Source organism: Babylonia areolata, chromosome 5 (genome assembly GCF_041734735.1).
Source record: "Babylonia areolata isolate BAREFJ2019XMU chromosome 5, ASM4173473v1, whole genome shotgun sequence".
Classification (NCBI taxonomy): domain Eukaryota; kingdom Metazoa; phylum Mollusca; class Gastropoda; order Neogastropoda; family Buccinidae; genus Babylonia; species Babylonia areolata.
In genome coordinates this window covers 29365928-29438016 of record NC_134880.1, presented here as the reverse complement: position 1 = coordinate 29438016, position 72089 = coordinate 29365928, and the positions used below count along the sequence as shown (strand labels likewise).

The 72089-nt window shown below is 42.6% G+C and overlaps 1 long non-coding RNA gene across 1 annotated transcript; it reads left to right on the top strand.

The window, feature by feature from the left end:
• Window positions 1-48200: 48200 nt before the first annotated feature.
• On the top strand, window positions 48201-49563 carry LOC143282445 (uncharacterized). The gene is made up of 2 exons (XR_013055253.1): window positions 48201-48280; window positions 48942-49563. It is a non-coding gene; the product is annotated as an uncharacterized LOC143282445 (long non-coding RNA).
• The last annotated feature ends 22526 nt before the right edge of the window (window positions 49564-72089 follow it).

The window sequence follows — 72089 nt, the reverse complement described above, 5'->3', positions numbered from 1 at the left end:
TCTTTTGATTTTTTTCGTTTCGGTCTTGTTGTTTTGGCGCTGTCTTTCCGACCACATTTATTCTCATACATAATGATATTTGAATACTAGTAACCTAGCATCTCTCAGACGTGTGCCTTCCATCTTACACCTACTTCTTGTCGTTCCTTTGCATCCCAGGCATTGTTCTTTGGAACAGTTTTCCTTTTGCAGTTGCTGCTAATACATTTTTTCTTCTTCATGATTAGGCCTATTTGTTTATTGCTCGGATTTCAATATTGTTTCTGTCTGTCTGTCTCCGTCTCTCTCAGTCTGTCTGCCTCAGTCTCTGTCTCTCTGACTGTGCGCCTGTCTGTCTCAGTATGTGTGTTTCTCTCTGTCTCATTCTCTATCTGTGTGTGTGTGTGTGTGTGTGATAACAGATAAGGTGTGAAGACGCAGGAACGTACCAATGTTCTACTGTCACCCAGAAAGGCAACAGAACTGAACACGACAACAAAACGGTTGCATTAACGGTGAAAGGTATCTGTCGGTGCTCATTGCTATTTCATACATATTTCATTCTTTCTGTCCCTCTCTCTCTCTCTCAGACACACACACACACACACACACACACACACACACACACACATTATACTACACTACACCATACGACACCACACTGCACTATTCTACTCTACACTACGCTTACGAACACGTTATGTGCGTACTCGTGTGCACTGATCTCAAAATGGATGGACAGCTCACTGGCCCGGAAAGTTGAAACCAACTGGACGCCATACTGGCACTCGTATCTAACTGTCAGTCCATTTAGAAGTCGTCTGCTGATTGGTGGTAGCTTCTGAACTGTAACCGTGTATCTTCGATGGAATCGCGTTATGCTTGTCCCATCGATATGCCAAATGTTGTGTCATGATTGATATATGTCAATGGGTTATCTACCATATTTCAGGAAAACAGTGTCGTGACACGTAGCGCAAACTTTTTGTGGAGGCACACACAGGAATGTCTTAACTTTCGCCGCGAGCAAGTAAAAGCTTGCTGTGAAGCATTCATCGTAGCTGAGCGCTCGCCTACATATTATATTAAGCTACCGCTTTGCGCTATACTGAAACGAGTAGCAAAATGGCTGATTTAGCACTTCCGCTGGCTTCAGTTAGCAAAAGGACTCAAAGGAGGCATGCGCTATCCACCCATTTTTATTGCAGTGACTCGTGTGGGGGTGAGGACGAAAGAATGACGGTGTCTTTATATGTTCCAGTAAATCCAGGAATGTTCAGTGTCACACCAATGGTCCCCGTGAACAACATAAAAGTGGGCGACGTGCTGTTGTTGAACTGCTCAGGCAGCGTGGGCACTATCACTCCGGACACACGGGTATGTATGCGTCAGGTCTGCTTTTCCTCAACACTTGCCGCTTTTGTGAGGGCAAGGGTGTGGGGGTTAATAGGATTCGCCATATGCGGATGGATGTATACCCGCACTCTTAACCGACTGATCAGCATGTTGTGTTTATGCAGAGATCAGTCGTCTGCCTTTTTTTTTTTTTTTTTTTTTTTTTTAGAAGATGTGGTGATACTGAGGCTTAACCAACTGAAATCGAAGTTGACGTACGGCCTACACAGAACGTACAAAAAGCTACAAAATTTGTGCTTTTGTCATTTCAAGGATCTGTTACCGAAATTCTTTTCTCACAGGTTGGTCCCATATCCTTAACACAATGGGCTGTAGTTCGTATTCTTCCGAGTTGGACAAATGCATGTGTCCAGTGCTAAATGTGTTACTATCGCTGTGTACATGTACACTGTTTTGATGGATTTTTGTAGTACCTGGTCGCATGATGCAATTCAACATTCATGCCTTTAGTTTCGCCTCACAGTCCAACCATGCCGCCATCTTGCCCTCGTCCCCAAACGGATCGTGCGTTTTTTGGAGAGAGTCGTCAGTGTTCCTCCGTTTCGAGCAAAACGATCACATTGTGCCTTCTTCATTAGTGGCAGTGAACTGAAGAGCACAAATGTTATAGAAGAAAACTGGTCACATGATGTCTGCTGCAGACACACAGTACGATAATACCCACTTCTTGAGACTTGGTTTAATTAAAACGTCTCCCGCTAAGGAAAATGCTATGCTAAAAATCCAGAACAAAGTCTTAGGTTAAACATAGTTATGTGGACAATATTTGTTACCATCTGTGTAGAGACTGGGTTCATCCTTTACAGATATGTATGAAAGTGTGTGTGTGTGTGTGTGTGTGTGTGTGTGTGTGTGTGTGTGTGTGTGTGTTTATGCACCTACGTGTTTTATTCAGATAGAGCAGGTTTGGGAATACAAAAACGAAGACGGCACCTCGTGGATCAGAATAAAAAAACCTGACATCACCAGTACGCTGCTGCCATTGCCCGACAGCTGCAAGCACATGACCACGTGGAGTGTGGCAAAGGTCATTTTGGACAATGAAGACAACAACAGGAGGTACCGCTGCTTTCTGAAGAAGGACGGCTACGACCTTGATGACGATAGCCCTGATGACGACACCTTTTTAGTCACGATAAATTCTCCATTTGATCCAGGTAATTTCCAGTGGAGTATACACAGGGATTATTCGTCTCTCTCTCTCTCTCTCTCTCTCTCTCTCTCTCTCTATATATATATATATATATATATATATATATGTATATATATATATATATATATATATAGAGAGAGAGAGAGAGAGAGAGAGAGAGAGAGAGAGATCCTCGTCTCCTACATTCCTACATTGACTCTGTGAAGAGTCGTTTGGTTGCCGCAAAGAAGAGCTGGTCATTTCCAGGTCCGTCGATTGTCTGTGGGTTTTTTTGGTTTTTGTTGCTGTTGTTTGTTTGTTTGTTTGTTTGTCTTCCTCCCTAATCGATCATTGGATGATTCTTTTAGCAAAGTCCCATGAATTTGGAACGTGGACATACCAACGTAATTTTATTTTCTTGACTGATGTCAGCAGATGCTCATAATTATGGCCCAGCGTGCTGCTTGATGGTTTGGCGCACTTGATTCTTGTTGACATGATGAGTCTATCGGATGGTTAGTATCTGTGATATCTCATTTCCATGGTTTGAATTCTTTCCAATTCCGCCTTCATGGTCCCTGTCTAGTATGCGTAGAGAATGATGGGATATATATATATATATATATATATATATATATGTTACACCCAATCTATCAGATTGGACATTTCATGAAGTGAGCAAATATTGTGCCCATTTCATGAAAGGGGCAATTGAAAATTCAAAACGTTTTATGAATAAAAAAGACATTTTCACTCATAGATACATAGAGCTATAGGATTTGTTAAATCACAACACAAATCATACATGATTGTGTTTTTGAAATGCTTTTATTAAGATTAAAATAGATTATCTTAAAACATTTGTTTCATTTTTGGCTTCTGATTGCCCCAAAATTCTATACCATTCTCAAGGAACAAACCCTGCGTTCTCTCTCTCTCTCTCTCTCTTTCACGGTGTCTTGTCTTCTCTCTCTCTCTGTCTGTATGGTCGACTGTAAATGGCAGGAGTGGAACGACCATGTACAAAATAGTGAAAGATTTTCTTTGTTCATATTGTTTAAAAGGAATCATTTCACGGAACTATATTTAGCAAAGAATATTAACCAAGTCATTAGATGTGCTTTAACAAGGTTTCGTTTTGGTGTATCTGATATCAACGTACACAGTAAAAGATACAAGACCAGTACTGTAAACGATATGGTATGTCCGTTACTAGATCTGCAAAAGAAGATGAGGTCCATTTCGCATTATGTTGTCCTGTATTAGATGACTTGAGACAAAGATATATTCCGTTGAGATACTACAGCAGAACAAGTAATTTTCGGTTAGTATTACTTCTGTCTTCTATAAATGATAACGTTTTTTTCGAATCTTGCCGTATTTATCATTTATTATTTAAGTCATTAAAACGACGGAGTTTCATGATTGGTTAACCAGAACAGAGCTTTGATTGAGCATACATTTTGTAAGATTATATCCGTATGCAAATATATTCTTACAAAATATTTAATCACCCCTTTAAATAGGGCCATGGCCTTATTGAATAAACTTTCCTTTCGTTTCTCTCTCTCTCTCTCTCTTGGTGTTCAACATTGTCACAGGATTTGTGGAGGTGGCAAACACTGTTGCAGCGAATACCAGCTTTCAGACAGGAATAGTGTTTTGAAAAGCAGTTGATCCTGCAATGGCGTCGTTGGTATCCTTGACTGCCACACACTTTGTGCCCCAACAATATCGCGGATGCTGAGCACTTCTGGTGAGATTTTTCTGTGCAAAGTCTTGCATACTGAATGAACTCAAATTGGTTTCTGGCAAATATGCCTTTGATGATGCCGTGTTTTGTGCCAATTGTGTAGCCAGTCTCTTCTGCTTGTAACACAACACCTACTAAATTCGGTGGGTCTGCTTTACTGAGGTCAAATTTAAGTGATATGATGCTGCGTTTGACCTGCTGGTCAAGGCCGTGCCTTGCTTTCTTTGTTGCACATTCAGCTGGATGTAGGATCTCGGGTAAAATATTGTCTGATCCAGGTGTCAGCAGTTGGTCTCCAATGGATGATGGTCTAAGAGTGGGTCATCTGTGGACGAGAACTCCGTGTCATCTACAGCGAATGACTCAATTATCAGTTGTACATTTTCTATGGAGAACGGAGAAAGGTTTTCCATCGAAGGTTTTAACATCATGGAGCTGGTGGTGGGTTATCAGCAGATGTGCGTCCTGGAGGACGTGATGAATCATGCACAGAGGAAAGGCTAGGGTTGCCTGTGCCTTCATCTGGAAGTTTTTTTAAGTTCTTCCTCAATTACGGGCAAGATTCTGCAGAAAAACTCTCTGGTAATTGTGACCATAGGCCACAGCAAGGCATGTTGCGAATAAGTGCTTGATTGGGAGCTATCTGAATTGCTTCATGGTAGCTGCCGTTCATGGTCCACTAAACAAAGCAGGCACCATAACCCAACTGGGCAGAATTGCTATATCGCAGTCTGCAATTGTCGTATAATACATCAGCCTTGAGCAATAGCAATGCGAATGACATTTTGAAACTAATACATGAAATTGCCCATTTCATGAAATGGACACGATATTTGCTCATTTCAAGAAATGGGCAATTTCATAGAATGGGTGTAACGTATACAAAATTGTGTGTGTGTATATATATATATATATATATATATATATATATATATATATATATATATGACACACACACACACATATCTGTGTGTGTGTGTGTGTGTGTGTGTGTGTGTGTGTGTGTGTGTGTGTGTTGGTCTGAAATATGATGTGATGAGCGCAAACACACTGGGTCAACAGGGTAGCATAACATTCACGCAGGGACCTTTGTTTACATTCCTCGATCAGTCTGTCTGTATCTGTGTGCTCCACAGACACGACATTGAAGGCAGACTGCCAGACACACCACAGGAAGACGGGACCAGCACTGAGGAACAGTGGATGGCCTTCACAGATGTTACCCACACTGCTGCCCACGAACATCTTGAGCCAGCAATCCGAAGAAGCCATACTGGTTCGATGAGAATGATGAAGAAGTACAGGCACTGATAACAGAGAAAAATCAACTGTTCTTAGCGCATCAGAACAACCCAATGTCACAAGCCAAGAAAGATGCTTTTGCTAATGCAAGAAGAAAAATGGAGAAGAAACTTCGTGAGATGCAGGACAGCCGGTTCAGCAAGAAGGCGGAAGAAATCCAGGGTACGCAGACAGCCACGACACAAAGCACTTCTACAATGCACTGAAGGCTGTATGCGGACCCCAGTCCTCTTGCTCCTCACCCCTCTTCAATAAAGATGGGACGCAGTTGCTGACAGAGCAGAAGCAGATTCTGGAGCGGTGGGTTGAGCACTTCAGCAGCGTCCTCAACTGTCCTGTCAACATTAACGACGAGGACATTGCTCACCCGCCTCAAGAAGAGATCAACGAGGACCCCGACACCCTCCCCACAAAAGATGAAGTCAAGAAGGCTGTGAAGCAGCTCTCCTGTGGCAAAGTGTCTGGATCCGATGCAATCCCTGCCGAGGTATACAAAGCAGGAGGCCCTGCCGTGATGCAAAATCTGACTGAACTCTTCCGTTCCATGTGGAACAAGTGACAGATCCCGCAACAGATGAAAGATGCCAGCGGAGTCCACATCTACAAAAGGAAAGGCAACCACCAGTCTTGAAACAACCATCAAGGCATCTCCCTCTTGTACATTGCTGGGAATATTCTGGCCCGCTACCTGCACAACCACCTTATCCAACATCTTGAGCAAGGTCTACTCCCAGAAAGCCAGTGTGGCTTCCATGCTGAACGTGGGACTGCGGACATGACTTTTGCTACACATCAGCTCCAGGAAAATTCCAGGAGCAACACAGCAACCTCTTCTTTGACTTTTGCTACACATCAGCTCCAGGAAAATTCCAGGAGCAACACAGCAACCTCTTCTTGACCTTTGTCGATCTGACCAAGGCTTTCAATACAGTCAGTAGAGAAGGCTTTTGGAAGATTATGGAGCAGATTGGCTGCCTCAGCCAGTTGATTATATCCAGCAGTTCCACGACGGCATGATGGTAAATGTTCTAGATAACGGAGACGAGTCAGAGACCTTCTCAGTGACGAACGGCGTCGAACTAGGCTGCGTTATCGCCCCGACTCTGCTCAGTATGATATTCTCTGCCATGCTGACAGATGCCTTCCGTGACTGCAAAGAAGGAATCCACGTCAGGCACAGGACTGACGGCAGATTGTTCAACTTCAGGTGCCTTCAGGCTGTTACAAAAGTTAAGGAGACTGTCATCAAAGATTTCTTGTTTGCTGATTACTGCACACTCAACACCAGCACAGAGCAGAAGATGCAGTCTGAAATGGACTGCTTCTCACAAGCATGTGACAACTTCGGTCTCACCATCAGCACCAAAAAGACTGAAGTTATGTACCAACCTGCCCCAGGAAAGCTATACCAGGAGCTGCACTTCACAGTGAATGGGCAGAATCTCCAGGCAGTCGACAACTTCACCAACCTGTGCAGCACACTTTCACGCTTTGATTATAGACGCTGAGGTCAACAGCAGGATCGCCTAAGCCAGCACCATCTTTGGGAGACTCCATGAGAACGTCTTGGAGCGGAGAAGACTCGGCAAGCTGAAGGTCTTCTGTGCAGTAGTCCTTACCTGAACTGTCTACAGCAGACACGCCAAACAGCTCAGCTGCTTCCACCTGAGCTGTCTCTGCACTCCACATCAGGTGGCAGGACAAAGACTCTGACACGGAAGTCCTGGAACGAGCCGGCCTCTGCAGCGTTTACACCCTCCTGCAGAAAGCCCAAGCCAGGTGGGCTGGACATATAATGGTCAGAATGCCAGACAGTCAACTGCCTAAGCAGCTGCTGTATGCAGAACTGTTTCAGGGCAAGCACTCAATTTGAGGGCAGAAGAAACGCAACAAAGACTGCCTCAAAGCGTCCATCAAAGACCTGGGCGTCCACATCAACACGTGGGAGATGCTTGCTCTGGACCGTACAGCTTGGCACAGCAAGATCACCGCAGGAGCCCATGCAGCTGAAGCCAGGCCCATCACCAAGGTGCAACGAAAGCATGCTGTGTGCAAGGCCCGAGCAGCATCCACTGCAACGACGGCACCCAGTCACTTGTGTCCCACTTGTGGGCAAGCCATCCGGGCCAGGGTTGGCCTCACCAGTCACCTCCGGACCCACAGCCACCGATCTTCCGTCTGATTCCTGAAGCCGTGTTCATCTTCGTATCCGAAGGCCGAACATCTGTGTATTCCCTGCCCTACTCTCTCTCTCTCTCTCTGTTTGCCCCCCTCTCTCTGTCTTCCTTTCTCTTTCTTCTTCTGTCTCTCTGTCTCTCTCTCTGTTGTGCGCGTTTACTTTCGTTTCTAATCACCATTCTTTGTGCTGTTTATTCAGTGGCCCGGGCAGTATTGACCATCAACATCCAAACATTGACACTGGACAGCACCGACAAGAAAACGGCCATGATTGTCTGCAAGGGTCTGCAGAGTCAGAACAAACTGATCAGCCTGGTGCTGGCCTTCAGGGCTACACAGCAGAACGTCACACTCCAGCCTAAAGAACTGGCCGTCACTGACCAGCCTGAGTCAGTGACCAGTAAGGTGGAACCCGAGAAGGCGTCAGTTAGTGGAGGGATTTTTCCGCGGGAAATCAACTATACCCTGCTGGGGGTGGGTTTCTTGCAGTGTAGCAGCCTGATGTTATCGTCCCCTTCCATTTTAAATAGCTTGGTTAAAGCCTTGTGTGGTTATTTGGCTATAATGCAGATGGTAGACACAGACATGACAGACTGCTCAGTCAGGCTGAGAAAATTATGAGCATTGAGCTGCTGACCCTGATGAACTATAGGTTGAAAGGAAAGGTGAACTGAGTCATGGGACATGATTCTCATCCCCTACCTTGTCAGTTTGAACAACTTCCTTTGGCAAAAGACATAGGACTGCCAAGTGCAGAACTTCCAGGAAGCATATTTTTTTCAAAACACACATGTTTGTGAATGAGAATAGTTATATTTTGGCGGAATCGCAATCGGAATCATCACGCTGCAGTGTGCGGGTTTGGTCGATGTGGAATGGTAACCGCACACACAGCTTCCTTTCACACAAAGGAATGTACAACCAATGCAATGAAAAACTTCGAAATAAAACATCTATTATTTATTATGATGAAATGTTTATGAAGGAGGACATGGCATTACAAAACGAGACAACTCTCTTTCATCCACACGCTTGCACATACACACGAAAGTCACTCACAACATTTAGAGTTAGCTATGATGCATGAAGGCAGTGAGCTCTGAATGTCTGTACCTTAACAAAAGAAGATCTCCGTCCTTCTCTGAAGTGTGCAGTATCCAGTGTCGATACTCCGTTATATGAAAAAAAAATCTTGGATAATGACATTGATGATGTTTCCACGAACATAAGGAGCTGTTCGTATGGCACACATCGATGCTGACGAAAAGTTCCACTATACTGGAAACACAACACACAGGAGTCAGATCCTAAGCACAGAACGATCGTGACAATAAATTGTTCATCCAGCTACCTCATTGCTTGACTTCATAAAGTCCAGAACCATGCTGCTCGTCTTGTCTTTCGTTCCTCTAAATTTTTATCAAGTCTCAACTCTCCTTCATGCTTTACACTTGCTCCCAGCACAAGATAGAGTTATTTACAAAGTCGTATCTTTTTGTTTCAAGTCCATTGAGGCTACTGGTCCAAAGTATCTTACTGATCTCATTCATCCTTACATATCCTCACGCCAACTCCGCTCTTCTTCTGACAACCCCACCCTTCCTCCCTCCCCCACCCCACCCCTGTTCGAACCAGAACGTATGGCCAACGCAGTTTTTCATACCAAGCCCCCATTCTTTGGAATCAACTTCCTCAGCCTCTCCGTCACTCATTTTTGCTGCAATCTTTCAGATCCAGTCTGAAGACCCACCTTTTCCCCTCCCAAAATGACTATTAGTGAGTAAGTGAGTTTGAGAGTTTCAGAATTTGCTGGTTATATTTATGATTGTGTGATATGACTTGTGTGCATGCATGCACGTGTTCTTGTGTGTGTTGTGGGTGTGTGGGGAGGATGAATATTTTTTTATGTTTGGTATCTTGTGTTAAATCAAGTTTTTCCTTTTTGATATTTACGTGTGTGTTCTATTTGTAAACGCCTAGGGTGCTATTTTCAAGATTAGGTGTGAATGCTCATAATAGTAATGATAATGATAGTAATAGTAATGAAAATAATCACAACAACAATGCACTAGAGGTGTACAAAATTGCACAATGCCCATTGCGTTACGTGTTTTGTATTAGTTAAATGTTACATTTTCATTGACCTCAATGGTGTTTCATGTCTTTTCGTGTCTTGTCCTACTTCGCCAGAAGCAAAACACTGACAAATGATCACTGTGTGTCATCGTCACAGGTGACGTGTGCCGATGCAGGAACGTACGTCTGCACAGCCGTCACTCAGCTGGCCACTGAAACAAGAACAGACTCTGAGGAAAAAGAGTTTGATGTGAAAAGTGAGAAAGATGTGGGAAGGAGTCCTGTCAATGTGTGTTTGTGTGTGTGCGTGTGTGTGCGCGCGCGTGCGCGTGTGTGTAGGGTTGAGTATGATCTTACTGTATTCTTGGCAATATCTATGGCCAGTGAGAGAGAGAGAGGTATACAAAATACACTTCAGGGTCACATGGTCTTTTACGGCTGTATGGGAAAGTAGGGTAGGTATGGGTACTGCGAACGATTTGTATGCTACCTCACATCAAAGTGTTCTTAACAGTTGCATCTCACAATTCAGCGTCTGCTTCAAATTTTTTCTACTACCACAATGAATATCCATTTCCAATAATCAGTCAAACATCAGCTATTTCTGGCTATTTCCGTGCTCTTTCTTCTCCTCGCGCCCCACTGCCGACCAAGGTTACAATTTGCTCTCAAAATCCTAAAATCAAGGGAAGCAAGAAGTAGAACTTTTGACACAGTTTGTAATAGTTGAATGCGCATTACCGGTGCTGGGAGAATTTAAGAAAGCACATTGGTGACAGATCAGAACATCAGTTTTGACAGGAATCTGTAAAATAGTGTCGTTTGCAGTTAGACCATAGGATATTTTGACGTGAATCTATTAGCGAACGATGCTGCACAGTTACTGAGCACTCTCAAAAGGAGTGTGTTTGTGTCGGGGGTGTGCGTTTAAATGTCTGTGTGCATGTGTGATCAAAACCAACAATACAATAGTCTGGTGGGATGTTCCAATAATATGCCATGTCTTACGAGTTAAAGACCAGCTTCAGTCGGCTGTACCCAGGTAGGCAGCCTGTTGTGTAAATGACCCCGTATTTGTAAAGCGCTTAGAGCTTGGACTCCGACCGAGGATAGGCTTTATTTCAGTATCCATATCAATCGACCAGTTATCTACATGTAACTTCTTCTTCTTCTTTGCGTTCGACAGCTACGCAGTCAGGGTCGAAGTCCGAGGGATGCCACAAACTCGGACGTCCGGTGAAGATCGGCTGCCGTCCCCCAGAGCTTGGTGTTGAGGTCAGCACCCCCAGGCCAGGACTGCTGCCACATCTTCTCATACAGGGGGCAGTCTTGGAGAATATGGGATGGGGTCTGGTCAGCCTGGCCGCAATCACATAGGGATGTGGCTGCCACTCCAATCCTCTTCAGGTGTGCTCCGAGGCCGCAGTGTCTGTGCGAAGGCGGTAGATGGTAGTCTGGTGTCTTCTCTCCAGTGTCCTGATGGGATTTTGGTGTGCCTGGTAGCCTCCGTTCAGGGTGACCCAGCCTCTTCGGAATCTGCTGCGGAGGAGAGTTTTTGCTTCCTCATATGTGGCAGGAATGGTTGGCTGTGTGAGCTGGCTTCCTTCCTTAGCGAGGTGGTCTGCACGCTCGTTGCCTGGGAGGCCTACATGTGCAGGCACCCACTGGAGGGTCGTTGGGGCTGTTTGGGTAAGGATTGTGAGGGAGGCCTTAAGGGACTGGATCAGTGGACCAGGATCAGGGGAGTCAAGGGCCTGAAGTGTGGACATGGAGTCAGTGAAGATGGAGATGCTGCCAAGGGGCTTTCCACAGGAGGAGAGGAATTCTGCTGCTGTTTTGATGGCCAGGACTTCAGCTCTGAAGTTGGAGCAGAGCTTTCCTCCAGGGAGTGCGATGCTGCTGTGCTCTCCATCGGGAAATCTGACGTAGACACCACTGCCTCCGTTGTGTGTGGCTTCCTCCGCTGATCCGTCCGTGTATACATGGGATCAGGAGCTGGCTGGGTAGGACTCCTCTATCATGGCCAGAGTCAGGATCTTGAGAGTAGCTGGTTGCTGGTCTTTGGTGGTGATGCCAGGAACTCTGAGGCTGATGGTGGCCTCTATCTCTTGGTCAAGCCTCCAGTCAGGCAAGGCAAGGTCAGGGCAAGACTCCCCTTTTGCCGCCAGAACATCGCTGTGCTGTGCTCTGAGTGCTTTATACTGGTGATTGAGGCTCTGACGTTTGAGACGGTTCTTAATGGGCTGATCTACATGTAACGAAAGCCATCGTTTGCAATTAGACTTGCCCGTTCGCATTTACCCTCAGGCATCCCTGCTATTTCCAACGTCGATAAAACATTGAAGAGAATGAGCAGACGAACTTTTCTTGGTGCAACCAGTCGGAGAAAGCCTTCAGAAACAAAACTGCGTTTGACTACCGTACGATATTTAACCTTTACAGTGCACACGTTGAGCTGGTAGCTTCGACTGTATCGTTCGCAATTGGGCATACCTACCCTATACCGTGGGGCTTGGTCCACATAGGAACCTTTGTCGTTAGAGGATGCCTACTGTCGTTTGCCACATTGACGCCGATCCAAAGTCAGAATTGTGTCTGAGTAAGAGTGAGCACATTCACGAAGCACTGCACTTCCACAATGTCATGTAATTTTTGTCACAACAAATTTATCTGTATGAAATTCAGGCTGCCCTCGCGACGCCACACTGCAACGCCACCTATATTCTTTCTTTCTTTCTTCTTTTTTTCTATTTTGTTTTGTTGTTGTTGTTGTTGTTTTTGTCTGCAAGTTTATTCATTGTATCGTCAAAGTAGATTTTTCTACACAATTTTGCCAGAGACAACCCTTTTGCTGCGGCGGGTTCTTTTACATGCGCTGTTGCACACGGGACCTCGGTTCATCATAGTCTTATCCGAAAGTCTGCTGAAAAGAGAGAGTAAAAATTCTGATCCATATGAAGGATTCGAGCCCGTGGACATTAGCTTCCGTGTCGGGCGCATCACTTCCACGCCACCACTCCACTTTGGTGTGCTGTAACAATTCAGCACATAATGCAAGAAAAATAACGCCATTCAAACCAAAAGTTGTTGCATTTAATATGTTTCTCATGAACTGGAGAGGGTTTTTCTTGCCAAACGTTACTGGATTCAATCGTGAGTCTAAAAGAGGCACAAGTAGCACGGACGTTAGTTGGAAACACACACACACACACACACACACACACACACACACACACACACACACACACACACACACACGCCCAAGAAAACAAAACAGATATGTTTACTTTTATATTGTTTTCTTTTAAACCATGTGATTTGCATAACTGATCACTTCAAACTGATGTAATCATTCACTTCTTGACAATGATTCAAACATCCTACATCTTTCTCAACACGTCTTGCAATGGACTGCCCATTAACTTGGCTGTGAGCATCGAATTAAGTTCGTGCCCATCGATTATGTTTTTTTCTTATATTTGTTTGTTCAGTAATTCATTTATTCCTTCCTTGCTTCTTTTATTTAACAGTATCTTATTTCCACACGACACCGAAAAGAAAAATTCTGGCGGATGGTGGAGTGCAGTTAATTTGCAGCACGCTCATTCGTTTTGACGATGAAAACCAGGTAAAAACTTCTCCACCTTACCCCTGCTTGATTCCCCAGCTCTCTCCTCCCCCCAGCTCTCTCCTCACTCCTCTCCTCCCCCCTTCCCCCTCTCCTAACCCCCAGCTCTCTCCTCCCCTCTCCTAACCCCCAGCTCTCTCCTCCCCCCTCTCCTAAACCCCAGCTCTCTCCTCCCCTCTCCTAACCCCCAGCTCTCTCCTCCCCCCTCTCCTAACCCCCATCTCTCTCCTCCCCCCCTCCTAACCCCCAGCTCTCTCCTCCCCCCTCTCCTTCCTCCTGACCCCCAGCTCTCTCTTCCCCCCTCCCCCCTCCTAACCCCCAGCTCTCTCCTCCCCACTCTCTCCCCTCCTAACCCCCAGCTCTCTCACCCCCCCTCTCCTTCCTCCTAACCCCCAGCTCTCTCCTCCCCTCTCCCCCTCCTAACCCACAGCTTCCTCCCCCCCTCCCCCCTCTCCTAAACCCCAGCTCTCTCTCCTCCCCCCTCTCCTAACCCCCAGCTCTCTCCTCCACCCCTCACGCCTCTAACCCCCAGCTCTCCCCTCCCCCCTCTCCTAAACCCCAGCTCTCTCTCCTCCCCCCTCTCCTAACCCCCAGCTCTCTCCTCCACCCCTCCCGCCTCTAACCCCCAGCTCTCTCCTCCCCCCTCCCCCCTCTAACCCCAAGCTCTCTCCCCCCCCCCCCATCCTGACCGCCAGCTCTCTCCTCCCCCTCTCCCTTCTAAGCTCTCTCCTCCCCCCTCCCCCCTCTAACCCCAAGCTCTCTCCTCCCCCTCTCCCCTCTAACCCCAAGCTCTCTCCCCACCCCCCTACTGACACCCAGCTCTCTCCTCCATCCCTCCCCCCTCTAACCTCCAGCTCTCTCCTCCCCCTCCCCCCTCTAACCCCAAGCTCTCTCCTCCCCCCTCCCCCCTCTAACCCCCAGCTCTCTCCTCCCCTCCCCCCTCTAACCCCAAGCTCTCTCCTCCCCCTCCCCCCTCTAACCCCCAGCTCTCTCCTCCCCTCCCCCCTCTAACCCCAAGCTCTCTCCTCCCCCCTCTCCCCTCTAACCCCCAGCTCTCTCCTCCCCTCCCCCTCTAACCTCCAGCTCTCTCCTCCCCCTCCCCCCTCTAACCCCAAGCTCTCTCCTCCCCCCTCCCCCCTCTAACCCCCAGCTCTCTCCTCCCCTCCCCCCTCCTAACCCCCAGCTCTCTCTTCCCCCCTCTCCTCCCTCCTAACCCCCAGCTCTCTCTTCCCCCCTCTCCTCTCTCCTAACCCCCAGCTCTCTCTTCTCCCCTCTCCTCCCTCCTAACCCCAGCTCTCTCTTCCCCCCACCCCCCTCCTATCCCCAGCTCTCTCTTCCCCCCACCCCCCTCTAACCCCAAGCTCTCTCCTCCCCCCCTCCTAACCCCCAGCTCTCTCTTCCCCCCTCTCCTCTCTCCTATCCCCCAGCTCTCTCTTCCCCCCTCTCCTCCCTCCTAACCCCCAGCTCTCTCTTCCCCCCTCTCCTCTCTCCTAACCCCCAGCTCTCTTCCCCCCTCTCCTCCCTCCTAACCCCCAGCTCTCTCTTCCCCCCTCTCCTCTCTCCTAACCCCCAGCTCTCTCTTCCCTCCTCTCCTCCCTCCTAACCCCCATCTCTCTCCTCTCCCCCATCTTCTAACCCCCAGCTCTCTCTCCTCCCCCTTCTCCTTATCCCCAGCTCTCTCCTCCACCCCTCCACCCTCTAACCCCCAGCTCTCTCCTCTCCCCCCTCTAACCCCCACCTCTCTCCTCTCCCCCCTCCTAACCCCCAGCTCTCTCCTCCCCCCTCTCCTTATCCCCAGCTCTCTCCTCCACCCCTCCCCCCTCTAACCCCCAGCTCTCTCCTCTCCCCCCTCTAACCCCCACCTCTCTCCTCTCCCCTCTCCTTATCCCCAGCTCTCTCCTCTCCCCCCTCCTAACCCCCAGCTCTCTCGTCCCCCCTCTCCTTATCCACAGCTCTCTCCTCTCCCCCCTCTAACCCCCACCTCTCTCCTCTCCCCCCTCCTAACCCCCAGCTCTCTCCTCCCCCCTCTCCTTATCCCCAGCTCTCTCCTCTCCCCCCTCTAACCCCCACCTCTCTCCTCTCCCCCCTCCTAACCCCCAGCTCTCTCCTTCCCCCTCTCCTTATCCCCAGCTCTCTCCTCCACCCCTCCCCCCTCTAACCCCCAGCTCTCTCCTCTCCCCCCTCTAACCCCCACCTCTCTCCTCTCCCCTCTCCTTATCCCCAGCTCTCTCCTCTCCCCCCCTCCTAACCCCCAGCTCTCTCCTCCCCCCTCTCCTTATCCCCAGCTCTCTCCTCCCCCCCCCCTCCCCCCTCTAACCCCCAGCTATCTCCTCTCCCCCCTCTAACCCCCTCCTCTCTCCTCTCCCCCCTCTAACCCCCACCTCTCTCCTCTCCCCCCTCTAACCCCCACCTCTCTCCTCTCCCCCATCCTAACCCCCAGCTCTCTCCTCCACCCCTCCCCCCTCTAACCCTCAGCTCCCTCCTCTCCCCCCTCTAACCCCCACCTCTCTCCTCTCCCCCATCCTAACCCCCAGCTCTCTCCTCCCCCCTGTCCTAACCCCCAGTTCTCTCCTCCCCCTTTCTACCCCCTCCTAACCCCTAGCTCTCCTCCCCCTCTCTCTCGTAAGTTTAACAACAGCTTCCATACTCTTCCAGTGCTGCACCCACGTTGATCGCGGTTTCAAATTGTAAATGAATTTGTGAACACACTCACATTTCTATAAATATTTCAAGATCTTCGACTTTTATACCAAGCTTTTTTAATGTCACTGATTGCGAAATCAAGCTAGCATGTCGAAGTGAAAGAGTTCGAAATAAACAAATGAAAACCCAATTACCCATCTCGCCTTATACTCGAATGCTGAGACAGTCCTGATTAGCACATTGGTTTATGCGAATGGCAGGCATTTGCGAGAGAGTGACTTTTAATCGCTGCCAGTCTAACTTTTCGTCGATCTACCGGCACTCCGGGGGAAGTTACGCGGATTTTCACATTTACCTTATCAAATGCCACATAAAGTCAGGTCAGAGATTCTCTGCTTCTAGTAGTTATGTAACCCAGTAATACCTGCCGCATATGGGAAGTAAACCAAAGAGAAAAACCATTAAGCATCACGGTAGTGCAAATATATGCCTCCACATTAGATATCACGACGACCAGATTGAAGGATTATATACTCAGCTTCAAAACAGTCAGCAAAAAGGCTGACAAGAAAGACGCTGTTCAGTGTGTGTGCAGTGCTAAGTTTGATACTGATGCCAGAGAACGCTGGGGGCCTATTGTAATAAAAAAAAAGAACACCAATAGTAGGGACTGTGCCTGCTAGAATTTGCCAGTTATAATGATTTGGTTCTTGTTAACACTCTTGTGGAGCATATAGTATCCAAACGATGGTTATTGCGCTCATTAAAAGGTCAGCTTCATAGCCAGTTAGACTATAATCTTGTGATATGTAATCTTGTGATTTTGTAATTTGGCATCAGTAGAACTGAAACAAGAATATACCGAGGAGGTGACCTTGGTAGTAACCACGACCTTGTTATGATGAGCTTTAAAGTACAGTTGAGGAAAAACAAGAAAGGGAGAACAGCCATCTCACATTCAACCTTTACAAGATAAATTATTTTGACCTCAGCAAACAATTTTAAGCAGTCATAGGAGGAAAAGTTAAAGATCTTGAAGCCCTCAGTCAAGTCATGACCGAAAAAGCAACAGAAATCCTAGTAATAAACCGATGGAAATCGGAGCCATGGATCACATCTTGGAGACATGCGATGCATAAAGGAGCCCCCCCAAAAAACAAAACAACAACAAGAAAAAAACTGAGAAAGGAAGGAGAAATTAAGTGCTAAAAATAAGAGGCTCGGTCAAGAAATGAAGATTGCAGTGGAAATTTGAATTTAGAAATAGTGTAAAGACATTGAAAAAACGTCGTCAGCAGTGACACAAAGAAAGCCTTTAACATATACTATACTGCCCGATGACTTCATTATACTTTGTACGTGCTGTTTGTTTATGTTACAAGAAAAATATCTTAAAAAAAAATAAAAAAAGAATGCAAGTACATACATCTGGGGAATTTTGTGTTGATATAAACAATGGAATGGACTAAAGTTTGGCAAAGTTTCAAAGCACTCACTTTATCATTGACTGATTGATAATATTTTGAAAAAAAATCCATGTTTTTTACAACTGACCTAAAGAGAGTGAGTACTTCTCATGTAATAGAAATTTTACAAATGTGGTCTTTTGTAACCATAGACACTTCCTAATTATAGCAGTTGAATGGGCAAATGCATATGCACAATGGATATCCACGACAGAATCAGTTTGCATTCGACTTTGAGCCACAGTACTTGCAGAAGTTGACGGAGACGCCATCTTGTTGAGCAAGTGACTGTACACTCGCATGAATTGTACTCAAACAAAGGCAGTCTCAGCTACAATAAAAGTACAGGTGCACTTTTGGGTGACTCCAGAACAGAGTTATGCCCTTTCGTTTCACACAAGACCTTTAATCTATGAACAATTAATTTTTAAACTTGCGGTACGCTATAGCATACCACAGTAACAAAGCGTTGTGCGCATGAGGTACGCTATTGCGTACCTTAGTATAGAAAGAGTTAAGATTGTGAAACACTTGAATAAACAAAAGAGATCACGTCATCACTGGAGTTAGCACCATTACGAACCTCCGCTTTGCAAATGACATGGAAAGCCTGTCAAGAAACGAGCAAGAATTTGCCAAGCTCTTTTTTAATTAAAAAAAAAAAATTAAAAGACTGGATGAAACATCAACAAGATATGGCATGGGAATCAGCGCCGAAGAGACCAAGTTGATGGTCAGCTACAACACAACTATTACAACTGATATAAGTGTGCAGGGACAGAAACTAGAAACTGTTCGACAGTTCACTTTATTTGGATTCACCATCAGCAATGAAGGATCCAAACTAATAATCCTCTCAAGTGTAGCAAAGACAACATCAGCCTGTCTAGAGTGAATCCTGTGTGGAAGGACAGCAACATCCGTGGTATGGCCACGTAACAAGATCCAATGGCCTTACTAAGACATTCATCGAAGGAGCTATTGGTGAAAGACGAAAGAGACGGCAGAAAAACAACAACGATGGACTGACAACATAGCAGAATTGCAGAAAACAGACCCATATTTTGACACACAACAGAAAGATCTCGATGAATCTAGTGAATAGTTCTTCTGTGTAGCACCTCAATGACTCTTAACAGAGTTGAGGGAGGAGGAGAAGAAGAGCAAATGAAAAGGGAAACTATATAAGGTCTGCATTATAACAGTAAGTCTAAGATCGATTTGCAGTTTAATACAATGTCCAATGAACGTGTGCTGAAAGACTTGATAATGTGGTAGATTTTTCTTCTTTTAATTTACTTGCGGTTTCCCGTTGAAAATCGAAAGCTTTTATTTTTATCATCTTGAAAACACACACACACACACACACACACACACACACACACACACACACGCGCGCGCGCGCGCGCGCGCGCGCACACACACAAGCTGACCAAGCTCTCATTGTGTCTTCGTTTATTTTCTTCCTTCCTCTCTCTGACCATCGATCTTTATTTCATCTCTCTCTTTCTCACTCTCCCTCTCTCTCAATCTCTCTCTCTCTCACGCTCTCTCTCACTGTCTCTTCTGTTCTCTTGTACACTTGTACATATTCCCCACCCAGAGAGGAAAATCCACAGTATATCACACACACACACACACACACACACACACACACACACACACACACACGTGTGTGTGTGTGTGTGTGTGTGTGTGTGTGTGTGTGTGTGATATTTAGAGAGAGAGGACAATTACTATAAAAACTGTTTAATGAATGAGGTCTTCAAAGAGGCTGAGGTCTCGCAATACTACAAATTTTCATGCACACTCTTTACCATTATCAGCTTTATAAATGCATATAAATATATACTGATTCAATTGAATATATATATATATATATTATATATGTACATATATATGCATATATACACATCCAAAATAAAGAGATGAATACCGAAAATAATGGAGCACAGCACCAAACATGCTGTCATAGTTTCATGAGAAAGAGATCGGCCCATGTCTTGATCAGGCCGTGCACTGTGCAGGACGTCAAATGGCACTGGCAGTCCACCCCCACCGACCCTAAATCGGATGCTGCTGCGTGGACCGACATCAGCCCCACTTCTAAGTATGTCACTGACAGTGACACCACCATCACTCCGTCCCACCGGTGTTTTGTTGTATCCACCTCCACCCTCACTGTCAAGGATGCGGATGATCAGTTGATGTATCATCGCTGCTTTGTTTCTGACGGGGACACAACGTACTATAGTACTGCGTCAAATTTTGGAACAGATCGACCTTCATCCGGTAAGTGTTTCTACTGCAGCTGTCGTGTTGCTCCTTTATAACCTTCCCCTCCCAAGACCTCCTTTTATCCCTTCCTCATCACCTGTCTCCCCGTCTAATTAAAGTACCCCCCTCTCTCTCTCACACAGGTTGAAACATATCCAGCCTAAGTTTTATAAGAACCCATACCGCTTTAGATTCAATTTGCTTATGTCATCCAGAAATGAAACTGTATTGTGCAATGTGGCGTTATACATTTACAATGCCTTAAAGCGATTGCGTATTGCTAAAACTTAGATCATAATATCAACATAGATTGTCAAATACAATAAGCATCTGAAGTGTAATTGTTAAGCAATGTGTTTTTGAAAAGTGTTTGTGTGATTGGTATAATTGTGCGGCAGGAGGGTCAAATCAGCGAAGTCGAGACGTCCAGTTGTGTCCAGAGGGTCCATTGTATACAGTTGTTCCTTCCTGTTGTAGGGGTCTTCATGATCCAAACAATGACCAGAGGGAACAAGAAGGGCGATAGGAGACATCCCTGCTGGACTCCAGTCTTGACCTCAAAACTCTCTGATATCTGGCGTCTGAGTAAAACCTTGCACGACATCCCCCTGATAAAACTAAAAACTAATGATGAAGAACAATAAATTAAAAAAAATTATGAAGTTCGATTAGTAAAGCATATGAGCTTGCAACTGATGTTCTAGTTCATGCTACAGCTCTAAAAACGTACACAGATCATCAGTAACGTATGTCTTGGAAAATACAACATTCAAAATTCAATTAACTGTTGAGACCAGTAAATGAAGCCTCCATGTCCTTAAGGAGCACAGCCTATTCACTCCTTCGCAGCTACATTTACCTCTGGATCAAACCCTTCCTTTGACATTAATTACACAGATGTAAAGAAAACTGAAGGTCATGCTGTCTCTGATTTAATTAAATCCTACATTCAAGAAAGTTGTTCAATTTACCTTATATACAGATGGTTCAGTTTATGTATTCACAGCAGAATTTATGGCTGTAACAGTGAAGTTCAGTCTTTCATTCAACCTTTCCATTACTGAATTTCGGGTGTCATTTTGTGTCGATTCTAGATCTGTATTACAAACATTAACAGCGTTTACTTTTCTTTACCATTCGTGAACAAAGATTAATTTTGTAGGATCCCTTCTCACATAGAGATTTTGGGAAATGAGTGGGTGGATTTTTGTGCATAAAAGGGCACAATGAATATTCACAGTGCTTTAGAAATACGTGTTCCATTTTCATTACAAGAAGGTTATTGTCTACTGGAGTAAACCTGCTTGAACCATGTCAGTAAATTGAAATGGGGGTTCGCCCTCCTAGAAATAATGCTAATTGTAGCTCAAGCTCAAACAATATCAATCAAAAGGCCGTTACCGTAACAGAAGGCTCACCAGTCTGATATACACACTACGGCTGGTTGCTATAAAAATTTACTGCTAAAGTGACTTGCATTTGTGGTAATTACCTCCATGCATGAATGATGAACGTGGAGAGCTGAAATTTTTACCGCATTGGTGTATGAAATCTGCAGTTGCATGTGTTCCCATTGGAAACACTCTATACGGCAGTCAATATGTTTGAAATATTTCAGAGTTGATTCAGGAGCCTCATTAGCTCTGTTGAAATTCTGCCGTTGGCTAGTTTGTTTATTGTTTTATTTTGTTGTTGTTTTTATGCAAATTGAAAAAAAAGGAATATGGAAAATAGTGAAGACATGGGGTATAGGTGGGGTGGAAAAGGGGGTAAATTTTCGTCTAAAATCACAATTGTGAATTGACGTTAAAGAAAAACAAAACGAATGGACACATACACTCAGTTGTATTCCAGACATCAGTGACGTAGAAAGGATCCACATTTGAAATACTAAAACTGACGACATAAAACACAATTCATTAATACATCCGTGGTTCAGTAAGTAAATCGATGAATACATAAATAACACATCAGTCTGCCAGTCAGCAAAACAATTTTACAGCCTTTCACTTTGTTTTCCCCAGAGAAATCTGCCAGTTCTTCGAAACGGAATCTCATCATTGGAATGATCTTGGGGGGAGCGGTGTTGCTCTCTATTATCACTATACTTGTTTTTGAGATGAGGAGGAGACGACAACCGATGTACCCAGTTTTGAGAGGTTTGTTTTGCCTGACTCCAGTTGATGAGAAAGAGAGAGAGAGAGAGAGAGAGAGAGAGAGAGAGAGAGAGAAACAAACGACCGAAATAGAGAGAGAGAGAGAAAACAAACGACCGAAATAATGATTTGTTGTAGTCAGGCCAGAATGTTCCCATTCCTAAGGGGTCGGGGTTGGAAGGGGTTGTACAAATCAGAAACATAATGAAATATGAGAACTGATCCACTGTACTCTACAAACGATCATGGCATGGAATCCACGTCATGTGATTTAATTATTATTATGTCATACAAAGACAAAAGTACATTGATGGTACTGTCTATCTAATCACAATGTTTGTTCTCAAGTAGGCCTACAAGTGAAAAGAGAATCACGCAGCGAAATAAGTCATAATACATCCAGATCAGGATTTCCACTTTTAACATTTTTACAAGCGTGTGGATGTGTGTCTTTGAACGTATTCAACAAACTATCCATTTACCTGGCCGACTCCTCAAGGGGTCAGCTTTGTGCTCCCCCAGGTCTACGTTGCCCAAAATTTCCTTGCAGCCTGTTCTAAGTTCTCCCATGTCTATGTTCCCCAAAATTTTCTTTCAGCCAGGTCTACGTTCCCCCAGATCTATGTTCCCCCAAAGTTACGTTTTCTGGGTATTTGTTCTACCAGTTCTATATTCCTCCAGGTCTATGTTCCCCCACTGCTGGCCACTATTGACCACAATCCAAAAGTGCTCAGACTAAATTGTGTGTCACATCTGCGCATTACTATGTCTTGGTAGGTGTTGGAACACTCCTGACCAATACTGACGTCTGCTTACCACTATCACAGTTAAGCTTGGTCACTATGTGTGCAATATTGGGGCGTCATGGCAGGATTTTACCATTAGCTGTCCATTCTTGACTACTGTTGGCTATTACTGACCATTACTTGCCACTGCTGACCACTACATAAATCTTCAGTTGCTGGATATCCCAGAACTTTTCTAAGTTTTAGGTGGCTATCTAAAGTCAACATTGAATATATTCTATCATCAGATATGTTGCAAAATGTTCTGTACATATATGTATATATATATATATATATGTGTGTGTGTGTGTGTGTGTGTGTGTGTCAATCTGTCGCTGATATAAAAAAAACCCATTGAAATCTATACGAGGTTAGTCTTTATTTAAGGGCACGTAGAAACTGAGCAGTATCCTCCACACCTTCATTTATCCAAATATAGCCCAAACCAAACATATCAATCTGAGGTCCTATTCTTTTATCACGTGCATCAAAATCAAACAACATTCTGTATGTTTTCCGCGATAATCTGATTTGTTCGTTCACGTTATATGTAGTCAGTATGTAATGCTCTTTACTGCTGGATTTCTGTCTATTGTGTCTGTTTATCCAACAGTTTCTAATACAAACAAGAGACTTTCACAACCTAGCATCTGCAGCTCTTCTGGAATGATTCTGCCACACAACAAAGTTCAACCTTGTAAGGCCATAAATGCCCATTAAAAACGGATATGACGATTGCATAATGAGTCCAACGTTCTCTAGCTGCTAAGTATCCACCTTTCTTAAATACAATAAAATTGCTTTTACTCATGAAAAGTAAGAGCTTTGTTTATCTTTGTTTACTACCCAGCTACTGTTTCAGATAGTAAAAGCAACATCGCTGCTAGGAGAGATATATATAATTCAGAATAGTCATTCGTAAACATTTCACCGTGTTTACAGTTTCTAATCACTTTATTTATTATTATTATTATTATATTATTTTATTATCATTTTCATTACTACTACCTTTTTTATATCATAATTATTATTTATTTATTTATTTATTTACGCTTATCTATATATATATTTCTTTTTCTTTTTTCTCAAGGCCTGACTAAGTGCGTTGGGTTACGCTGCTGGTCAGGCATCTGCTTGGCAGATGTGGTGTAGCGTATATGGATTTGTCCGAACGCAGTGACGCCTCCTTGAGCTACTGAAACAAACTGAAACTAATCACTTAAAATGCTAATTCATTTTTAAACAAAGAAAAGAGCACGAAACTTGTGACATTATCTTGTTTTACTCCACTAGTACAAATAATGAAATATGTCAGCGTTACACCGGAACGAATTTTAGCCCTGACTTTGATATACATACCACAAATGCATCGAAAGAATTTGCGCTTGTTACCATTTCTGATAAATACAGGCTACATTCAGTTTCTTTCATTTGAATCAAATGCTTTCTCAGAGTGAATCAAGTCAGTGAAAGCAACATAGTGTTTACGGTTAAAGCAAATTTGTGTTTGTATCAGAGCTAATAGTGTAAACATAATAATTATTATGGTCGATGGTAAGAATACCTCTAAAATATACTGTTTGATGTTCGCCGGTAAGAGTGTTCAATTCTGTCCATTTCTGAACTCTACTGTTTCTTATTGAACCGTTAATTAAGCTTACTGCTTGTGGCACTCAGAGATATCTCTCAGTATTTGTTTGGATCATTTACGTCACCTTCTGTGAATAAAGGAAGAACAATAGTCTCTGTCCAATCATCTGGAATTACACCTTCATCAAACAACGTATTAACAGCTTAAAGAGACATTTTTTTTTTATATCCAGCACAATTCAACAACTCTCCATTGATACCATCTCGACCAGCTGCTTTATTCCTCTTTAATTATCTAATTGCTAACAATACTTCTCTCAATATCTTACGGTTTAGAGAACTAACATCGTTGAACTCATCACCAGTATCAACATCACCACCATCGCCAGTCACAAAACAGGTTCCAGTTGCAACTGCAACTGTTTCAGCCAGCCGTATTTTTTGTTTGTTTGTTTTTTTGTTTTTTGTTTTGTTTTGTTTACCAGTCATCAGTTGTTGAATAACCACTGCTTTCTTTTAAAGTTAATCTTCTGGACATTTTCTCAAATACGCTTTTCTTTGTTTACTGATGCGACAAGATTTCCTAACAATAAGTCGTTATATTGTTTTTCTTTCTGCTTACTAATGTACACGAAGTAAAAGAATCACCTAAAATAGTTACCTGGAAATACAAAAATAATCATTCACACTGACTTGTGCACATATTTAACAAATACTTGCCGTAGTTATTAACTATCTTATGAGAGAGACAGTGAGAAAGAGGGACGCGATGGGATGTTTCTGAGAGTGGATGAAAACACACACACACACACACACACACGATCATAGAGACTAGTTCACTGTGTCGTAAATTATGTTTTGATTATACATGCATGGCCCGACTTCTTTTTCACAAAACAAAGTGAATGATATTTTCAAAGAAAATTGCTCCCCATGTGTGATTTTTTTTTTTTTTAAACTCATTTTGGAACGAAATATTTCAACAAGGAAAACAGATCTTCTGATCATAAAAACTGAACACAAAATGTATAGATTCCTAGATAAACACTGGATGATAATGATTCCGTTCGCTGTTCAGAAAAAAAAACGAAGTTAATTTTCTACAATCGCCAAAAATAAACGAGAAGACTACATAAAACGTTTTCATATGATAGCATAAATTACATCATGTGTGTGTCTTCGTGTATGGGCACGAGTGTATGTGTGTGTATTATATGCACGCGCATTGGGCTTTTCATTACATATTTTTTACATTATTAGAATCATGGAATGGCAGAAAATGTCATACAATGTGCTAAATGCTTCTTTTTTTTTTCTTTTCTTTTTTTTCAGTCCCAAGCTTTGCCGGTACTTTGAGTCGACCTTCATTTTCAAGTCGACCTTCATTTTCAAGTCGACCTTCATTTTCAAATCTACATTCAACTTCAGGACTCTCTAGCACGATAGTTACCGATCCGTCCTCAGCCGTCTCAACCAGTGTTCATGACATTGATGACACCGGTTCTGTGTTCAGCGAGTACTCCGCAGCCCCCAGCACGTCATAGGCACATCTTTGAAGGGGAACATCACGTTTCTCATTGTTACGTCTGCCACAGTCCCTGCGGTTTCTAGTGTGCTGTGTGATCCAAGTCTTTCTTTTTCTGCAATTTTAGCATGTTAATACTTTCTCTGTTTCTCACAATAACACATTAACATTTTCATTGGAAGTACATTTTTCATACACTTTCCGGACGATTGTGTGGAGTACAAACGAGATGTTAACCTGCACACAATTCACGAGAAAAGCGTGGGACTCCGAGACAGCGTGATCTTTACCCCACCACGCTTTCGCGGAATTGTGCGTAAATTCGTTGCTGTCCCGAACTATCTTATACAAAACATTGTCATTGTCGTCGCCGTTCGTTTCTTGGCTGATCAGCGTACAAAAATCTTCGTAAACGTGTGACAGAGGGGGGACGACAACAATGACGATTATCATTATGACAGTCGTTATCAGTCATCAAGACTTCGACGGTGATGACACCGAAACTGACTCTTTCAGTGATGTGTTATTGACAGTCACATGTAATGAGAAGGATCATGCCAGTGTCTCAACCTCAGTTCAACATCGGAATTCCAACAAACAACAAATTATGGCAAATTTGGACCATTCACTGACAGATAGCCAAAAGTGTGCAGGTTGCGTTTCAATAACTGTTTTTCTTTTCTTTTTCTTTGTTTTCGTCATGAGTGCATTCTTGGTACTAACTTGTTATTTCATAATTTATATCACTTTGCAATGTTAGTATTTTTTCACCAGTTTTGACTACTGCTGACTACTGTTGAACAAAACAATATTACGCATGAAGAAACAAATAACGATACGCCTGGGAAAACATAATGCCTGGGGAATATACACCCAGGAAAAGATGAGCAGGGAGAAACATATACTAAGGGAATAAAGATGTACCCCATTAACCCCCTTTAATGGCTTGAGAATATAATCCTAAGGGCACACAGACCTGGAGGAACCGAGACCTGAAGGAATACCTGAGCGAACACAGGAATGATTTGTATCCTGTCCATGTCTGTTAAGGCGTCAAAGTGACAAAAATTACATCCAGGTCAAGCCGTATGATTTTTCTGTTTTCACATTTTTTGTGGTCAAAATTACTGTTATAGTTTCTTTTATAGATTCACACAGACACACACACACACACACACACGCGCGCGCGCGCGCGCTCGCGCGCAGAGAGAGAGAGAGAGAGAGAGAGATTCAGAAGATCAACTCAGCACGTATTTGTCGGTTTTTTTTCAGTATGGGCAGGGAACATTGAAACTTTGTCAGTGCACACAAACACACACACACACACACACAGAGTTTCAGATGATGAACTCAGCACGTGATTGTCGTTTATTTCAATATGGGCATGGAACATTGATATTTCAAAATAACACAATGAGCATCACGGAAGTACTCATGCTTTTCTTCACATTATGGAAAGCATGCTAGTTGATAAACAGATCAAAAAGGAAACGTTTTGCACATTTCTACTCGACGTCAGTTTGTATTCAATCAGGTAATTGGAGTGTTTGTGTCAGTTATACTTAAAGACGATACTGAGAAAACATAGTCACCCGAAGCAGGCTGCTGCTTTTTTAACAATGTCGCATCCTCAGAACAGGAAAAAGAACATACACAAAAAGGGGAACATCGCACCAGACTGTTGTATTGTTGGTTTTGAACACACACACACACACTCACACACACATTTAAACACATACACACACCACCACACACGAACACACCCTTTTGAAAGTGCTCAGTAACTGTGCAACGTCGTTTGCAAATACTCGCGTCAAAATACCCCATGGTTTAATTGCAAACGACACTATTTTGGAGATTCCTGTCAAAACTGACGTTCTGATCTGTCACCAGAATGCTTTCTTGAATTCTTCCGGTACTGGTTGTGCACAATTCATTCAGCATATCCAATCGGATCAGCCAGTGTAAACTGTGTCATCAAATCTTACTACAGCCAAATGATGAGTCTTGCTTGTTCCCTTCATTTTTTGGATTGTGAGAGTGCAGTTTGTGAACTTCGTCAGCAGTTGTGTGCAAAAAGAAGAAAGAGCTCGGAAAAAATGCAAATTAACTCAGGTTTGACTGGTTCATTGAAATTAATATTCATTAAGGTAACAAAACGAGGTCCAAGCAGACGTTAAATTGTGAAATGTGTTTGGTGAGAACACTTCGAAGTGCGGCGGTTCACATACCGTTCGCAATTGCACGTTATTCGCAATAAGGCCCAACATACCCTGCAATCACATAGGCCTAATATGGGAGGATTTGCGTGTCACATGACTCACTACCCAGTCTAGTCATGATAATCATGCATTTTCTTTCATGTATGTGAATATGTGTGAATGCAAATGTGAGAGAGAGAGAGTGTGTGTGTGTGAATGCTCTTCAAGTTGGTGTGATTTGAAAAATGTATGCTGTTTACTTTCCTCAATGTAATGCAACCCGTCATCGTTCCTCAGCTACCTTGTACCTTACTGACAGTAAAAGTAACCTGTTGTAACAATACCAGAACGGTGTAACACTTTGGGGTACGATCGTCCCAAATCGCCTGTGGCCTTCCTGCCTTCCAAAGTCTTTTTGTTGTTGTTGTTGTCAGTGTGTATATACATGTATATAAATGATATGATCACGACGGCACAATTTAAACTCCAGTGCTTCATTCTGATGTGTCAACAATAACATCACACCAACTCTGTACACACCGAGATTGCACACATTCAGTGTATTACACAAGTTATTCAAGCTCTGTGTGTGTGTGTGTGTGTGTGTGTGTGTGTGTGTGTATGCTTGTCTGTGTGTGTGTGTGTGTGTGTGTATGTATGTATGCTTGTCTGTGTGTGTGTGTGTGTGTGTGTGTGTGTGACAATAAAATATCAAAACATTCAAACAGTCATCACAAAAGAATCTGATAAACAGAATGAAGAAACCACAGGTCAGTGGACAGGTGGCTTAGTGGTGATACGCCCAAATAGGAAGTCAGTGTTTACGGGTTCGAATCCCGTCAGAGACCGGAATTTTCACACCACCCCTCCACCAGACCTTAACATTTGGCATTGTTGCTTATAGTCCTGCCGACCACACAGGGCCATATCAAAACTGATGATTTTTTTTTTTTATCTGACGCCTTAAGCACAAAAATCACATCTGGGGGAAAAATAAGCAAAACATTCATGGCACATCTAGATCATAAAAAACCCTTCACGGTCCTGGGTTGTTCTCTTGACGGTGGCGGCTTTGGAACTGCTGGCCAAAGGTCCTGGCTAACACTGCAGATACCGCCTTGTCCAGTAGTCCCCAACCTGAATGGACTCCTCGTAGCAGCATCTTCATCACCGTTCATCGTCATCGAAACATACAACATAAGCGATCCTTCAAAGTGAAGGGATCAAGCAATCAAGCTGATGTCACAAAGTTGCTCCAAGTCCAATAACAGTTCCTCCAAGCTGGGCTCCTGCTGACTACTGCTGTTGCTGACAGCTGAGGGGGGTGGTGACGGCCGAGGGGGGTGTGGGTGTCAGGAGGGGGGGGGGCACACCTATCTGTGCCATCTTCTTCATCTTCATCCTTTGCACTTTGATCTTGAGGCCCAGAATGTTGGTAGAAAAGCTGCCTCTTCTTAAGGACTTCTTAAGGTCTTCATGTCCGCTCTAGACCAAAGGTAAACAGTAGATAGTACAGATCACAGCCGTGGAAGGCAGATCAAGTCACAGCCGTGGAACTGAAGGCACGTACAAGTCACAGCCGTGGAAGGCAGGAAAAATCACAGCCGTGGAACTGAAGGCAGGTAAAGTAACAGCCGTGGAACTGAAGGCAGGTAAAGTCACGACCTTGGAAGGCAGCTAAAGTCACAGTTGTGGAACTGAAGTCGGGTAAAATCGCAATCTTGGAAAGCAGGGTACAAGTCACAGCCGTGGAACTAAAGGGACGTACAAGTCACAGCCGTAGAACTATAGGGTCGTACAAGTCACAGCCGTGGAACTGAAGGGACGTACAAGTCACCGCCGTGGAAGGCAGGGTACAAGTCACAGCTGTGGAACTGAAGGCACGCAAGGGTTTACCAAATGTGTGTTAGCTCCGATAGACGCACACCATATTTATTGGGTTGTTTCTGCGCGCGCATTGTGTCTCGGGAAACGTGCCTTCCAAAGTCTGCCGAAACTTTGCCTCCAGGTGTCTTCCAGTCCAAAACGCCGAAAGAAGACCCCACTTCTCCAAGTCCTGAGTTCAGCGCGAGTTGGGATCAGAGACACGCTGACGGGTACGCCCTTGGCGTTATTTTGATGGCGTGCTCTGCCTGGCCCGTCTGGTTATGCAATGTTGACTCTGTGTGCCTATCTCTCTAACTCTGTTCCCTCTTTCTGCACAATTTTCAATTTCTTCTCTCTATGTCTGTCTGCTTGGTGTGCGCTCTCTCTCTAGATATACATGTGTTTACGGACCATATTTATGTCCATTACAATTAGAAGTTAAGTGCATTTATCAATCTTCAACAAAAAACGAACAAAAGATTTTTTTTTCTCTTAAAGAAGAAACTACATTGTAAGTTACAATTATTTGTTGACTTTATGACTCTGGGGTACTTGGTCTCACTAATGAGACTGGGGGGGGGGGGGGACGTAAAAATAAGCATTTTGAAGATTTATGTATTATCCACTTGCATTTAAGTTCAAACTGAAAAGGGGGTACCAACAACACATCACACTAGAGGGGAATAAGACAAGAGATCACACTTCCTTAAACCACAATTACACTGTTGCACTTTCTGTGTGAATAAGTAAAAACCATTTCATATAGAAACAAGAGAGGCAAGGCCTTCATCATCATCATCATGGCCTGGCTTCGCTGACGAAGATCTAGGAAGGGCGTTGTCCACGTCTGATGCAGGCACGCTCATGGCTGACAAGGCCAATGCGGGAAAAGCAGAGTCGGCCGCAGCGGTTGCAAGGGAAAGTCTGGTCTGGGTTCGCGGCTGCAGCGTCGTGGTTCTTCCTCCTTCTGCGTTTGTCCTCAAGGCTGGCCCTGCGGTTGTTTTCGAAGGAGGAGACAGCTTGGTGGATGGTGCGTCGCCAGGTCTCTCGATCAGCGGCTACTGCGGACCACTGGCGATGGTCAATGTGACAGGCACCGAGAGCTTTCTTCAAGGAGTCTTTGTATCTCTTCTTGGGTGCTCCTCTGTCACGGTGGCCAGTGGACAGTTCGCCATACAGCGCGATCTTGGGCAGGCGGTGGTCCTCCATCCTGGACACGTGCCCTGCCCAACGTAGCTGGGTCTTTAGCAGCACTGCCTCGATGCTGATAGTCTTTGCCTGCTTCAGGACCTCGACATTTGTGATGTAGTCACTCCAGTGGATCCTGAGGATGGTGCGAAGGCAGCGCTGGTGAAAGCGATCAAGCAGTCGTATGTGGTGCCGGTAGGTGACCCAGGTTTCGGAGCCATACAACAGGGTGGGCAGTACAACAGCTTTGTACACGCTGATCTTTGTGTCTTTCTTCAGGTGTTTGTTGTTCCATACTCTCTTGTACAGCCTGCCGAATGCGCTGTTTGCCTTTGCAAGTCTGTTGTCGATCTCCTTGTCGATCTTGGCGTCAGACGAGATGGTGCAGCCTAGGTAGCTGAACTGGTGGACCGACTTCAGCTCTGTCTCACCGATGTTGATGTGAGGAGCGTGGAATTCTTCCCGTGGGGCAGGCTGGTGGAGAACTTCCGTCTTTTTCAGACTGACTTCTAGGCCGAAGAGCTGCGCAGCCTCTGCGAAGCAGGACGTTATACGCTGCAGGGCCGCTTCTGTATGGGCGACGAGGGCAGCATCGTCGGCAAACAGAAGCTCTCTGATGAGTTGCTCCAGTGTCTTGGTGTGGGCCTGTAGCCGCCTCAGGTTGAATAGGCTGCCATCAGTGCGGTATCTGATGAAGATACCGTCGTCGTCGCCAAGATCTTCAGTGGCCTGTTGGAGCATCATGCTGAAGAAGATCGTGAAGAGGGTCGGCGCGAGGACACAACCTTGTTTCACTCCATTTCCAATTGGGAAGGGCTCCGAAAGGTCGTTGCTGTGTCTGACCTGTCCACGCTATTCCTCATGTAGTTGGATGACCATGCTGAGGAATTTGGGGGGGCATCCTAGACGTTTCATGATCTCCCACAGACCTTTTCTGCTCACGGTGTCGAAAGCTTTCGTGAGATCGACGAATGTCGCATACAGTCCTTTGTTCTGTTCCCGACATTTTTCTTCAAGACCCACTTGTAATACACACTTAAAAAATAATATAAGATTAAATGAAATGAATAAATAAATCGTTAAAAAGTTATCAACATTAAATACTATAAAGCTTCGAGGAGTGGGAGGGGGGTAGGGGTGGGGCTAAAAGCAGCTTTGAACCAAGCATCTTCAGAGAGTATGTAGACTTACTCACAGCGAAAAAGCGCGCTTACCGAGGTTTTTCAAATAATATTTTTTATTTCCTTTTTAGCGTGATAAATCGATATGGCATTCGAGGTGATACCGCCGTTTAAATCGTGATATTTTGATATATATTGATTATCTAAGAAATTCTTAAGTCCAAGTAAAGGAGACGTAGCGTTTTCTCAAGATCTGCGGAGATCCTTTCTCGAAAGCTAATTAGAAACTATAACTCGGCCCATTCAATTTCTCTTTTATGTTCATTCTTGTCAATTCAGTATCCAGTTTAAAATATTCACATGCAGTAAACACTTCGGCTGTGTAGTTAGTGTCACTGTATGTGTTCTGTCCTGAATTTGCTTCTTTTTTTTCATTGCGAACAAGACAAACGAGGTCATGCTGTCTCCAAACAAACATTAATTTCTGATTTTCTGGAATCGGATCCTCAATGAAATAAACCGTTAATGATCCGGAAATACAACTAAATCTGGAAGACACAACCTTTTACTGATACGAATGTGCAGGTTTTCTTTTTCCAAGTATGTTTAATCCAAATTTGGTATTGGCAGACAAAGTATTTCCAGAGAAAGTGACAATGTTAAAATTTACCACACACACACACACACACACACACACACACAACCGAACACCAGGTTATTACATGGACTCGTTGTTTACACAAGCGAGTCAAATATTAGGGGGAGGGGGAAGGTGCCCTTGCGAGGAGAAAGGGGTTGAGGTTTTTCGCTTAGAATGTGGGGTTATTCTCTCTCTGTGTCTCCCTCTCTTCTTTTTTTTAAATTAAAAAATTTTTTTTTTTACATTCAACACCGTGATTAACGTTTGATATCTATGATCTGCTTTGATCCACCTTCTGACCGTATACTCTGTTACATTTTTTTCCCACTACAACCTAACCCTCAAGAAAATGAGAGGTATAGCCTTCATAGCTCGCGTATGATTCATGCTGTACCACGACAACAAAACCGAAAACGCTGGATAGGGTGGGAGGTGAGGGCGTATGGGGTTACCAGTATACCTGCATATAACTGTCCAAATCTTTTTTTAATATGTTTTACTCACCCTCAGAGACGAGTTTTTGTTTGAAAAACTGTGTGCGGGAAATGGAACAATTCTATCATGAGCAGTCCACATCATCGGCATGTTATCCTCCTACGATCTTGCAACAGCTATCAAAGCTTTTAATTTCCCCTTTTTCACAGCAACTTTTTGGGTTCGTTAAATGCATCACTCCAGATATGTTCAGTTCTTTCGGTAAAAAGGTTTTGCACTGTCTCGACTGCACCCTTTTCCGGCTTTTAGACTTTTTCCACTGCATGGTTGCTTATCCGCAACTTTCTTTTATATCTTTTGTGTCATTGCTGACTCATGTTGGGTCTTACTGTTCGGTTCAGCTTTCAAATCGATTAGCACTCTTCACTTCTGGACGTAACAGTCAGCCAATCGTAAGAGAAATACAACAATCGTCGGTTAAACATTTGTGTACCGGTGTACCAGCCTGTTCGTGCCCCGTTGATGTTTAACCCGGAGTCAACCTTGGCTTGACCAGATTAACCCCGGTGTGTGCGTAGACTGGCCTGAATGCCTGGGGGGAAACTTCGACCTGTCAGAACTGACTAAGCACTCACCCCCATCCCTACCCCTTTACTGACTTGGTCTTTCTGTCTAGCCTGAAATAACCCCCATGGGTGAATCTGTCCCTGTTAGAATGGACCCACTCTACTGTATAGCTGACAGTACCGTCCAGTGAAGAGGAGATAATGTGGTTCATCAGCCGTCATGTTAAAATTGAAGTGCAACGTTGTGAGCACAGTATAAGCTTTAAGCTTGTTGATGCTCTTTTGTCTGTTTGCATAGTAATTATGTATACTGTTGAACAATTAAAGATTATTTAAACCGCCTTGTAGCTGACCTACCATTCTTCTAATGGGGTTAGAGATGCATCATGCTGAGCCACCTAGAATCCCCCTTCCCCACTCCTTTCTCTCTCTGCACTAGGTTTTCTCCTATGACGTATGCATTTCATGTCATTTCTTATCTCTGATGTTTGATGTTTGTTCGGTTTTCTTTTCTTTCCCTGTTTTTATTAATTCGGGTAATTCCAAATCAACCTCTGGGTCTTACAGACTTCGCTGGAATGACTCTTGGGGCAAATTTTGCATTGTCAGACTTTACCTCACCTCCCTAGCAGACATTCAACCTCCAGTGTGGAGGAGAGTTGTTCACCCTAGTCCTTCAGAAAAAAGGCCTGAAGCCTGAACCGAAAGCTGCTCACAGGAACATATGTGGTAGGAAGGTGTGAAAATGGCGGGGAGAGTCCAGGCAACGAAAATACGTGTGGCGAAAGTTCGTTGCCTCCAAAAACACTTACTTCTCTTGTATCCACCACCTTTGAGTCTGGAGGGCGGTCAGTACAAGCAGAACCAAAGGGTCCTCACCCTTTTCCCCCAAGACAGTAGCAGGTACGGACGAGGGGGCAGTGCCAGCTAGATGAGCACAACCACTCCCCTTATTTCCCTCATGTTATAATGTGGGGGGAGGGAGTACAAGCTAGCCGAGAGCTACCACTCCTCTTATTTCCGCCATGTCGTAAAATGGGGGTTGGGGTGTGGTTGCAATGTGTAGGAGGAGAGCAGTGGTCAGTACAAGCTTGCCGAGAGCTACCCCTCTTCATGTTCTAGCCATGTTCTGATGTGGAAGAAAGGGGTCAGCGCAAGCTAGCCCAAAACGACCATTCCCTGTTACTTTTATCGCTTTGCAATATGAAGGGGGTGAATTGGGAGCTGTACAGTACTAGAATGTCTCCCTTCCTGTACTTGTAACAGACTGTAATGTGGAAAAGTAGCCCAAACCTGCCCCTTCCCTTACTCACGCCGGTGTTGAATTAAAAAAAATAAATAAATAATAAATAAAAAGGGGGGGGGGGCTTCGAAAACGGTTTTCTACAGGTTGGATAGCCCTATCTTTGTTGTCGTCAAGTTGTAATGGAGAGAAGGGGTGTCAGTAAACTGACCCAAAACTACCCTTCTTTATTCTTTTAACAGCTTAGACAGAATTTAATTTCCTACTATACGGGTGGGCAGTGCAAGGGGTGGGGGTGGGGTGGGGGGTCGAGCTTGACACGCCACAATGGACCCCGAGGGTCATTTGTGGCTAGCCAGGACTGACCCCGGGCTAACCAGCAGGGGGAAAGTTTGAGGCTGCTGCACCGGGCTGAGTTTAATTCTGACTGGCTGTGGTCGCAGATAGTGCTTCACTTGTAGCAATGGTACTGGTGCCTGTTGGAGATTGGACTGTGCTAAAACCTTCCATCGTTTTGGTGGTGGTTGAAGTTGGACTAGACACGGTCGACTGGGCCTTGGTCGACGTAGACGTTGCCTCGGGGTATAGCATCTGGGCTGGCAGCTCGGGCCGAGGTCCTGAAGACACAATGTGGCTTACACTTTGGGAGGAGTATCACCACAGTGTCTAGCCTGATGTCACATAAAACTCTCTCTCTCTCTACCGGCGATAACTGTTCATGCAATTCACACACACACACACACACACACACACACACACACACACACTTTTCTGTCAACTATTTTGATTTCTTTTGGGGGTAACATGGAAAGTGCTGAACGTGGCATACGTACAGATAAAAAAACAAAAAACACACAACAAAAGAACACAAAACCGGAAACAAACCGAAAATGGGCCTCGTTACAACTCTTTAAACTCATGTAAATCATGTATGTTTTAATAGCAATATAAGACATACAAAAATCAAAACCAAAACGAGTAAATTGGCACAGTTACTGTGGTGCGTCCAGAATTTTCATTTTCTTTCAACTTCAGATAAGAAATTGAATGTAACACCATATTAAGACGGCAACTTAACGGTACACTACCTCCGCTAACCTGTCAACGACCGAAAGAAAATTTTGGCGATACGGAGAGGTAAGACTTGCAGCCCTATAAATAGGGTATGTGGAAAGAACTGATTTTTCAAGCCATAATCGGTGTTAAGAGACAATGTATATCCAGAGAAATCACACACACACACACACACACACACACACACACACACACACGCACACACACACACACACACACATGAGCATGTTCATTTAAACTTGTTTAAACAAATACTGTGAGTCCACAAAAAAGTCACAAAATTTAGCCATACTTGGTGAAATAGGTAAATACCCCTTAAGTTTAAAAGTGATTTGTCAAGCAATAAAATTTTGGTTTCACATAACACAGGCACGAGAAAAACCATATATCAAAATTGTATATGACGACATGCTTACAGATGAAACAAAACAGCGAACATGGATTAATTTCGTTAAAATTATATTACAGAATCTTGGTTTAAGACACGTTTGGAATAATCAGTCAACATTCAATATTCATAGACTTAGCCACGTTATAATGAATAAACTAGAATATGGATATGAAAATAAATCTAACCTACTATTCTATGATAAAATTAACCGAACCTTATTTGCTTGAAGGATATCTTAATTATAATCAAAAACAATCATTGTGCAAATTAAGAATATCATGTCATGATTTAGCGATAGAAAAAGGCCGATATTTCAACATCCCAAAAGAAAGGACACTATGTTTACAATGTCAAACAATAGAGGATGAATATCATTTCTTAGATGACTGCGAATTATACAAAGAAATTAGAATTCATACAAAAAATTCAAAATTACATTCCAAATATTATTAAACCCAGTCAGCTAATACTGGAAGACAAACTTGTGGGACTGTTTGGGAAATTTGTCAGTAACTGCTGTCAAAAACGCCATAGCGTGCAGGAGTGATTCAATCTCTTGTTCAGTATTTATATAATTATTATTTTGTTTTGCTTTTTTGTGCGTGATGACATGTAACTTTGCATGCGTGTCTCATAAACCTTGTTTAGGTTTAATTGACATTAAAATTGATTCTGATTCTGATTCACACACACACACACACACTGATAATGGTAGACTATAAAAAAAAACTAAAAAAACTATTGATGCACAACTTGCATACATACACAGAGAGACAAACGGACAACCGAAACATTATATACACAAGTCAGCCAAAAAGTACAGAGCCAAAAATACTGCCTGTGCCTGAACCCCTTTCGTGTGTATACGCATGAAGAAGATCAAATACCACATTAAAGATCTTGCAATCCATGTCATCATTCGGTAGGTTATGGAAACAGGAACATACCCAGCATGCACACCACCGAAAACAGGGTATGGCTGCCTACATGGCGGGGTAAATAAACAAAATGGTAATACACGTGAAATATTTCTTGTCTGTCTGAGTGTGTATGTGTACGTTCCTGGATTCTGATTGAATGACACATGAAACGAATGATGAGCGCCCAATGGCAGCCATCAGTCGGCGCTATCCAGGTAGGCAGTCTGTTGTGCAAATGACCCCGAATTTGTAAAGCGCATAGAGCTTGATCTCTGACTGAGGATAGGCGCTATATCAGTATCCATATCAAATCAAATCAAATTTGAAATAGTTTACTTACTTTTTTTTTTTTTTTAATTCTTATGCAAGTATATAACTCTCTTGAATGCATACAACTTACCTGAACAGCTACTTTCATACATATTTTTGTTAGTCTGTTTTTATCTCCATGTAATGCTACAAACCTTGGTCTTTGACATTTTCCATCTTCTTCATGCGTCTTCGCCGGAACATAAGAAAGCAGCAACATGGTATGAGAAGACAAAGGAGCAACAGCAGGCCCAGCAATATCAGTATGAATGTCCAGAGACCTTTGCCAGTGAGTGATTGATCTTCACCTGATCGCAAAACATGGAGGTCAGAATCATGGCTCTGCAAAGCAGTTATAGGTGTGGCTATCCCGTTGTTATTCAAAGATGAGTGTTTTCTATTTTACGATAAATCACAAGCTTAAATGTAACAGCTTTCAACGGAACAATGTCAGATGATAGTTTCAAGGAGGTGTCAAAGCCTGTGGACTGATACATATACGCTACACCACATCTGCTGTTTTGGGGGGAGGGGGGGGGCATGGGGGAGGGGGAGGGGATGGGGGCAAGAAAAGGAGAGGATGCCTGGTCTTCACATAGGCTCAACGTAGGAGCCCTAACCTGGGTTTGTCTAAAACATTTACATACAAGAGAGAAAAGGCTTTCCAAACTCACTTATGATACACTTTTTAAAAAGATGGGGAAAAAAAAAGAAAACAAGAAATAAAATTTAATTTAAAAAAAAAAGATATGAATCGTTAAAAATGTGTTCTGTGTTTGATATCATAAAGCTTCGGGTTAAAAAACAAACAAACAAACAAACAACATAAAGCAGATTTGAACCAAGTATGCTCGGGTGAGAAAAAGCAGTCGTACACGCAGTGCTAATCTGCGTCTACAAATGACGTTCAAAAATAATATCAAATCATGCTGTTTTTTGTTTTTTTTAGCGCGATAAATCGGTTACGGTGTTCGAGGTGATAAACCGTTTAAATCATGTTATTTTGGTATATCTCGGGCATTGACGAAATTCTTTGTAGTCCGCGGTAAAGGAGACGTTGCCATCACATCAAGCACACGGCAACATGTAGCCGTTTTCTGAAGATCTGCGGAGATACGTGTTCCACAGGCTTAGTTACACTCGGAAACTACAACACGTTCCATTCTATATCTCTTTTATGTACATTCTGGTTAAATCAGTATCCACTTTAAAATATTCACATGCTGTAAACACCTCGATAATGTCGTAAGCGTCACTGTATGTGTTCTGTCCAGATTTGTTTTTCTTTTTTTTACTTTTCTTTTTTTTTAAATTGCGAACAAGAGAGAAACAAGATCTGCACAGACCAGCCCAGACAAGGCTGGCCGAAACTCAAGTGAAATGATCGAATTCAATTTTTACTGCATGTTCGTTCTAGTTAATTCAGCGTCCACATTTGAATATTCATATGCAGTTAACACGTCAATGGTGTAGTAAATGTAACTGTATGTGTTCTGCCCAGAATTTATATTTTTCTTTTCTTTTAATTGCGAACAAGAAAACGAGGTCATGCAGTCTTCTTTACAAGCGTATTAATGTTCCGGAAATGCGGCTTAATTCGGGAGACATAACTATTGTTGTTATGACTGTGAAGATTTTTTTCCAGCTATGTTTAAGCCAAATTTGATACTGGCAGGCAAAGTATCTCCAAAGAAAATGCCAATGTTAAAGTTTACCATTGACACACACACATCCACATCCCCCACACACGGACAACTGAACACCAGATTACAACATAGACTGCTTCAAAAATCTGGCGGTGTCATCCATAACCGAACATGAGGCTGTTCAGTATCAATGTTCAAGTTTAACACGGACACACACACACACACACACACACACACAACCGAACACCGGGTTGCAACACAGACTCACTTTATTTACACAAGTGAGTCTAAAATGAAATAAAATAATCAGAGGAAATACACAAAATAAATAAGTAAAGACATTAGATTATAGTAGAGTGAAACATACGTGCAGGGTAACTGATAGAAATAAAATCAGAGCGAAATCAGGCCACGCTCAGCAAATAAAATCAGAGCGAAATCAGGCCACGCTCAGCAAATAAAATCAGAGCGAAATCAGGCCACGCTCAGCAACCTGCGCACACTGACAGAAGGGTGAAAATGCACACACACAATGCGTTAACTGATTAGATTAATTGTGTAATTTCATTCATTTATTTACCATTGCACTTGTGTCTTGTAAACCTTAAGGTTTCATGACAATAAAATCTATTCTATTCTATTCACACATTATACACACTGACTCACACACACACCGCACGCACGCATGCACACACACACACACACACACACACACACACACAAACGCAACGCATATGGAACAAATTGCCTTACAGACACCAAGGCCCAACCCTCATCCAACAAACCTCAGTTCCAAGGTTCCAACCTAAACACGCACACCGAAATCCCCCCACCCTCCCCCATACCTCCCTCACACACACACACACACACACACACACACACACACACACACACACACACATACACACGCACACACACTGAAAATAGTAGACCATAAAAACTATTCATGCACAACATTTTTCATTGCTCTTAACACAATACTTGATAATGATGCACAAACTTCATGTACAAAGATGTAAACAAAACTAATAAATAAAATGAAAGCCAACGTCCATGACATTGCGAACTGTGTATGAAATGTATGTGGTATATCCAAACTACGTTTTCTTATATTTCATTTCAAATACTCTGGTTAAATCTTATTCGTTTTCCTGTCATTGACAATATTTGTTTAGTAAATGGGTTATCTGAAAATACGCTATTTTTAATATGAAAAAAATTGCTGCAAAATGCAATGCAGGAGAGTAATACCTCTGTCAAAGGTAAGGTTCTAAAATCAGATTCCTGACTGTAGTCTTATGCATACCTGTGATGGTTAAAGAGTATCTGATTTCATGTCCTTCTATTGCTGGTATGTAAACGTTGGAGTCAGAATTAACCATCCTAATGATATCTTCGCTTGATTTGTGAACATTTCTGCACAGTGAAAATAATAGGTATGTTTTCATTCATATTTTTATGATAATTCTCTCTCTCTGCCTCCTTCTATTGTTGTTAAATCATTATCCATCTGTCTGACAGTTTGTATCTGCATTGGAGTTCGAAGAGAATTGTCCATTTATAATTGCATACCACAGTAAATTTCCTTCTTATATATAAATATATATATGTAATATATATATATATGTGTGTGTGTGTGTGTGTGTGTGTGTGTGTGTGTGTGTGTAAAATAAACCAATCGTGAATCGCTCTGTCTGGATACGAAATCTTTCATCCGGATTTTTTTGTTCGAAATCAACTAAAACATGTAATTTTTTCAAAGATTTCGTAGGTCAATCAAAATGTGCATATTAACAATAGTCTATGCACAACACACGACCATTTTTATCCATCGAATTTCAGTTTGATTTTCCATCCTTCCCTCGTCGGGACAGACACAACTACCACCCCCTTCCTAGTGTGGGCAGATGTGACTGTAATGCTTGAACGAGATTTGTCTGAACTGAAGAATCCAGTTTCCGTACAGCAGCTGTCGCTGACAATGCCAAGTGAATTTACATGACCCCCCCACCACTCCTTTAAAATGTTTGAACTTCTGTGAAGACATTAACATTCCACCCCTAAATGCCACTGAACAAACCCTCATTGTCCATGCGGCTTGTCAAGCCATCAACATCCACCGTCCTGCGTCAAGCAATACAATGTTTAAACATCATTCGGTAAATGCATATTTCTAAATTAAATAACTCTCATATTAATACAAAAAATCATAGACAGAGGCTACATTCAAGTTTTAGGCAAGTCTGTACACAAAACAACAACAAAAACAGATGAGAGACATCCAATGCCTGAGTACATCAAAACTCACTAATCTTTTCCTGTGTTCAGACAGAGGCATGAAAGAGCAATCACTTACTGGCAGCTGTTTTCGGTACACGCTGAACTGATGAAAACTGAGGATAGCTCGTGCCCCCTACGACCACGTAACAACGGTAAGTCTTGTCCAGGCGTTCTGGGGTCACATCTGTGATAGTGAGGATGGAGGTGGCCACAGCGAAACACCCATGGGGCGCGCTGGCAATGGTGCTGGTGATGGTGATACCATCACTAGTATTGACTTTTCTCCACACCGGATTTGCCTTCGAATTACCAGAGGCTTCCTCCCAGCGCCATTGTAAGTCCTGTATGTGGTTGAAAATATTTTGCAATATCTAGTTGAACATATAAGAGGACTGAAATGCGTGTGCATTGCTCCATATTGGCTGCACCACATCTGCATAAAAAAGGATGGGGACAGGCGGCAGGAGGGTGGAGAGAAGAAGGAGCTTAGCACAGACATCCTGGTCAGGCCTTGACAGCCTACTAAATGAAAGAGATAACAGAATTTTTAAACAAAACTGAACAGATATACGAACTAAATAAATAGAACAGAAAGTTGATAAATGAAATACAGAACAGAACAAACACAGCGTTGCCTCTTCCAAGTCAAAAATTCATCGAGGCAACCCTGCTTTTGTTCTGCATTGTCCGTGTATTCTGTGTAGCATATTCAGGATTAAAAGGCCATGCCATGTCTTCAACAAAAGCTTACTTGTGTTTGCGCATTTCTTCTGTCATTGGTGCTGTGTGCACATGCGAAATGATCGGTACATGGACAAGCCCGGAGCTTCCTTTTTTGGGGTAATTGTCTGGGTTTGTTTCAATGTACCTTCTATTTACCTGTGTGCTAGCCGAATCGGTAGTGTATGTAACATTGATTTAAAGTTGTTTACCTTGTTAACAGAGTTACCATTCTGTATTGTTGTTTAATCATTTATTCTCCCAGCCTCGTTGTTCTTTCATAAAGAAAAGCGAGACTGTGCCACCATGAACGACGGAGACCTTCATTGTTCCTCTGCCATTAACTCCCACCCCTTGCCCTGTCCACACAATCGTTTACGTAGTATCTGGGTCATGGTGTTGGGAATGGAAAGATATGGCCTGTGACAGAGAAGACTAGGGAAAAAAACGGAAACGCAGCGAGGCCCGCGACCAAAAAGGAGTTTAGAACATTCTTGGGACTCACTGGATTTTATCAAGGATTTGTTTCACAATTTCTCTAAAGCTGCTCTGCCGCTGACAGACGAAAAAAGGGTTCTCGACCCCGCAAACAGGAGTCGGATGATGACTGTGAGGTTGATTTTCAGACACTCAACTCTAGGCTCTGCAGCAGCCCTGTTGTTTGCCCAGACAAGATTTACCCTATGTTTTGCGCACAAATGAATCACAGGATGAGGATCAGGGGCTTCAGCCAGTGGCACACAGAAGACTTCAGTACGCAAACTGTAACTATTCAGTTACTGAAACGGAATGCCCGGCCATTATCTGGGCAGTTGGGGAGTTTGTCATAAATCTGTTTGGAACGATGTTCACTCTGGAAACAGACATTCAGCCTTTGCAGTATCTTGATAAAACAGCAAATGGATGGTTGACAAGATGGGCACTATTGCTTCAGAGATAAGAGAGAGTTATGCCTGGGAAAGAGAATGCGGGTGGTGATCATTTGATGTCCTCTTCAATCCACAACTCAATCGCTGCGGTGGTTATAGGAATAAAGGGGCGCGATTTGTGACTCAGCCGCACAACTATATAATATATATATATATATATTTGTGTGTGTGTGTGCGTGTGTGTGTGTGTGTGTGTGTGTGTGTGTGTGTGTGTGTGTGTGTGTGACAGACAGACAGACAGACAGACAGACAGGCAGAGAAGGTTAACAGGGCAAAACCCAAAATGACGAAGCACTTACCGTTTCGTTGACAGTATTGTTTGAGAGAGTGTCACAGCCCATCTCGACTTTGCCATCCTCTCTCATGCTCTTCTTTGCACTACTGTGGTGGAACTCAACTTAAACAAGCCAATATCAACAAATAAGTGAATATGAAGTCCGCATTGCCTTTTAGAGACATAGGGATTGGCTGGCATAGGAATGCGGAGCAATTAATGAACAGATTAATAGATTCATACTTCGCTACAGCTTCTTGACTTATGCTTTATTTGCTGTTACATAACAGCGCAGTATCGAAACACCTCCCCCCAGGCCCGTCGTCTGCTCAGTTAATCAGCGACTTAAGCACTGAACATGAATAGCCTTTCTGTGGCCAAAAAGAATAACTTGTGTGAACCATGGCAAGAGCAGTCAGCGGCGCGCGGGCATTAATTTCAGTTTGAAATGGTATGTATATTTACAGGGAGTGTGAAAAGAAGTCCCTAGTGTGGTGCACTGTACCGTGTCTAACTGGTGCAGAATTCAAAGCAAAGGGTTGAGCATCGCCTTATTGGTTCACATGGAGAGCCCAAGGAAGTCCCCTTGGAGCCATCAGCCCTACGACAAAGATATTTTTTCTTTCAAAGCCCTAAAGACGTGAAACAGACAACCTGACAACCTCAGACACTCTGACTCCATCGCATCTTTTAAATTTGGCCTCAAAAGTCTTTTCTCGGCACTGACTTTCGTTGAGGTATGTCCATTCAAACAGTATTTATACTCTTTTATAAGTCGTATGCATGAATGTGCATATAAATATATATTATATGTACACATGGATACATGTGTATGAGAATACGCGCGCGCGCGTGTGTGTATGTGTGTGTGTGAGTGAGGGTGGGGGAGGGTATGTACTTATGTATGCTTGAACGTATGCTTGTATGTATGTATGCACTGTGTTTATGTGTGTGTGTAGTTTGCTAGATACTATTTAATGTGCATATGCAACTTTGATGTAAGATGCTATGCATGTGTTTTGTAAAGCACCTAAGCAGATTCTGGATATGGTGCTATTTAAGTATACAGCATTTGTATTATTAGAGATCTTATTATAGATCCCACTTTGTGGAGGTGTGGTTCTCACACAGAGCCTGGAACCTGGCCAAGATGATCAAGGTAAAACACAGAGGTGACTCCGATCTGGCCAAGGATGCCAATTGCCACATCATCTTGGTGAAGAGGAAAGGGGCGATGGAAAGATCAGAAAGAATGGCCAAGAACTGTAATACATTTGTACCTCCAAACGATCTTCAGGTGCTGTCAAGTCCCTAGAAATAGCCCAATCATTCTGTTAAGTGCATCTGGGCCTCTGTGTTCAATTTTGAATTCGAGTCTTTGGAGATATTTGTTGAGATTATAGACATATCTAGGATTGATCGGCACCCTCCAGGGGTCTTTGGTCAAACAGGCGGCAATGAAATCTTGGACCTGTACAAGCCGCCATGGCGAAGTAGTTAGCGTCGCGGACTGACGGCTGGGAGGACGCGAATCTCAGCGGAGGTGGGTTTTTCGGCCCGCGGCCGGTTCCAACCCAGAGTTGTGTGTGCTATGGGCTTAACTGGGAAGACTGGCACCACACAGTCGAGTATCATCCACTTCACGGATGCGTGTTTGGGTGTGTTGCTCTAATTTCCTGACCAACACTGCAAGTGTCTGTATCTCTCAGGTGTGACTGACGCCGGGATATCATTATGACAGGGAGCATAGAGTACAACCTTGTCACGTAGTCCCCAACCTAAACGGACCTCCATAGCAGCATCTTCGCCATCATCATCGTCATCCTCCTCTTCACTGTAACAAAAAGTCCCGAATTATGTGGCTTTTCTTGTCTGCTCTCATGGTGACCTCAATTACGATACCCCTCCACTTCCGCGCTTGGGGTAAGTCATGTCAAGATCTTTAGTGTCGGCGCGGCGGATTCATTGGGGACTGTCGCTGGAGGGACGTGGTGGTGGTCTCCACTCTAGGGGAGACGCTCACTCAGTCTGGCTCCGCGACTAAGCCATTATTGTCGTCAGTAGGGTGCTTAGTAGGTGGTGTCTTAAGTACGTTAAATCCGAACATGCACTACCGAACACCACCAGTGTCTCAGCAGCAGTGCAGGATCTCCTCTGGTGTGTGGCCTCCTGGCGACCTAACATCGATGGTTCCTTATGGACTACCGGAGCTGGAACTGAGACAGACGAACCCGGGTGTGGCCGTGTTTGGGGGACTCGGAATGAGCGGCGTGGGAGTAATGCCACTGAAACGGTACCGATTTGCACCGTTGAATTGCAGATTGAGAAATCTCCATCTCCTCTGTGCAGGCACAAAAAGCGGAACAGAGTATTTCTGAGGAGGGCAGTCCTCCTCCCTCGACAGCACGTATCCAGATTTTAGCACCAACACCAGTCGCTGAGTCCCATGTTGCATTACTAATGAGAGGCATGTAGAGACTACCAACATGCAGAGGTTGTGTGACTTGCTGAATTGGGGCTCTCACTATGGGTGCTGGTTTTGGGCCCGGTTTTCCACAGGGCAGTGTGCCCTATGGGGAAGAGGCTGGCTTGCACCACTGAGGCTGGGGCTGTTATTGACTCCACTTGAGCAGCGTCAAACTGGAAGGAATCCCTGGGCTGGCAGCCTCCTAATCAGTAGACAGCCATAACGACCTTATCCAAGTAGCAGGCTACTTCCTTGTTTGTCTCAGCCCTGTGGCTGACAAACTGGGGGTTCGTAAGGCCTGAAGAGGGAGTTGTGCTGTGCCAATATGGACGTTATACTAAGTGGGCTGAGAATTGCATCCCTGCTGGCCAGAACAGAATTAAAATGTAGGCTGAATAGGCCCTGGGACTCAGCAGACTCTGTGGCTGGGTACACTGGGCCTTCTTTATGCAGCCATTGGGCCCTGTATATGAAAGCATCAATGAAAATATAGGCTGTGGAGACCTCCAGAAGACAGCAGTGGGCCAACCTATGCCACCCAGCCGAAAATCTAAATTGAGATTGGCGGAGTTAAGAAAGGTAGCACGTTGAAGGACGAACATGCTGTCCTCTGCTCAAAGCTCCACTTCCCTAAACGCAGAGTTGAGTCCAGAACTGAACGAGAGAGGGGACCTCTCTCATGGGGAGAGAGGGGAGGTGGCACTCTATGTTTTCTTTAGCGTCTGAAGAAGCCTGATCAAAATACTTCTGATATTCCAGTAGGGGCTAGATCTCTTTCGCTGTGGAAGCACCCAGGAAGGCATGCTCACCGTGGGGATCGACCCACTGAAAAACAGAACTGGACCACTCAGGCATCTAGGAATGAGGATGCAAAGACTGTGAATCCCCATAGTCCCCTCGGCTAATGAAAGTGGATGAAGAAGAGTGACAGGACAAAGTGAAGACACGCCCGCGAGCTGGATGCCAGACATTCTCACGTTGAGGATTGTGGAAAAAGAAAGGGGCCCACTAGTGTTAGGTGGGCAGGAACACGTGGTTATTTTCAAAGGTGGTGCGGAAACTGTTGGTTTCCAGGATTTAAACAGTGGACGGGAAGGTGCCAGATACTGTTAGGGAGGCGCTGGTGACAGTGAAGGTCGTCCTGACGGACAAGTGCTCGGTCCTTCCACCCGAGGCAGCATGCGCCCCCGGAGGGACACTAAATACTAGTGGGTAAATGGTGTTGGGCTATAACCTGTGAGGTAGAGTGCCGGGAGACTGGCCCGGGTCCACCATGCAGACTAGAGCGAACCCCAGTATGTGTAAAATGAGGAAAACCCACCTGTATGTGCCAGCCACCTCGTCAGACAATACACAGGGGTAACAGGGGTCCTGACCTCAAGGAAGGGGGCAACTTGCCCAGGCCACAGGGGTGGTGTTGAACCAGTCGGCAGACCAACAGGAAGACAGCCTAGAACCGCCTGCCACACAAGTCTCCCGCCACAGATGAAACAAAAGGGACACCTGTCACGAGCTGGTCTCCCCTTGCGGAGGGAGCGAAAGGGCTGCCTGCCCCTTTTCTCCAGACCGAACGTTCTGGCGAGAGAGAAGTCGGAAAGTGGGGCCGTGTGCCATACACCTCACTAGTTGTACACTTCCGCAAGAACCAGAGGTCCCAAACCAAACGCCCTACAGGATGGGCGCCGGAAAGCGCAAACAGCTGTCACAGACCTCACCCACAGAGTAAAAGCGAAACAGAGTAAAACCTCAGTCAACCGTTGGTTAAGAAATAAGCATTCAGTGTTTAATTAAGGCAGTGGATTACGCCGACTGGCTGAGTAGAAGACAGGTCTCGCAAAGGCGTCTTAGTACTAAGTTAGCTGCATAATTCTAGCCAACAGAGTTTGCATCAGTTTGACCAGAGGCACTAAACTTAGCGAGATGAATCACTCAGCGCTTCGCGTGAAGCCGCCGCGCGAGCAGCTCTCGCCCGGAAATAGTATGCGCCCTCAAGCGGCCAGACAGTTACGGCAGCAGAGGAAATAGCTTGGTGTTCTGCTGTAAACTGCAAAAACTCGCGCAAAAAAGGATGGACATTGTTCCGATTTCCCAAAGATGAAGACAGGTAAGCGTTTCATGATTTTGTTTAATGAAGTATCGTGTTGATATGGACATTTATGTCGTTATTACATTCGTTAGTCAGAGCTTTGTTTAGCCGAGTGTGCAAAGTGAAAGTAGTTTTTAGCAAAACCGAAAGTAGAGCTGTGAAAGGTATCCGTGACGTTTTGTGATTGTGACTTTGGGTCTGGGACAGACAACATTAGAGCGGCATCAAAACTGAACCCAAAATGAGGCACTGTTTTAGTGATTAGAACCATAGTGATGCATTGATATAATTATGCAACACTGAATGTGTTGCTATGGTTGTAGTGTAGTGGTTATGGTAGACTGCTCAGCTAGCAGTCATAGTAATAGTAATCACTACTTGCAGTAGACGCCAGTCAAATCTTTCTAGTAATCAGTAATCACTCAGTTTAGCAGGAATGGCAGTAATAGTAGAAGCAGTTGCAGGAGCAGCAGCAACAGCAGCAGTAGTAGCAGCACCAGCTTTGTCATCATCATCATCATCTTCATCATCATCAGTAGTAGTTGTTGTTGTCGTGGTAGTAGTAATAGTACTGAGAAGGATGAAGAGAACAACTGAGGATGAAATGATACCAGTTTCTATAAATTGAAAACTGAATGAAAATAAATATTGAAATGCTATATTGCTTTTTTTTGTACAGATGCAAAAAGTGGGTTCAGAACACCAGGCGAGCTGATCTACAGGGAAAAACCAGCGAGTACCTGTACACTAACTGCAAACTTTGCTCTGAACATTTTGAGCCAAATCAGTTTATGAATCCCAGTGCGGAAAAATTGAGTCTTGTGTGGAATGCTGTCCCCACATTATTCAACATTCCAAATCCACCACCTAAAGTCACAACAAAAAGAAAAATGCCCTGTCGACAGGATCACCCTGCAAGTTCCAAAAAAGCCAGAACCAGCCATGAATCACAGGAAAAAGCAGGTAATTTAATTTACTGTATATATTTGTATGTTTTTAAATTGCTGTAGCTTTTATATGTACAAGTATTTTGATATAATTATGTCAGACTTGTTATCTCTGCGATAATATTATTTAGAACTGTGTATATCACATTGTGTGGGGTGTGGATGAGGAGAGTGAAAAGGTAAAACATAAATGAACATATATGTCATTATTTCTGTCGCCTTGTCAGTGTTTCTCTCTCTCTCTCTCTCTCTCTCTCTCTCTCTCTCTCTCTCAGCTATTGTTTATTTGTATCTCTCACACATTTTCTGGAATGGTGTGTGTGTGTGTGTGTGTGTGTGTGTGTGTGTGTGTGTGTGTGTGTGTGTGTGTGTAATAGTCATAAACTAATTTTCATTTCCAGTGCCTGATCCTGTTCCTGGCCCCTCGGTTGACTGGCAGCCAACACCAGAAAGACAATAACAGAAAGTTTGCGTCTTCAAGTGGCAGGCAAAACAGAAAACTGCTCAAGCTGTGTCATATCTGAATTTTCCTTAGGCATTGACTTGCAAAATTACTACTGACTTTTACAAATATACTGCCTTAACATTATAAAATTTTAGTAAGTGATCTCAGAAAGGTTGAAATCAGGTATCTGAAGCAAAGTTCCTGTGGTAGTTGGTGCTATTTGTCGTGTCGGCTGTTGGTTCAAGGAGAAAGGCGAAAGTTTACGGCTGGATATGACACCTTTGTTTTCGTCTGTGTGGATCCCGACACCAACTGGGTGGGTAATTTCGATAATTTAATAGTAAGTCTCTCTCTCTCTCTCTCTCTCTCTCTCTCTCTTTGCTGTATCTCTTTTAAAACCTATGGAGAATCTGCAAAATTATGTCGATAACCCACGTATTTATTTTGGGGGACATGCCGCAGACAGTCAACATACGCACATGCTTTTTCTGTGTTGCTTCTCCTTTGCGCCTGGCTGCTATCTACTGTCTGGGGGAAGGGAGAGGGTGGTGAGGGACGCGGCGCGCCGCGAGCGAGCGAGGCTTCAGTTTTGCACATAGGGGAAAGAAGGGAGTGTGCCCTCTCCCTCATTCTACACTCTCTGGTTTGACATTAAATACTTTATGCAATAATCAAAAGGCCTCAAGTTGGTGTCTTTGAAGCTTCATCTCGCCTTCCATCTTACTTTCTGTTTTATATATTTTCTTTAACTTATCTGTGCAATATTCATTCTGCATCTTTGTATATCCATTTCGGGAAGACAGAAGAGTTGTTTTCTTGGTAGTTTTTCGGCACTAGCATGCTCTTATATATGTTTTTGATGTTGTAGTTATTGTTTCTTTTCTTAAGTTTTTTTTTTCATTGACCACCACATATATTCGTGTTTGGTTTGTCAAACCGAGCAAATATGGTTGTGGTGAGGGATGCCTACCCAAACAAGAAAACATGCATACAACCACACATGATCGATGTTTGAGTTCGTTTTTTCTCACCTTCCATGTCAAGATCCTTTCCCGTCATGTCAGTTAGTGTTCTCGAGTCCGCTGCTGTAGCAGTTGTGCAGGTATAAGTTCCCACGTCATTACATGTCACCTGTGGACAGCAGTCGCACCATTGTTCCTTACTATTTCACGTGTAAGGTATAGTAACAAGTCATCAAAACAAATCGTTATCTGCTTTGCATGACGGGCAATCAGCAATAGAAATCTTTACTCTTTTACAGTGGGTTATAAAATGTCACCTGTACATAACGCCGTTTATTCATTAATTTATTTTAAACATTTTTTTCAATCAGAAATACCATGGGTATTGAAGTAATGTTCCAGTACTGCTGAATGACCCACCTCTTTTATGACATAACGGATCATTCGTGAAGAAAGCCCACCACTAATAGAGACTCTCTCGTTCACAATATTGGAAACCACCGTGCCGCGCTGTGTCACGGTCACTTCTTTTCGGTGATGTGAGCTGTTTTGCCCGTGGCCCTTGAAGCCCAACGCCACAGAGCTCAGTTCATTCGGACTCTTCAGTGCCCTACAGATGATTGTGACCTTTGTTGAATATGGGCTGTTGATAATTATTCTCGAAGGCGAGATCGACAGCACAGCTTTTGCCTCTGAAAAACAAGACAAATCGCACATACACACACGCACACAACACAGTCACAGACCAGACACACACACAGTTGTATTGGTGTTCCATGGGATACAAACGAGCTGAGAAATTTTGATATTACACTAAAGACAGTAATATTCTCTCTCTCTCTCTCTCTCTCTCTGGCTGAATAGCGTTCCTCCAACCACCCCTCCAACACACGCACACTGATGAATGCATCAACCCGACTGGTTGGTTTATTTCCATTTTAGAATGCATTGTTTCGGATGAATACCTGCATCCTTCACTGTAATTTGAAAATTCTGTTTGTTTTTGCACCCACTGGTCAAACGGTCAACTTCCAGGGTTCGTTTCAACTTGCTTAACTATGGCCGGTGTCAGCAACAAGCTCATTCACGTCAATATAGAACACATTCAGTATGCGTTTTGGAGACAGCTAGGCAAAAACCGCGGCGAGTTAGACTGTGCAAAGTACACAAATGGAGAGGGAACAAGGATTTAGAGCTTGATAAGAGTTCAACATGCAGAAACGAAGAACGATGAAAATCACTTACTGATCGTGTTGTAGGCATATGGAGGTATCTGTTCAACCGAAGCAAATTCTTCATAGTGTCCCTCTTCCGTGACAACATAGCACCGGACATACTTCCCATGAAGTTCTTCGTACGTTGCATAAACAATGAGGGTGCGTGAAATCATATTGCCACATGGATGATGGTTTTTGCTGTACATCATCTCACGGGCCATACCATTACTGATATTCACGTCAGTCCACACTGGCTTAAGGTCTACGCTTGGGTCAGAAGCGGTGTCCTGCCAGCGCAACGCAGCGTTCTGGTGAAGAGACAGCACAAAATGATAGTCGGAGACACATAAAAGCAGTAACACCACCACCAAGCAACAACAAACCATTACATTAAACGTGGAAGATAAGTGAGCTTCCCCCCCCCCATCCCCCCAGCCCCATTCCTCCCTCCCCCGCCCCCATTTCAAGTTGACCTGTCAACAGTGGGGTTCGTTTTAAGGGTGAAGAAGATTTACCAGCTGGGTGTTTGTGTTCTGTGGCGCTGTCATTGAAGTTCATTTTATTGTGAAGAAAGTAACCCATCCCGTATTATCTGTGCAGAGGGATATACAAACAGACTAATCATAGAATTCGAACATCGCTGGTTCTCATATAAATCTGTATTTTGTTCAGATTGCGTAGGCTGTATAAAATGGTGCACTAGTTTTGCAACACTGAAAATCTGTAAAACTAACCTATTTCTCCTGGCATCATTTTGGTCTTTGCCGCGACACTGCTGTACTATACAAATATATATATAGATATAATAACAATGATAGTATTTATAATAATAATGATAGCATTTATTTTGCGCTGAATCTTGTGCATAGGCAAATCTAATGACATATATATATATATATATATATAGAGAGAGAGAGAGAGAGAGAGATCTGTGTATATGCATGCATGAATGTATTTATTTATATGATTATGAATGCGTGTTTGAATGTGTGTAGTTTCGCTTTGTATTATGATTTCCTTTGCGTGCATGAATGCGTCTGCATGTGGAAAGTACTGTCAGAACGAAGTTTGAAAAGAAAAGAACCTCCCTGCACAAGGTGAAAAAGAATAGTATTACTGTCACCAAGATGGCTTCTTTAACTTAAATTACTTCTTGTGCTAATGCAAATCATGTAAGACCTTCACAATGATTGAAAAACTCAAAAACATGTTTATGTATGCAGTCTTTACTTTCTTTTGACTTCTTTTTTTCTTACTTTTTTGTTACTTAATGTTTTGGGGTGAGACCAGTTTAAAGAAATTCCCATAGTACTTTCAGATTGATGACCCATTACATTGAAAACTTTGCTGCTCTTAGTAGATAATATATATGCAATGTAATTCTATACAAGACGAAAAATAACTTGAGTGGGTTACAGTTTCAACAAAAATGATCTTTAAAAAGAAAGTAATCAAGCAACGTGCCATCTATGAGATCAAAGTGCCAGGGACTTGTGAATGAATGCATTGTTTCGGATGAATACCTGCATCCTTCACTAATTTTTTTTCTAGTTTCAGCTGAATTTAACATCGACAAAATATTTCTAGAGAAATTCTGTGTCTCATAAACTTTAAGGTTTTATGACAATAAAAAAAAATTCTATTCTATTCACACGTCAATTTCATAAGAAAAATGTTGTCGAGTTGGGGTAGGAACAAGAGAAACATAGATATGTTTGAAACGGGTATAATGCGTAGCTGTTATATAAATCAAATACTCCAAATAACGAAAGAGACAGACAGACAGACAGACACACACACACACACACACACACAGAGAGAGAGAGAGAGAGAGAGAGAGAGAGAGAGAGAAGTATGTGGTTTACAAAATCGATGTCAAAGTCCTCGCCTCAGCTATCTTTTTGTCTTTGATGAGCGTGCTACACTTCAGCATCCATCCGTAGGCTGTCCTGTACCTCTTCATTTTTGTACGGTATTCCAATACTATAAGAAAAACATTTTTAAAATAATGATAAAGAAGTAGATAGCATTTCATGAATCAATGAATCACATCACATGCGATTCCTACTGTCGCCTACGAACAAACAAAACTCTTAAAAAAAAAAATTAAAAAAAAAAAAAAAAAAAAAAAAAACCAATGAAGGATAAAAAGAGAGCAAACCTTCGTGGTTACCGTGAGATTCCTGCTGGTTTAAAGAGAACAAGAACGAAATCGAAAACGCGTTGGAGGTGTGTGTGGCGAGGGCTGGAGATGAGGGGAGGGGTGGGGGGAGGCTCTCACATCTCACAATGACATCGCACACACCCTTGTGGAACACCATGTCTTAAGTCAGATATTAACCATGATGCCACCTTCCTCCCTACGTCCTGTCAGGTGAGAAAAAATCCACGCATGTTCAGTGTCACGAGCACCGAAGGAAGTGATATATACCTGCTGCAATTCGACGATTTGTAAAGTATATAAAATTATGTTGATTCAAATTATATATTTTAACTCACCATCAATAAAACGAATTTTCTATATCCATTCAGACATTGTGCTGGTTTGTTTTAGACGGTCTTAGCCACATCTGATCCGCATTTCACAATTCCATACACGTCCCCGTCTTTTCCAAGACTCGGGTGCTTCATAACAAAATATGATTTTTCATACTGAACGATTCACAAAGTGACTGACGTTTCAGATAAAATAGTGGAAGGAGAATCGACTGCAATTTTCAGTTTGTTCATTCCAGGTAAGTACCCTCCTAAAAGCATTGGCATGGAAGAATCACACCGATAATATAGGTAATGTCATGCCGTGCAGTCTGTCCAACTTTCTTTTTCGTTTCTTTTAACCACCAAACAAGAAAGAAAATGTAATAAGGTATGAAAACCGCATACTAATCTAGCAAACCAAAGGCTAATCCGGCAATAAACCGGAAACGATCCGACAAAATCTTGCGGATCCAAAGGCTGAACAAAATTGAAATTGTTCACGACCCGGAACTACAGTTGTTGTTTTTATGGGGTTAGGGAATGTTTGTTTGTTTTATTTTGTTTAATCCAAATTTGGTGTAGACAAAGTTTTTTTCAGAGAAAATAAATTTGTTAACGTTTACCACGCACACACCCACACTCAGACACTGAGAGAAAGAATCAGAATTATATCATTAATTAATTCAAAGAGCTTTCCGACAAAAGGGGCCATGAAGTGTGGAATATGAGTGTTGCGGGGGATGCTACCATTCATTTGAAATCGTCGTAAGTGACGTATGGATTCACAATTTTCATGCACCTCAGTTTTTTAAGTATTGCTCCCCTTTAACATTTTAGCAGCAATATTTGATTCCCATCGGCAGAATGTAATGTCTGAAATAGGTACGAGCAACAAGATCTGATGAAACAGATGAAAGAAAAGATCACTTCATGTGTGTTTATTTGTATTTGTATTTCTTTTTATCACAACAGATTTCTCTGTGAAATTCGGGCTGCTCTCCCCAGCTACACTTCGGCGCCACTCATTTTTTTGTATTTTTTCCTGCCTGCAGTTTTATTTGTTTTTCCTATCGAAGTGGATTTTTCTACAGAATTTTGCCAGGAACAACTCTTTTGTTGCCGTGGGTTCTTTTACGTGCGCTAAGTGCATGCTGCACACGGGACCTCGACTTATCGTCTCATCCGAATGACTAGCGTCCAAACCACCGCTCAAGGTCTAGTGGAGGGGGAGAAAATATTGGCGGCTGAGCCGTGATTCGAACCACCGTACTCAGATTCTGTCGCTTCCTAGGCATCACTCCACATCACGATGCAATAAGGTAATTATTACTTTTGATGAGAAATTATTGATTTTCAGAAGTTGAAATTCACAAAAATGATTAATTTCAGAAAATGAAATCACTCCTTAAATGTTTATACAGCATTAGATTAGAATAGAATATGTCTTCATTACTAAGTGTACATTACTAAGTGTACACAAGGAATATTGGGAGGGGTGTGTGGGGGTGGGGGTGGGGGTGGGGGTGAGGATAGTACAAAACAAGGTACGAACATAAGTAAAAAAAATCACACACAAACACAGATACAGTAGAAATTAGGATACATACAAGTGCATGTCAATACAAAAACTTGTGCATACTCACACATGCACGCACTGCACGCACACACACACATGCACGGACGCACACACACACACACACACACACACTCTCTCTCTCTCTCCCTCTCTCTCACACACACACGTTTGAACAGAAGCCGCATATTACATGTAGATGGGGCTGATGACAAGATCTTCAGGCAGATGGTTGTTGATTGCACAATTCTATTTATCGTACTGGATTTGTTCGAGAGACAGGGCATTGACTGCTTTGGGGAAAAGGCTACTGGCGAAGCGATTCGTTTTCGTCCTTATACTTAAATACCGTCAACCGGATGGGAGCATCTCGAAAATCCCAAAAGCTGGATGTGATTCGTCCTGGCTGGTTGATTTTGCTTTTGTGAGTAGCCGCTTATATATATGTCGCCTAGAGAAGGTAGACCAGCCCCGGTAATCTTGGTGGCAGTTTTTACGATTCTGCTAAGGGCTGCAACTTCTGCCTTGGAAATGTTTCCGTACCAAACAGTAATAGCGAAGGTTAGCACACTTTCAATGACTGTTCGGTAAAAATCAATCATGATTTCTTTTTTTAATTCCGAACTTTTTGAGGCGCCGAAGAAAGTACAGGCGCTGTTGTGCTTTCTTAACAATTTTTTTCCGTATTTTTCTCCCATTTCAAATCGTTGGAAATGATCAGTCCGAGAAAATTTAATTCGCTGATGATCTCTACTTGCTTATCTTTAATGACAAGTGGTAAGGGGTCAGATCTGGTCTTCCTGAAATCTAAAATTAATTCTTTTGTTTTTGATACGTTGAGTTCTAAGTTGCTTTGATCAAACCAGCTGACAAGTTCCAGTACTTCTTCCCTATATTTTGACTCGTCACTGTTCGTAATCAGCCCTTCTTGAATAGTATCGTCGGCAAACTTGACCATGGTGTTACATTCATTTTGAGTTGCAGTCATGCGTGAATAGGGGATAGAACACATCCCTGTGGGGTGCCTGTGTTGAGAATGCATGTGGAGGAGGTGAGGTCACCAACTTTAACAACATGCGGTCTGCATCTAAGAAAATTTAGGATCCGTGCACAAATTGATTCAGGCAGCAAGAGGTCTTCCAGTTTAAAATATAGTTTTGATGGTACTATTGTGCTGAACGCAGAGCTGTAGTCAATGAAACGGATCCTAGCACAGCTGTTAGGATTTTCAAGGTGTCTGAGGAAGCGGTAGAGACCTATGGTAATGGCATCTTCAACTGATCTGTTAGCTCTATAGGCGAACTGAAAGGGATCAAAAGATAGAGGAATGCAGATTTTTAGGAATTGTAGAATCAAGCGTTCAAATGTTTTCATGACAACTGATATTAAGGCTACGGGACGATAATCATTAAGACAACTAGGCTTTTTTTGGAACAGGAATGACTGTTGATTTCTTAAGTATGTCAGTGAAGACACTAGATAGTTGGACTGCACACTTCCTCAAAAGGCCTGGTGAGATGTTGTCAGGGCCAGCGGCTTTTCTCATTTTCAGACAACTGAAGTGGCGCCTGACTTCATTCCCTTGGACTATGAAAGGGGGAGTGGGGGTGATTTAGGGTGCTGCCACGTCAGAAGTAGACAATGGTTTGTCGAATCTGGAGTGAAATGTGTTGAGTTGGTCTGGAAGAGTTCTGTCAGTGCTGTGGACTGTCTGGTGGGTCATTTTATAATCAGCGATGTTCTGAAATCTGGTCCACACATTCCTGGAGTTGTTTGCAGACAGGTTTTCTTCTATTTTTTTCCTATATAAAAATGTTGCCTTCTTGATGCATTTTTCAACACTTCTTTTTGCCTTATTGTGGACTATTCTATCATCAGTTTCGCGAAGAGCTCTCTCTTTTTCCTTTAGTTTTTGCCTAACAGCCCTGTTACACCATATTTTGTTGTTTGAAATTTTTTTGATATTTTTTGATGGAATGCACACACTTTCACAGAGAGAAATATAATCACACACTGTGTCAGTATATTCATTTAAGTCACTGGCAGAGTCTTTAAAAACATTCCAGTCTGTGCATTTGAAACAGTCCTGCAAGGTCTTTAAGGCAGGGGCCGATCATTTTTTAACAGTTTTCACAACTGGTTTTTCAGCTTTCAGTTTTTGTTTTTAGACCGGCACCAGATATATCACACAGTAAATGGACTGTCCAAAAGGCACATGGCGGATCGAGTGGTATGCTTTCTTGATGGAAGTGTAGAAGTGGTTGAGGGACTTGTCACCCCGTGTTGGACAGTCCACGTGCTGGTACAGCTTCGGCATTTCTTTCTTGAGGCTGGCTTTCTTGAAATCACCAGCAACGATGACGGTGGAGTCGGGCCAACTGTTCTCGCACTTGCTAATTCCGTCTGCTAGCAGACCAAGTGCGGGGGAGAGGTTCGCTGTGGGATGGATGTACACAGCAATCAGCGTCACTGAGGAAATTTCGCGTGGGAGGTAGAAGAGTCGGCGCTGGATGTAGGAACTCCACATCAGGGAAGCAGGCACGCGATAGCACCTTGACATCAGAGCACCAGCGTGTGTTCACGAAGAAACACACACCGCCACCCCTTCGCTTGCCTGAGTTAGCAGTGCGGTCAGCTCTGTGTACAGTGAAGCCTGGTGGTTGAACGGTGCTGTCAGGGATGTCCGGGTTAAGCCATGTTTCAGTGAAACAAAACACAGAGCACTCTTTGTAGTCTCTCCTCGTCTGAATGTTACATGTGAGTTCGTCAGTTTTGTTAGGTAGAGATCTAACGTTGGACAGGAACATACTGGGTTGACGTGGGCGAAAACTTCTTTGGCATAACCTTGAAAGGGCCCCACCTCGCTTCCCGCGTTTCCTAGCGGACTGAGCCTTGCGTGTTGACCGGTTGGTGTTCACTGACAGTTGTATATCATGACAGAAGTTGAAGTGAGATCTCAAAACACTGGACTCACCTACCTGTTCTTCAACACACAGCAGCGTGGCACGATCATATTGTAAGATAGCAGCTGTTTCCCTAACACACATAAACAGAAACACAAAATAAACAGGACAGCTATCCCGTGTCACCATTGGTTGGCGCCATCTTGAATATATATAGCTTTTGCATCTTCATTAAGGCATATAGAAGATGGCTGTGTATGTTTTATCGAAATTCAATACTTGCAGTTGCTGATAAAATGTCAATATTAACGTCTCTCTTTCTCTCATGTAAAGTTTGGATAAGTACAGCTGGTTCCATTCATTTAAAGGTATATTCATTCCAAGCTGAACAATTCATGTTATTAAAATGGCATCGTACAATGCCTGCAAAATTTAGATTTAGAACCCTTGGCATAAATCTGCAAACACGTGATCATTATATTGTGATAAAACAACGATACAAGGTCATGTCATCAATGAACACACACACATACACACACAGCGCATTGTTTTTCGATTTCTTTCTTCGTTTATTTCTCTCCTTTTTGCCACATATTGATATATGGCTGTGCACTTACCGTTCACGTCTAAACGAAGCGCTCTTCCTGCGCTCACTGTCTTGGTAGCTTGTTTGGTGAAGGCCATACAGCGGTAATATCCTGCGTCGGTACATGTCGGCTGCAATCAGCATATACAGTTGTGTTGATCTGTTTGTATGGGTAGGCGATGTGACATTCAGTGCAAAGGCAATATCTGTTTTGTCAATATTCAAACTTTGACACAGACAGTTGAAGTAGTTCATACCTTAGTTCTTTGCTTCAGTATGCTGGTACTGAACACTGGTTTTCACTCTCATCTAAATCAAACCCCCAAAAGATGAGTGTAACTTTGGACAACCAAAACGTCAAGTATATATGAACAGGAAATTAGATTTTAAAGAAAGGCGAACCTTTCATTGCCAAAGCGTCATTCCATATCATTGAAAAGAGGTAAAGCCTTCATGACTCACATGTGATTCGTGCTGAACAACAAAACCGAAAATGTCGGTGTGGTGGTGGGGGGGGCGGGGAGGGAGAGGCGATAGTGATAAGGGGTTTACCATTACTTGCACATAATTATGTACATCTCTCTCTCTCTCTCTGGGGAGTTTGTGTCATAATCCCAGTTTAGTCAAACATACTGACCATGCCAAATTTAGCTTATCGGTTTGCTCTTTTGGATAAATTTCGCATCTGACGCCATGCCAAGACTGCTCCGTTATGGCCATCGTCTTCTGAGCCGACCAGCGCAATTTCCTGCCCTTATCGCGGAATTCCGTGGCCACCGGGGAACTAACAATGTGAACCATGGCTTGAGCAACGGGAATGGAGGCGGGTGGGCTTTTTCCCTTGCTTTTTGTTCACCGGTGATCGATAGAGAATTTTCGAAAATTATCATACATAAAAACACCTGTTTGTTAATAAAAGCAATCGTTCACTAAAATAAACCTAAACAGACGCATTTATCATGAAAAAAGTATTATTTTAAGAATTATTGTCCGGAATCTACGCGAAAGGAGGTCGTCACATGCTTTCGCTTCAGACACCATCTTGAAATTTGACATTTGACCCAGCATGTGCTCGCCAATTTTTCCTGCAATATGACTTCAAACGACTCTTTCTCGGACACCTGGGAGCTGCAGGATGCCATGTCTGACAGTGATACAGCCGAAGACCCTATCTCCCATCGTCGATTCTAGACCATAGCAGACGACGTCATGTGTGTTTTGTTTTCATCAATCACCGTTGTGATGCACAATGATGAAAACTGGTCACTGGAAATTATTTGTCCGCTTATTTTTTATGTGTCTCATTGATCATTTGACAGTCAATAACATATAAACATGTAATTCCGCTTCGACACATCACATGCTGGATCAAGCAAATGTTTCTGCTTGCAGACGAGCAAGTGCTTCGCTATGAGAATTCAAGAAAAATTGAGCAATTGTATTAACTGTATTGATGCTGCGCTGGTTATAATCGTGTGTGTCCATGATTTATGTAAATTTCACATGACAGTCTGTGCCTGCGTGCATGTGTGTGCTTTTTCCCCCTTGTGTATGAAAGTGTGTGTGTGTGTGTGTGTGTGTGTGTGCGCGCGCGCGCGCGCGCTTTTTCCCTAGCATACATGGTTGTGTGTGTGTGTGTGTGTGTATGTGCATGTGTGTGTGTGTGTGTGTGTGTGTGTGTGTGCGCGCGCGCGCGCGACATGGTAATGCCAATGGGTAATATATATACATACATACATGCATATTTGGTTTAAATAATCTTTAATTATTCAACAATACACATGATTACAAAGCAATGAATGACAAAAGTGCATATTTCTATCAGCTAAAAAAAAAAAAGAAGTGATTTTCACTTTTTGTTACATGAATGCAGGTTACAATAAAGAAGATCCTGGATCACAGAACCCTCTCCTCCCTTTTGAACCTGGAGTCTACCTGGAGGATGTCAAAACAAGGGCTGACATCAGTAAATATTTGCAGCCAGTGGATACACTTTCTATGCAATGGGGAGACAACAAAACTGGATCATTTCTGCTCGAGCTCATACAGTGAATAGATGCAGCTTTGTTCGCCATGGATCAAAAGTTTTGGGGAAGTTTAGAGAAATCAATGTTAGACAGCCACAGCTAGTCAAAGACAATCAAAATATGGGTGGGGCTGACAAAAGTGAACAGTTAATCAACAAATACAATGCATTACACAAAACAAACAATGGTGAAAAACTCTTTTTTTCATTAATATTGCACGAGAAAATGCTTTTGTTTTATTTCAAGATTTCAGGAAAAAAAATAACCCAAGCAATCCAGAATTACAGAGACATGATAGATATGGTCAGTTAGACTTTACTAAAGAAGTGATTAGACAGCTTGCAAGTCTGGGTGAAATATGGAAAAGTTCCAGAAGCATCTAAAAACAATACTTTCACTAAACATTCCATTTCCCTGTTTAAAAAAAAAAAAAAAAAAAAAAAAAAAGATGGAGAGGGAGAGAATTGTAAACAAAAAATGTTAAGCAGAGTTAACGAAAGAATAACATTTAAAAACAACAACAACAACAACAATAAAAACAAGAGAGCCAAGGCCTTCAAGACTCACTTGTGATACACACTATAAAAAAAAATTTTAAAAAAAAAATCGTTAAAATGTGTTCTTTATGTTATTTTAAAGCTTCGGGTTAAAAGAAAAGAAAAAGAAAAAAAAAGTCCTAACGGCAGATTCGAACCCCACGTGTTCGGATGAGAAGAAACTGTCTTATCCATTACACTATCGTGGCTCCTTAACTGACGTTCAAAAATATAATATTTAAACATGCTTTTTTTAAAGGGCGATAAATCGACTGCAGTATTCGCAGTGAGAACGTTGTTCAAATCATATTATTCTGATGTATCTTGGGCATTCAAAAAATCTTTAAGGACAATTAAACATTCTTTTTAAGTCCGCGGTAAAGGAGACGTGGTTTTCGCTGCAATCACACTGCAACATTTAGCCGTTTTCTCTGGATCTAGATAGATGTACAAGTATAGTTACACCCGGTTGACACGGTCGATTCAATTTCTCTTTTATGTTCATTCTAGTTTTATAGTTTTAAAGTTGATATGAAAATTGAGTATTTTGTTAAACTAATAACACACAGAGCCAAGTACAAGTACTTCTAAATGTTGTATGAAGTGAAAGGGACTTCATTTTGAGAAAAGTCAAGACTGGAAATTTTTGCGTTTCATCAATTCAAGGGTATTAACTCTCATGGTTTATTATTTTTAACTGTAAATTCCGACTGATTCTATGGATATCTTTATGGCAGTTTGTGGCATAATCCAGTAAGTGATGAGGCGTTCACAAATCTTTCTCTGAATAAATATTTAACGGTCGACTTCTCCAACTTTCCATCACATGTTACCGTGTATTGTCCATTGAATCTAGGATTGAACGGGCAGGTCAACAACTTGAAACAAAATTGCGTCGTTCGCGTGTACGCAAGCGATTTTTGCCCTTGACCTTCAGGGCTTAGCCAATAGATCTATAAAATCCACTCGTCGTATTGATTTTAGTATTTTCCGAAAAAGACCACTTGGGCGAATGAACATAGTGAAAGCCCTGTACACTGAGAGTAAAACACACAAGCTTTTTATGTATTGAGTATAATTTCAAAATGTAATGTTTAAGATGAGAAAGATCAGTTTAAAGCAAATTAAGTCCCCTAGCATTAATTACAGATTAATTTCCCTTTTTTATTATCTGCACCAAAACGTTTGCAAAATAAATATAACTTCCATGCTTAGCAAAAGAAGTTCCAGTTTGAACAAAAATGATAAAAATGACTGCTCTTGTTGTTGTGTCAAAAGTATCAAAGCGCCAAGTTTAGAGAATTAAAAAAAAAAAAAATAACAGTAAATGCAGTTTGCATATAATTTGACTTCATTTTTTATTTTTTGTGCCCATCCCAGAGGTGCAATATTGTTTTAAACAAGATGCTTGGAAAGAACTGAATGTTTCCTATTTTTATGCCAAATTTGGTGTCAACTGACAAAGTATTTGCAGAGAAAATGGCAATGTTAAAGTTTACCATGGACACACACACACACACACACAGACAACCGAACACTGGGTTAAAACATAGACTCACTTTGTTTACACAAGTGAGTCAAAAAACCAATGTAATGTGTGTTACCTGTGGAAACCACCTGTGTTTTGCGGATGGCAGGAGCTGCCCTGAGTTTTCATGTAGATAAGGTCATGCATGTATATGTGTGGGACACAAATGCAATGTTGACAGGGTAGGGGTGGGGTCTGTTTGTGGTTTGTTTTATGGGAGGGGGGGGGTCTTTTTTTTTTTTTTTACAAGTGATAAATTCTGAAACAAGTATGATCAGTTTGTTAGTGCCAATAGTGTTAGGACAGGGAAAAGCCAGAATGGAATGGTGATGACTAAAAGATATATGCATGGGTTTGTTTGTCTCATACAGTTTCTTCCTTGCGGTGTTTTTTGTACATTCTTTATATACCTTTAAAAAAATGTGTAAAAACAAACTGGTTTCGTTTTGACATTCTCTTTATAACCCATGTGTATCCAAAGAACAAAGCAAATGTTTCCATTGTCAAAACAGGTAAACTGTTCAGGTGGGAGTGGTCAGTCTATTTTTAGCAACAATATCAACATATATATATATATATATATATATATATATATATATATATATATATATATATATATATATATATATTGTTTAAAGAAAGAAACTGACTGTAGTTTGTAAATGACATATATTTTTGTATCCATGGGATGCTACATTAGTGTCTAAACTATTGTTGTTGTTTTTCTGCAAAATGAGAAGTCTGCTGTGGTGTGCATGACTTAATGTGATTTGTAGTAATCAATCAGGAAATATAGTTATGAATTTATTCATAGCACTGAACATATAGTTTTTAAAACAGCACTGTGAATTTTGTTTCATATGAAAGAAAAATGATAAAAGTTAAACTTGTAAACTTGAACTCAATATCTTGGATTTTTTTGTTCAGTGAGAATGTGAAAAATATTTAAAATGCTCCAAATTTCAATTTCTAGCAACAGAGGTCAAAGTCATCAAAATTACTATGTTCCACAAGCATTTGAAAAAAATTTGAAAGTTTGCTTTATGCTGATGACATTGATGTATAACACATGAAGTTTGGTCCATAGTAATTGCTATAAAAAAAGTGCGAAAAACTCTAAAACTGTTGAGAGTTAAGCTTGACATCGTACGTATATTTTACCAGGGGAATAATACAAGCTGCCCTTTTTGGTGTCATAGATTGCACCAAGCCAAACTGGTGCAGAATTCAAAGCAAAGGGAGGAGGACTTTGCATTACTGGTTCGCATGGGGAGCCCTGATAACAGTAACAGTTGTGATACCCGCGACAGAGGAAATCCCTTTGGAACCATCAGTCCTGGTCATACGAAAATCCATCAAATGGACCTTGAGAAGAGGATTCCCAAACGCCAGAAGGATACCTTCATAACATGCCAAACAGGCAACAGGTGATCCAATGCCTCTGAAGTGACAATGGCTTTCACGTCATGTGCTTTTGGACTCAAGAGGTTAATTCCTTTATGGACCTGACAGTAGACTTTCAGAAAGACCCAGAGACCCAAAGAAACCAAGTGCCAGCTGCAATGTCTTTCACGTGGTCCTCATTGATTGATACAAGAAGACTCCTTCAGAGAAACATCTGCTGTGAGTTCTATCCTAGCAGTATTTGAAACACCTGACTGGACATAGATGCTGATTCTTATCCCCTGTGGATACGATGTCAAACAAGGGTTTGATCCCCACAGAGGGCACTTCCGGATCTATGTTCTTAGCAAGAATCTCCGGAAGAAAACAGTGTGATGGCACCGTCCATGTGGAAGGCCATGTCCGGAGGAGACCCGTTCAAACCATGCATTTAACTCCTACGTCTGCCAGTGGCCAGCATAGGAAGGAAAGTAGTTTTGAGGGTAAGCACGTCAAAGGGAAAAGAACCCAAGGGCTCGTGCGGGGCCTTCTGGACGAAATGCAGAATGATGAACAACACCTATAGGGGAACCCTTCTGGGGTTGCGGTCCTTGAGATAAGTCTCCCCAGATATTTCTTGGAAAAAATAAACGATCCGTATACGGGACTGGAACCCGTGGTCATTCGCTTCATAATCACCACTGGGCCACCGCGTCCTAACTATCCATAGAAATTTTACCATGGACGCTCTCTTTCTCTCTGAATCAATCTCACTGGCTCCCATCACCCCACTCCCGGAAATATGTTTGTTGTATTTCAACTAAACCTCAAATTCTAGCGTTATGAGCTGTTTATATTATATGACATTGCCTAACATATCGAAAATGATTATGTATTTTATGCATTCGATATCTTAAAACTAATCTTATCACATAATCATGTTGGAAATTCCCTTCAACTACCACCCTCCCCACTTCGCCAATCTGTATTTATGCAATCGGCCTAAACTCATTAATTATTTGAGTTTTGACTCTCCCCCCCTCCCACACATACACACAGATACATTTGTACATACATACATACATTCACACAAACACTGAGACACACGGCCCGAAACACACACTTTGTTTACACACGTGGGCAAATAATATATGTATGCCGTGTCACGTTCAAACAACTGCTGGTGCCTAATAATCCTAATTTGGCCAGGCTTCCAGTTTCACGTAAGTAGAGCATAAACCTCAAGGCATCAGAAAGTCTTATAGGGCTCCAGGACCGGCACCCTTCTCACTGACAATACCACCCTCAAGGAGGGAATTACACAAAGGAATGTTTGCACGACAAAACATGACAAATTAATATCTCTTAGGATTCAAATGACCCCCAGTTGCTGTCTTTGAAGTGTTAATACTCTTCTCTGCCTGATATTTATTTTACTTTTATTTTCCTTGTAAAATGGCCTTATGACATAAGAGTTGCACTTGATTTCCTCAACTGTCATGATGAAGTGTTATCATGATTATTGTATGTATGACAGTCAGTCGTATTCGACTACGACCATCAGAACAGCAGAGGAGATAATTGCTGTCCCAACTCAGGCTAGAATTTGATTATGGTGGAGTGTTTTACCCAAGTTACATCTCCACTCTCTCGGCCATGAGGGTTTTAGGACAGTCGGCGTTGGGATAGTTCCCAACTAGCCCCGAAGGCTGCAGCACTAAGAGCCAGTGCAATTTTGCCACCAAGTTTGAGAGTCATAGTCCTTCAGAAAAGACTAAGCTGTAAATGATTTTCCATTGCAATGGAGAAACCATTGGTAATAAAGCTCTCACTTTGCTGTTGGCCCAACTGTAAACTTATGTCAATCCATGATATAAACTCATACATACTGGCCATTTATAATATTATTGTTACTGATAATAATGATAATAATTATAACATTATCATCATCATTATTACCATCATAATTCATATTGTGGCTGTTGTATAATGACTAGTCGTTTATGACTGGAGAGGAACGAACTCACCTCCAAGATGGTATGGTTGATGAGGTACGGGAAAAGGGTATCCAGTGGTTGATTGGGAGCGCTTATCTCGCCTATCATCGTGAATGAGTCGCCCTTACCGACTGGTAAATGTCTCAGCTTCAGAGTGACCCGTTGTTTTTCACTCAGTGTGCTACGACACAGGATGGAGACGGGAGTTCGACTGAAAGGTACACCCTGGACAGCTACCGTGTCCGGAATCATCACCAGGTCAACATGGGACTCTGAGTGTACAAACAGCCACAAAAAAGGCACGCGCGCGCGTACACACACACACACCACTTGTATCATTTAAGAATAAAAAAGACACATTGAATTAAAGAAAGAGCGCGCGTGCGCGCGCACACACACACACACACGAATTAACACACAAACACATGCACGCCAGCACAGACACACACACACGCACGCACGCACGCAAACACACACACACACAATCGCGACTTTGTCAGGACTGAACAGCTAGCTACTCGTACACGTGCAACAGATGGTGCTCAGGCACTACCTGGGTAAATCTTTGGTTGAAGCGTCACTTCACACAGGTTGAAGTCTTCGACATATTGGCTAAAATTGTATGCCTTGCCATCTTTCACCAAAAAGCAGCGAAATGTCCTCCTGTTGAAGTTTGCCGCCGTTGTGTTCATTTCGATCTCTGCCGTGTATTCCATGTCATCACAGCCAGACGTACGTGTTGATATAATGCTATAATTCTCCAATTTGCGCCATTCCTTATCGCCTCTGTATCTGAACTCCCATTCAACGCTTATCTGCAACAGGCAGGCAAACAAGTGTACGGTCACATTATGCCCAGGATACCGTTCAAAATGTGTTTTGGGATTTTTTTTATATCAACTTTCTTTTTGTTTAAAAAATACCTATCCAACATCTTTAAAACCACACACACACACACACACCACACACACACCACACACACACACACACACCACACACACACCACACACACACACACAACACACACACACAAACACACACACACACACAAAGACAACGGAGGGGTCAACTTAGGAATCAAGTTGTTTTTGTTTGTTTTTAAAAAAAAAGTTTTACCAACATCTTAAAAACCATATAAGCACACACACACACACACACACGCGCGCGCGCGCGCGCGCACACACACACACACAACGGGGCAGTAAGAATTGAATGTTAGCGATCATTGAGAAAATTCGTGAGTTGTTTCTTCAAGACTGGTGTTTTTACGGATTCAGACAATGAGCACTCATTTTGTTTGGGCTTTTGTGCGGAAGATGTAGTTCCAAAAGAAGTTCAAACAGGTTCGAATTTTACAGTTAGTGACTTCAGATGTGTGCACACATCTGGTCGGCCGAACTGTATATTGAGAAAGATAGAGAGAGTTATGTACTGAGTGATGAGGCCTTTCCACACAGTATTCTCTGATTAAAATTCAGCAGCCTCCTTTGCCTCCTTTCATCAACATACTTTTGACAACAATCGATGCAATGATGTGATCTGGTGTTAAAAACACCGGTTCTGCAAGAAGCTTACCAGAGTTCTTACACTACAATTAATTTCACTGAAAAAAATTCACTTTCATATCTCTGTCAAATAATACATAATTAAGAGAAAAGTGTCTCGAACCTAAAGTTATGTGCTTAAGCAGCGGCATAGCTCTACCACCCGAAAACGCCTAAAATTACCAATTTTTGTTATCTTGGTTTACCCACTAAATTTCAACCAATCTGTTTCAAATTTGGTCTGTATTTAGTTTAAGTTTTACTGTTTGCATATCTGAAATCAGCTGAAGATTTTGTCATATCTTCACATTGTAAATAGGGTTTGAATTTTGTGAAAAGTAGTGTGTACAGAAAAACGGTTCCATCAGGGTTTCCCTGATAACATAAGAACTAAACATGCTATTTGTATGAAATTTCACAGAAACACTGGTAGATGAACAGGGGACAATGTGTTGGCAGGAAAAAAAGTCATAGAAAAAAAAGTCAATATTGTTTTGGTCTTCTAAATTATGTGAAAAACTGGAAAAATACAAATTCATTTATAAGGCCTAAATTACCAAAAGCTCCCAACAAAATGTAGCAAAATGTGTAATAAACACATACTGAAAATTTGAGCTCAATCTGATGAATAGTTTTTTTTCGATATTTGGGAAATGGTGAACATAAATGGCGAAAATTGCGTTTTGAGAAAATGGGCTTTAAAGTATTCATTTTGACTGCATCCTAATTAAGTATGTATTAAAGTACTTCAAATGACTTTTTTCCATCATGTGGTGCATGCTTGAATAGTTTCTGACTCACTGTACTACTCATTGGCCCCTGCCTGGTAATACTCCTCAGTTTTTTCACCCTCCTGGTCCGCAGCAGTCAGCGCTTTATGTCGTCAAGCAAACTTCATCACAGCATTTGCCTGTATTTGTCCTGATGCAACTCTTTTTCTGTCCAGCTGAGCCTATTTCATTTTATCTAAATTGCCTGGATTCTTTCTGATAGCTGCACCATAGTGCCCTTGAATTATCAGGATGGCTTTTTTGGTAAGTTTGTTCTGGCCTCCAATACCTTTTACTGTCTTTCCTCTATGGCTGAATGTTTTTTTCAGATCACTGACTTTGTTTGAAAGATGTCTACCCATCCTTTTTTTGGACATGGCCACAGCAATCTAATTTTCTAATTGTCACATTTTCATAAATGGCTTCATTCTTCAATGTAGTGTAGGGCTTACTGTCTCCGTCTCCTAAAAAGTTGATGTATCGAAGGCCATATTTCTATGTCTTGTTGTTCAAAGAAGTGGGGATATTCATGTTCCCTAAAAATCTTTTCCCCTGAGCCTGGTGTCTTCCTATTGCAAACATAGACAATGGAAATCTTCTGTTTACTTCAAAAACTTTGTTTATCATCTTAGAAGTTGTGAAACTGACCTTGTTTTTGCATCCACACTCAAATGTAAACAAAGAAGCAAGATCGGTTCTTTCTTCTTTCACAGAAGATAGGTGACTTGAACCCAGTGGTTTCTTGCAATCAGGGCACAAAAGTCCATTCACAAATTGAACTAACAGTTCACAATCAACAAATCTATACCCTGAGAGTTCATCATCCTTGTCAAACTCTACATCCAGAGTGTGAGAAAGTTTTTCACCCTAAGCACTGGGTTCAGAACTTTTAGCAGACGACAGGCCAGCTGCTTTGTCATCACCACTATCGCCTGAACTATCATCTTTTGCACCACTCTGCTCTAATTTTCTCCTTTTCTGTGGAGGCACACGCTTTTTGGACTTGTAAGAAGCCTTCCTCTTACCCATTTCTGACCAAAAACAAGTTTATACACTCACTGTGTGTTGAAAACAGGCAATGCATGCAACTTCGGCAATCAGCTTCCATTTGTTTCACAAAGTGTCAAGCCAAAGGCCATTACTGACGCGGCCTCTGATTGGTTGAGAACTAGGTTGCTGCTATGTGGCCCTTCTACCAACAGCCAATGAAATACTTTGTTTTGGACTGTTTTAGCTCAGTTTTTAGGGGGTTTGAGAGGATTCTGGTGTTTATTTTTGTGTTTAAATTTTGTTTTTATGTTCAGTAGAAGCTGAGATATGATTTTTTGAAGTTTATGCATAATTAATTAGCTACATTTCTGTTTTAATTTTAACATACATACCTCAGAAAATAATTATTTAAAAATACTTATGAAACTTGACTGCAAAAGGCATTGATACTACGAAATCAGTAAGGGTTTTCGGAATCTAAATCACGGAAAACCCCATCTCATGCAAAAAAAAGATTTTTTTGCGTTTTTCCATGGTAGAACCTTCCCTTAATTTAAGCAGCCTACATCGAATGACATTTTATTGTTTAACGATCATAATTATCTATCAAAGTTTCAAACTTTCCCTGTCTGCATCACGACTTCCAGGCATGGACAAATCGTAACAAAGACTCCATAAACGTTCCGCACAAAAACTAATTTTCTTTGAAATATGTGCAACTACACGAAACAGGGGATGTGTTAACTCCATATGTGTATGTTTGTAGAGGGCAGAGTTTATACAGCTGCGTATGTCAGCATTTCACTCATTTACATGCAGCGTATAGTATCTCTCGAACTTAGACCTTCATGTCTTTTAACCAGTCCTTGCCATTTTCTCGACTTAACTGTTCAGAAACTTCACAGCAAAAGTAACTGTCGCATCGTGAATGAGTCCCACAGAAATCGACTTTGTGGCAAGATGGCCGACGCAGAGTTTTAAATCTGTCGCCAACACCAATGCTCTGCAAGTCCATTCTTGTTAAAGAATTGCTGTCAGTTCCTACTAATATGTCATATAAATATTTACACATCGATGGTGCAGGCAATGTGATTCTGTGCTGTCCGTCCAAGATTTTTTCTTTTCGTTTGAATGCGTACAAGAAATGGAACGTCATGCTTTTTTGTTTTAAACCACAAATAAACGAGACGTGATTTTTGCTAGGCCGGCAAAGAACCAGAAACGACCCACAAAAATCTAGATAAGAAATACATTCACAATCCGGAAAGAATAGATTTTTATCTGGAAGAATTACAACCCCGTAATTTTTTTAAGTAAAATTTGGTGTCACAAGACATTATTTCGTGGGAAAAATGACCTTGTATAAGTCGCTGTCAGCAATCGATAGAAAGGGTGACTTTGTTCTGTTAAAAGGTTGAAAGGGATGTTCGACGCGCGCAACAGCCGTGTGATGAAAGCATAGACTTCAATCCAAAGGTCCTGGGAATTTCGGCCGCGGCACCTGGTGGGTGAGAGGATGAAGATTTTTTCCAATCTCCCAGGTCAACAGATATATATACCTGTTTGTGCATTAACCCCTCCGGGTTTATACGCATACAAATGATCAAATTCGCACGTTAAAGAACTTGTAATCCATGTCAGCGTTCGGCGGGCTGCAGAAACAATAACTTACCCAGCACGCACACCCCCAAAAACAAAGAATGAGTGCCAACAGAGCGAGGTGAAATCGGTCATACCTAAAATCTCACCTCATCTGATGATTACCTGACCATGTGAACTAATCTGACTGAAAATGAGTCAGCACTATTAACATAGTCTGAGTGAACATCAAAGGCATCTCAAAAGACATCTCAAGAATAAAAACTGAATAACCTCTTCCACCCCTACTCCCATCCCCCGATACTCTTGCTGATGTGTTCATACAGAAATATAACGACCAAC